The 70,694-nt window shown below is 41.7% G+C and overlaps 5 protein-coding genes across 9 annotated transcripts; 3 read left to right on the forward strand and 2 right to left on the reverse strand.

Annotated features, from left to right (window-relative positions):
• Positions 1–1,536: 1,536 nt before the first annotated feature.
• Positions 1,537–10,724, forward strand: pla2g15 (phospholipase A2, group XV). Its single transcript, XM_082538177.1, has 7 exons — positions 1,537–1,850; positions 4,204–4,360; positions 5,539–5,657; positions 5,782–5,880; positions 7,000–7,224; positions 8,321–8,433; positions 8,590–10,724. The coding sequence occupies exons 1-7, from the start codon at positions 1,712–1,714 to the stop codon at positions 8,989–8,991; spliced, it is 1,254 nt and encodes a 417-aa protein (XP_082394303.1). The 5' UTR covers positions 1,537–1,711; the 3' UTR covers positions 8,992–10,724.
• A 472-nt stretch (positions 10,725–11,196) lies between these two features.
• usb1 (U6 snRNA biogenesis 1) lies at positions 11,197–16,264 on the reverse strand. Its single transcript, XM_082538180.1, has 7 exons — positions 15,957–16,264; positions 15,057–15,196; positions 14,780–14,963; positions 13,626–13,679; positions 12,929–13,034; positions 12,535–12,615; positions 11,197–11,516 (listed from the first exon to the last, which is right to left on the reverse strand). The coding sequence occupies exons 1-7, from the start codon at positions 16,124–16,126 to the stop codon at positions 11,409–11,411; spliced, it is 843 nt and encodes a 280-aa protein (XP_082394306.1). The 5' UTR covers positions 16,127–16,264; the 3' UTR covers positions 11,197–11,408.
• A 538-nt stretch (positions 16,265–16,802) lies between these two features.
• Positions 16,803–23,967, forward strand: znf319b (zinc finger protein 319b). 2 transcript variants are annotated; one of them, XM_082538176.1, is made up of 4 exons: positions 16,836–16,918; positions 17,899–18,030; positions 18,190–18,343; positions 18,433–23,967. In XM_082538176.1, the coding sequence occupies exons 3-4, from the start codon at positions 18,339–18,341 to the stop codon at positions 20,288–20,290; spliced, it is 1,863 nt and encodes a 620-aa protein (XP_082394302.1). In that variant the 5' UTR covers positions 16,836–16,918; positions 17,899–18,030; positions 18,190–18,338; the 3' UTR covers positions 20,291–23,967. The 2 variants fall into 2 exon arrangements, with proteins under 2 accessions (XP_082394301.1, XP_082394302.1); XM_082538175.1 differs by lacking the exon at positions 17,899–18,030 and having other exon boundaries at positions 16,803–16,918.
• A 2,110-nt stretch (positions 23,968–26,077) lies between these two features.
• csnk2a2b (casein kinase 2, alpha prime polypeptide b) lies at positions 26,078–40,270 on the forward strand. Of its 2 annotated transcripts, XM_082538178.1 has the most exons (12): positions 26,079–27,102; positions 27,458–27,569; positions 29,809–29,910; positions 31,995–32,045; positions 32,165–32,224; positions 33,026–33,109; positions 36,010–36,120; positions 36,211–36,312; positions 36,883–36,983; positions 38,108–38,256; positions 38,357–38,440; positions 39,624–40,270. In XM_082538178.1, exons 1-11 carry the CDS (start codon positions 26,999–27,001, stop codon positions 38,431–38,433), a joined length of 1,053 nt encoding a protein of 350 aa, XP_082394304.1. In that variant the 5' UTR covers positions 26,079–26,998; the 3' UTR covers positions 38,434–38,440; positions 39,624–40,270. The 2 variants fall into 2 exon arrangements, with proteins under 2 accessions (XP_082394305.1, XP_082394304.1); XM_082538179.1 differs by lacking the exon at positions 31,995–32,045 and having other exon boundaries at positions 26,078–27,102.
• An 8,024-nt stretch (positions 40,271–48,294) lies between these two features.
• Positions 48,295–54,350, reverse strand: LOC309711284 (uncharacterized protein). Of its 3 annotated transcripts, XM_082541507.1 has the most exons (5): positions 54,275–54,310; positions 52,688–52,744; positions 52,245–52,281; positions 50,944–51,167; positions 48,295–49,072 (listed from the first exon to the last, which is right to left on the reverse strand). In XM_082541507.1, the coding sequence occupies exons 3-5, from the start codon at positions 52,260–52,262 to the stop codon at positions 48,964–48,966; spliced, it is 351 nt and encodes a 116-aa protein (XP_082397633.1). In that variant the 5' UTR covers positions 52,263–52,281; positions 52,688–52,744; positions 54,275–54,310; the 3' UTR covers positions 48,295–48,963. The 3 variants fall into 3 exon arrangements, 2 of the variants coding, with proteins under 2 accessions (XP_082397633.1, XP_082397632.1); XR_014277927.1 differs by lacking the exon at positions 52,688–52,744 and having other exon boundaries at positions 52,187–52,281; positions 54,275–54,350; XM_082541506.1 differs by lacking the exon at positions 52,688–52,744 and having other exon boundaries at positions 54,275–54,350.
• Positions 54,351–70,694: the final 16,344 nt, after the last annotated feature.

Genomic DNA, 70,694 nt, shown 5'->3' on the forward strand with positions numbered 1-70,694 from the left:
CTCAGCTGGCTCCTTTCGATGTGGAGCAGCAGCTGCTCTACTCTGAGCCCCTCCCGGATGGCCGAACTTCTCACCCTATCTCTAAGGGAGAGGCCAGCCACCCTTCGGAGGAAGCTCATTTCTGCCGCTTGTATCCGCGATCTCATTCTTTCGGTCACTACCCACAGCTCGTGGCCATAGGTGAGGGTAGGGACGTAGATCGACTGGTAAATTGAGAGCTTCGCTTTTACACTCAGCTCCCTCTTCACCACGACGGACCGGTGCAGCGTCCGCATTACTGCAGCTGCAGCCCCAATCCGTCTGTCGATCTCCGGCTCCCTTCTCCCATCACTCGCGAACAAGACCCCGAGATACTTGAACTCCTCCACTTGGGGCAGGAACTCATCCCCGACCCGGAGTGGGCACTCCACCCTTTTCCGGCTGAGAACCATGGCCTCAGATTGGAGGTGCTGATCCTCATTCCCGCTGCTTCACACTCGGCTGCGAACCGTTCCAGTGCGAGCTGGAGGCCCTCACCCGATGAAGCCAACAGAACCACATCATCTGCAAAAATCAGAGATGAGATTCTGAGGCCACCAAAGTGAAAGCCCTCCGCCACTTGGCTGCGCCTAGAAATCCTGTCCATAAAAATTATGAACAGAACCGGAGACAAAGGGCAGCCCTGGCGGAGCCCATCACCCACCGGGAACGAGTCCGACTTATTGCCGGCAATGCGAACCAAGCTCTTGCAACGGTTGTATAGGGATCGAATGGCCCGTAGCAATGGGCCAGACACCCCATATTCCCGCAACACCTCCCACAGGACACCCCGTGGGACACGGTCGAATGCCTTCTCCAAGTCCACAAAACACATGTAGACTGGTTGGGCAAACTCCCATGCACCCTCAAGTATCCTGGAGAGGATAAAGAGCTGGTCCAGTGTTCCGCGACCAGGACGAAAACCGCATTACAATACAATCCCCTCCTTGAATCGCTACCTTATCGTGGTGGAGGGGTTTGTGTGTCACAGGGATCCCAGGGGCTATGTTGTCTGGGGGCTTTTGCCCCCTGGTAGGGTCTCCCATGGCAAATTGGCCCTGGGTGAGGGACCAGACAAAGAGCGATTCATAAGACCCTTATGAAAAGGACACCGAGGGAACAGTTTACCCTGCCCGGGATAGGGTTACCGGGGCCCCGCCCTGGAGCCAGGCCCGGGGAGGGTGCCCGAGGGCGAGCGTCTGGTGGCCGGGCCTTAGTCCATGGGGCCCGGCCGGGCACAGCCCGAAGAGGAGACATGGGCCCATCCTCCCGCAGGCCCACCACCCGCAGGAGGCGCCATAGGGGTCGGGTGCATTGTGTGCCGGGTGGCGGCCAGGAGCGGAGGCCCTGGCGGACTGACCCCCGGCTGCCAAGACAAGACAATTAATATATTGATATTAATATTATTATTTCCTCTACTTGTAGGCCTATCAGAAATAAGAAGCTTGCAGAACAGTGGAAGCTTTTACTTTGAAAGAGGTGACTCCTCCTACCCCTCCTGTGGATGGCAGGAGGGGCACTTTCTTAAAGGCGTAACTGTTTTTCGCAAAACACCGTGTGCTCTTAAAATCCGGAACTCGTGATCGTCCACAGTGGTAGTTTACTCGCAGCAGTGGGCTTTAACGGCAAACCGCAGCCGGCTCCACACATCGCGGAGGTATTATGCTCTTCAGGCTATGATATATCAGGAGTCATGGCGGGTTGGCACCGGGTAACTGCCTTCTGTGTCGGGCTTTTATTAATGCTGTTGTCGGCACCCAGCTCCGAGAAACCGGCGGGGAAATGTCTCGGCGAAAAGCCTCGTCCATCCCCAAAACCCCCGGTCGTCCTCAGTAAGTGTTTCCTTCATCAATTTATTCCTTAGTTTGTCTTCTGTTGCCAAATAGTTGCACAACTTGCTGTCGTCCGTCAGTTAGCTAATCGGCAGCTGGCGATTTCGAAAGGAGACCAAACTCCATTTAAAGGGGGTCAAATTTAAGTTCTCCTGATGTTTATCAGCCATCATGTTAACTTAAAAATAATTCTGTATTTATCATATTACTACTTGGCAAGTCTTCAATTCGGCTTCAACATATTACACATAAGTCAATTCATTTTGAACTTTTGTAAATGTTTGGCCTGTTGTTGTGCTTGTCATCAGCTGCCAAAACAGAGAAATCCTCGTGTGTGCATCTCGGTGTTCAAGACTCTCTTATGATCAGATAATATGACGTTTCATTATTTTAGCTGTGCTGTATCAAAATAAAGTCTAAAACACGTTCCCACAATAAATGCAGAGTTAAAATTTGCTTTCAAGCGAGACGTCCTTAAATTGTTGGCTTCTTGAACGAGGGTTGGTTCGATTTACATAAGAAATAAGAAATAGGCTATCTTCATCTATCTGAAAACAAAAAAAGACATATAGCTGTACTGCTGTGGACAAGACTGACTGATTAACGTTATTTGAGGAAAGATTTAAACCTGCCAGCTGTGTCTGTGCCTGTGTTAAAGGGTAATCGTTTACAGCTCAGCCATCAGGTCATATGACAGAACGCGACTCTTCAGCTCAACAGCCAATCAGCTCCTCCAGACGCTGAGGGAGTCTCCCCTCATACCTTTCTGGGCCATGTAACCTTTAGGAGTGACTTTAAAATAAATAAGAATAAAAAATGAAATGGGTTTTACCTCAAAATCTCATTTTTCATTTCATGTTTTATACTTGTTTGGCTGTACTGTAGACTTTTCTTTTTTTTTATACAGCTTACAGAATGAAAAGCACAGGTGTAGTGACTTGTTTTATTCAGCTGAAACCTTCCCTGACTTCTGAATGTAAGCATAGCTTGTTAAGAGTTATAATTACACCTGTACACATTACAAGTACTATGTCCGGCATTAAAAATGCCATAGCTGACAGACAGGTAGGAGTATATTAGAAAGAAAAAAAGAGCGTAGTGGAAAAAGGAGAAAGATGAGGATAAGGGACAAAGCGCCAACTGCTGCATTTTTTTATTTAAAAACACAAACGGCACTTGAAAGAGAGAAGGGGAAAAATAAAAATAGATATGATCGTGTGAGTGTCACGAAACACATTTTATGAGGAAGAGAAAAAAACCACAATGCCAGAGGCAGAGAGGCCCAGGAGACCCGGACCATTTGTCCCACCCTCCTTGCCCTGATGCCAAGGGGCAAGAGCCCCACACTATCGGAGGTAACTGGGAGTTGACTCCTCCAGAGGCCGCCCATGCCGTCATGAGCTGATGACGATCCCAAGGACGAGTGATTTTCAAGACACATCTGTATCTGCAGCCTCTGGCGCCCCAGTAGTTCTTGTTCGGATTTTTGTCAGAAGGGAATTTTTGCTTCCTTCTTGATACATATTACAGTTTCACACAATCACTCAGCTTTGCTGTTTCTGATTCAGATTCTGTGCTAATTTGAAGTAGTCCCAGTTTCTGTGTGGTTTACAAAATCACTTAATGCAAGCACCATATTGGTTTTTTAGGGACTTCTCCTGACAGATCATGTGTCCTACACGACAGCTGCTCACATCTGGCTGAAGCCATGAATTGTTTTTGTTTTTTTGGGGTTTTTTTTTTGCAACTCTGTGTTTAGATTTTATATTTCCTCATTTATTTAACCAGTGGGTCATCCGCCTTGGTCAGTTGTGGCTTGCTTCACACAAACTGCAGTTTTCCCCCTTAACGTCCACCCGTGTGGAACCTGTGTGCAGAAACTGAGCGTCCCTTTGACAGAAGTCTTTAAAGGATTTATTTGTATTCTACTTCATGGACTAAAATAAAAGTACAGTTCACATGGTGTCCACCTATAGTTTTGATTAAAGTGTCACTGGGGAAGTTCTGGGAAGGTTTTTGGAGTATGGGAACAGTAATACAAACTCCTCAACTGCTTCAGACCAAAGGCTGAATTGCAGCTGAATGTCTAAAGCATGTTTTTAAAATGATTGTACAGTCAGATGTGCTGCATGCATGATGAGACTGACTACTCTGCTGGATCCATGGCTTCTTAACCGATACATAATGGCAGATTAAATTTCTGCAGTTCATCCACTCCTCCGCTGGCTTCTTGGGATTTAGAGTAATTTGCACAGCTTCTATATGGTTACATAAGTGCATGTTAATAGTCTAAAGGCTAAGTGCTGATCAATGTCCCTGATAAGTGAATCATTGCTAATGTTGCTCATTGCAGTTCCAGGAGATCTGGGAAACCAGCTGGAGGCGATGCTGGACAAACCCACTGTGGTCCATTACATCTGCTACAAGAAGACTGACACATACTTCACACTGTGGCTCAACCTGGAGCTGCTGGTGCCTGTAGCCATAGACTGCTGGATAGACAACATTAGGTGGGTGTCGGTGCCTGAATTTGTCACGTGAAGAAGAGAAAAGTGCTGTTTGTCAGTCGCTGAATTAATTACCATTAACCAAGTTGCCCCTTTTTACATTACTAGCTTTTATTGTTGTTTGTCTTCATTGATTGTAAAAAATATAAAATCTTAATGTGCTGTTTTTTGGTGGAGAAATGCTGAGGTGCCAATACCTGGATAAGATAGTCCTCCCCTTTATCAACAAGGTCTAGAGGATAACAAAGTGCAATCTGCTCAAAGACATCAGGAATTGAGTAAACCTGTACTTTAGTACAGTCATAAGAATGATAAAGTAAAACATCTGGAGAGAGACGTGTAAGACAAATTCTTACTTTAGTCCTACTTTGGACTCGGATTGACTAATCTGGGTTGACTAAATCGATCATGGAAATTTTAACCTGACTTTCTTTGCGCTGCAATTTATTTTCACAAAGTATGAGCTTTTATTTTGAAATCAAAGCAATGGGAATAGATCGGTTCTCACGTGACTGAATGATTTTTCTGCAAGCAGCACATTTGTACTGCAGCTTGACCAGGTTACCAGGTTTTCAAGGGGTGACTGTATCCCATTATTGTGGCTCTGTGGCTTCAGATCATGCCAATACCACTTTGCATCTCTGCTGTAGAGATCCCTGGAAAAGAAGTGCTTATATTTGCCAATGTTGTTAGTGATCTTCACTTACTGTCATTTCAGTTTTGTTGGAAAAGTCCTTATTTACCCACATTTCTACAAAGGGATGGAAACTGCTGAAGGAGTCAGTCCTACACACATAACAGAATTATTAACTGGAAATACCCCAACGTAAAATGTTAGTTTGGGTTACAGCAGGGTACCTCCACTTGTTGCCTCTATAGTACAATGTAATGGCAGATTTCACTCGAATAAGGAACATGACCAAATGCGTTTAAAGCTTGGCATGTTCTCAGATGCTCATTTCTGCTTTTCATACCAAACATCTTTACTTTCATCTGCGTTGTATATCTACAAACCGCACATGTGGAAGTTGTTGTCACACATAAATAACAAGAAGGTGGAATAACGGAGACCTAAAACGAGAAGTGTTTCTGTTGCCTTGTAAAGGGCGCGCGTGTGTGTCTTTGGTTGACCACAGATGCAGAACTGAGATAAATTGAATATTGCAAACTTGTGTGTGCAGGCTGATCTACAACCAGACCACACACACCACCTCTTCCCCACCAGGTGTGGACATCCGCGTCCCTGGGTTCGGGAAGACCTTCTCAGTGGAGTACCTGGATCCAAGCAAACGCAGTGTGGGTGGGTTAAATGGCCACATTTTTAACTGACGTCCTCTCACTGTGACCAGATTTTGTTGCTGATCAAATTTACCCTGATACCATATTTAATGCTTAATGTTTTCTCATGTGTGTGTGTGTTGCAGGAATGTATTTCTTCAGTATAGTGCAGGCACTGGTAGACTGGGGTTACACCAGAGATGATGATGTGAGAGGAGCACCCTATGATTGGAGGAAAGCGCCCAGTAAGCTACCACACTTGAAAAACCAGGCGGAAACATGGCCAGAAGTGGTGCATATTTAAATAAAATAAAAAATCACAAAACTGTCGAGGGTAACAGGTGTATTTCATATATTTACCAGAACTGCTTTGCTCCAGTTCCCCTTTCAAAAGTTGATTCTTCTAGACCAGAAACCTCTTGAGTTTTGGTTTCCAGCAGTTGTGAAGATAATGATGGGGATTAAAATTATTAGTTGTATATTTTCTGCCCTCAAACGGGGTCAAATTTCCTTTTACATCCATGCCCAAAGTGCTTGAAGTGAGCGTGTCATGCAAACCGACGTCCACTGTTTATTTTTGAGCAGGTGTCTTTAAAAAAGATCCCTCATTTCTAACTTTCCTCCATAGACCACTTTGTGGTTGTTGCCCATTGTGATATAAGAACAGGCCAAGCATTCACCTCGGCTCGACTGGCGCTCTCGAATTTCCAAATTGGAAACTGCAGTCTGCCTTCTTATATTCTCAGTCTAACTGTACCAGAATGGAGTGAAGCCACCACCAGCTCATTTGTATTTCAGTCCACAGTCTGTTAGAAACAACGCAGTTCAGGCGTGATGACCTGTGGTATCTTGGACATGTGATATTTCAACTAGCTTATTACACAAGCATTAAAGATCTATATGCAGCCAGCTGTTTTGCAGCAGCACATGAGTGACTCCTCAATATTTGGTTGGCCGGGACTTTCCTTAGTTTTCTAATGAACTAGTCTTATGAGGTGATTGCATAACTCTTAACATGCATCTCTTTACTGGAACAGAAGGACATATAAAGCACAGTAGCCAGTATTTTGAAGAACATGTTCGTGCTATAAAGCAGCTGACACATTTGTCATGCACTGCATTTCTGCTTTCATGCCCTGAGCATAAAAAGGAAGGTTTAAGTCTTCCATGATGGCTTTGTCTCTTGAAAAAGTAGACTTGTGTAGAAATGGATGTGAGAAAATTGATTAAACCGTGAGGGCTGACTGGGTTTTCTTGAGTGTTCTTCTCATACTAAAGATTTGCCATCTAGTTTTATTTGTTTGACAGTCGTGAATGTCATAACGTTTTGTGTGTGTCATCATCTGCTCTCATGTCTTCGTCAGATGAGAATAAAGATTATTTCTTGGCGCTGCAAAAGATGATTGAAGAGATGGTGGAGAAGGCTGGAGAGCCCGTGGTGCTCATCGCGCACAGCATGGGCAACCTGTACACTCTGTACTTCCTCAACCAGCAGCCACAGGCTTGGAAAGATCGGTACATCAAGGCTTTCGTCTCTCTCGGAGCGCCGTGGGCCGGCGTAGTGAAGACCTTACGTGTGGTCATCTCTGGTAAGAGACGAACCAGCATTACAAAAAAAGTACTGATATACATGTTGTTGACTGCCCGGCATAGTCACAAACTCTGTGCCTCGGCACCAGAATACTGTGAACAGAACATTTTTGGATCAGACATGCTTTTAAAAAAAAAAAAAAGTCTCATAATTGGCTTATTTGTGCATAAAATTAAAACAGTTAATGTAATGTAGAGAGGTTGTTCAACCAGCTCACAGTTTGCCACTAAAGATGAAACATTTACTGATGGGAATATTCAGACATATTAGATATACTTGGCTCTATGTTTAGATATGTTACTGTAACAACTGTCCTGCTAATTGAGCTACAGCTACTAGCCCTGACATTAGCTTCCTCATTCATAGTTAGTTCTATGCAAAATATATCGTATGTATAATTAATGCTGAACTGTAGCATCTTAATCGCAATTATCAGACATTTGCTGCTTTAATTGGCCAAAGATTCAGACTGAGAATCCCAGCTGAGCACCAAATTGAGGGCCCTCAAAACTACATCAGCAAAATGTAGTTTGACTGGTTTCTTTCTAATTGCAGATGCAGTCTTCACATTAAAAATGTGTGGAACGTGAAGATGAAAAACATCTTTGCATGCTAATCTAGAAGTTTTTTGCATTTTTGGAAATGCAATGATCAGCTAGAAAAATATTAGTTAAGTCCATCTTTGTGTAATCTTCATACACTAAAACATTTTTTGTCAAATAAATGTCTGGTTTTACAAAGGATATTAGGCTGCAACTGAATTTTACAGGCCAGTGTATTGGTTTATTAATGTCAGACCAAATCTATAATCCACACCGGAGTTTACAGGAATTTAAAATTCTCTGCGACAGCAGTCTTCCACTTTTTGCTCTCTGCTAGCCTACTCGAGAAATGTTCACCAAACTAAAACTGAAACTGACAACAAATATTTGAAATAAAATATCTTCTGCAAGAGCATCCTGACCAAGAGACTGAGGACTGCGGCATATATCAGGTGTTTGCCAGGACATGCTTCCCTTTTCTAAGTCACCACTCAACGAAAGCTTTAGCTATCTTTCAATTCTCCATCCTTTTATTTCTGTTCCACTTTCTAGGTGATAATAACCGCATCCCAGTGATCAGCCCGCTCAGGATTCGCTCCCAGCAACGTTCTGCTGTCTCCACCAACTGGCTGTTTCCCTTTGTCCGCTCCTGGCCCAAAGATAAGGTGTGTGTTTGTTTAAATGGGAATTAATTTTTCCTTCTATGTCAACATAAACTTATTCCTGACACGTTAGAGCAGCCTTACAGCAATGGTTGGTGATGTAGTTTTAGACAGAATATGATCATCAGAGGTGACCAAATCAAGTGTTTCCACCTCCAGGTCTTTGTCCAGACACCTACCGCCAACTACACTGTGCAGGACTACCATCGCCTCTACTCTGACATCAATTTTGAGGACGGCTGGATGATGCAGCAGGACACAGAATCGCTGGTGGCTGACTTCACACCCCCCGGCGTGCCTGTCCACTGTCTGTATGGTGTAGGCATTTCCACTCCTGAAGCATTTCAGTACTCAGAAAAGTTCCCAGACGTGGAGCCCACAGTGTTGACCGGTGAGGGGGACGGGACGGTGAACCTGTACAGTGCCCTCCAGTGCAAACGCTGGATAGGAAAGCAGAAGCAGCCTGTGACGTTGGTTGAACTTCCACAAAATGAGCACGTTGACATGCTGCTCAATGTGACAACTGTGGACTATATTAAGAAAGTGGTGTTTTCTCCGTGATGCTGGCTGGCAGGCAGACTGCTCTGTTTGCCTTACACTGACACGCGGAGCAAGACGGGAACTGACGTCTCACCTGTCTGAACAATGATTGCCAAATATTCCCCATTTATGCCACAATGCTCAAGGAAAGTATTACGGTTCTTTAGGAGAAATGTAGGTTGATATATATATATTTTTTGGATTTTTATAGCTGTTACTCTAAAGTCTACATGCAAAGAGTTAAACTCTTTGCATGTAGACTTGCATGTGCTTTAATAAAATGGTTGATGTTTTGATCTTCAATGAGATTTCTGAACTCTGACTGTATTGTGGTAAAATTGTAACTAGTTAAAGCAAATACTGAATTTACAGCCTTTTCATTCCAGCTGATTTTTTATTTTTTTTTAATATAAATCCTGCCTTTTTTCAAAATTTCATCTTAGCTGTATATCGCTGGTTGTTAGGATTCATGTTACAAAAAGCGCGTGCTGAAGGATTAGACCCATACACATCTGATTTCTAGGTTTCAAAGATGGTTGAATTTGATATCTTCTTGGACTAAAGACTTCTCCTTTCCCTGATTTAAGCCTTCAAACTGTTCCTGAGGGAAGATGACACACTATTGGTCATAAGATGGAGTTTATATCTACCAAATGGAATTTTATGTTTTTAACTGATTAGTGATTTAATTTGTGAAACCTAGGAGTTTTATCAGTGAAACTTATCGATTGGGTCTCATGAGGACAACTTAATTGGCTTACAAAACTCATAAAGTGGCCAAAGCAACATAAAAGCTACCCTAAGGCTCAGATTTACCAATCAAAAAACTCTTTGTGAGGCTGCATGTAAGGCAGAAAGTCAACTGAAGAATCAGTGCAGTCTAGACACCGGCCCGTAGGACACATGCTGCTCTTGCCATCCTGCTAGTATGGGGTTATCTTATCATTTAAAGGTGGCATTTCTGCTGAATACTAGAAGTATTTCTGGTTTAAACTTTAAATTTATATGTATCAGATCAGTGGGTACCTCAAGGCACTTCACACTGGAAAGTCAGCAGAATAGAAGTCCAATAATCAAACAATCCTTGATGAGCAAGCATTGGATGACAGAGGAAGAAATCCCTGTTTAACAGGAAGAAGGCTCCAGGTTAGGTTTGCAAAAGCCATGATTTGGCTTAGAATAAAACTTTTTTTTTTTTTTTTGGGTCTTACCTTCATTTACTCAAACACTAGAGGTGTCTCACACACATGACACTGACTTCATAACTGATTGTTTACATTTGTGGGTTTAAACTTTACTCTGTGCAGACCTATCAAAGGGTCTGTTTTGGGTTTCTCTCAGAGGGTGAGCCCAACCTGGGCTGGCTAGTCAGGGGAAGAGGGACCCCTTCTGTGTCTGCTACTGAATACACGGAATGCCATCATTTAAAGAGCTGATGCTTTTTTGAAATGCTAAGATGGTTTGTTCAGGACAAAGATTTTAATAAATCCTAAGACTTTTGTATATATCAGGACCGAATGATTCAATAAATTAGTTCTTGACACCAGATTTCATGCTCTGAAGCTTAATTACAGCCACCGGGGGATGACTCAAGACCATGAGATGGGTTTTTCTTTTGTGGATGTGAAAAGTTCAAAATTGGACAGTGTGTTCTGACGTGACTGTATTGTGCCATGCTGCCCCTCACCGGGCCAGACCAAGATGATCTACTTATTCACGTGCTGCCTTCTATTCATTAAATTCTTTCAAATATTTGCAGTGAATCCCTCTTGTATACCTTACTCTAAAGCTCTGTTTTATTTTCTCCATGTATGGATGTTGTTTAGGAAGATTAGGACTATGTGAATTATATGATCAAGTCAGGCACACACAACATTTGCTCTAACCACAGGAAGCCCCAATATTTCTGTTTGCCAGGGGGAGCTAATCAAAAATGTTGAACAAAAACAGGGAACTAAAATAAAAAAAAAAAAAAGGCTCAACTTTAAGAGAACTTCACTTTGACTTCATTCAATATGTGAAATCTAGATTTTGACATTTAAACTTCTTGAATATGAGTGAAACCAGTCGCTGAATTCCTTCCACTGTTCTGGTAAAACGTACAGCTGTGACACTTGAGGTTTCTATGCTGACCAAATCCACAACTTCCTTTCAGCGATTCAGTCATGCATATGCCATAATTCTTCAGCGCTCTCACCACTGTCCCATACGTAATGGAAAAATACAAAAGAAGTAACGTCTTTATTTAAATACATAAAACATTTCAATACTTTTGCAGTTAGCTGTGATTGTGTTCGTTGGGGCGTTTCAGGAGTTTTTAAAAGGACATTTAAAATGTTAGCAATTCAGTGAACACTGGAGTCAGAGCTGAGGTAACGAGTCTCCCTCATATCTGTGCAAAGACAACATCAGCTTTACTCCATTAGTAACTTCATGTTTTAGGATTCCAGAGCAAAGCGGAAAGTCTTGTTTCCCGTCCTGCAGCGAAGCTCCGAGCAGTCCAGCCTCAACACAAATGGTCCGTCTTCGTGGTCGTCTACTAGACTCTACAACATATTCAAAAAATAAAACAAATTCAGTTACATCTACTGCAGCTGGGCTAAAGAACCTGTGCTCTAATTTTGTTAAAACAGAGTTTAATAACTCCAAAATGAAGGAAACTCTGGGTCTTCTGCTCCAGAAAGAGGGTTAACTTTAACTTAAATTCAGTCAGTTAAACTCAGGATTCTGTTAACCAAACCTGCTCGCTGTCGGGTTTCCTTCAACCCGAGTTTCTCTGAGCTCCCCTCTCATCAAGCCTGAAGCAGCTGACTAAAGCGTAACACCTTTTCATTTGTATGTTGATATTAAAGCACATACCAGAACAACTTATTTCACGCATGACCAAGGACACACAGATCTTTGGACACGTTTGGATTAATTTTCCAAAACTCTAAAACTCTGTGGCATTACGGCAGCTCAAACAATTACAATACATAACTGAAATTTTCCCTGTTTAAATGAAGCATATTTAAAATACAGGATTACACTATATCCAATTTTATCTTATCAATAAGTAACTGTGAATCCTCCTTTTATCCGAGCTTCACTGATAACTTGTGAAAAGCCAGACTGCTGACCAATCCTTGTTTAGCAGATCCTTTACAGTGAAAGACAACGAGCTGACAATAAAGTAACAAAAATGAAGAGAAGCTGATTTTATGTAATTACTGCTTGGCCACTACAGGTTTTCATATCCCTGTCTGGGTTTAAAGTGCCATTTCTCACAGACAGGAAATGAAAACGGTATATCAGCACTGATGTGTGACCCACTATTATCATAGTTTTAAGAATAATTCAAAAACATTTCAGTCAGACTGTTGCTTATCTGAGATATACTGAGTTTATTAATCACACCTGGACTCGGCTTGCTATGACAAGCAGACTGGGCCCTTAAAATCAACTAAAGAACTACAAAAAAAATCTAACAAATTAGGAGGAACAAAGAAATCATATAAAGATAATACAAACAGATGTCAGTGCTGGGATTTAGGATTTAGGAAAAATCACAAGTTGTCCGAGTACCTGCAGCTCCTGCATGCACTCCTCCATCTGCACTGTCTGGTCTCCCACACACCAGGCCAGACTCACGTGGAAGGATGGATCCTATGAAACACATTAAGGAACATTATAGGCTCTTTCAGTGCTTTTTTTCTAAAGATGAGATGATAAAATTATTTTTCTTTTTGTAAATTTGCTGTTTGTTCTCTGATGTGTCATATTAAAGTCTCTGCTTGGTATCTGTGTTTAACACCACGCCTGCCCTTCGATCAGAATGAAGAGGCCGGTGCAACATAGAAGAACATCGCGCTCACTAATCAGAACCCTGCATTTAATGTGGCATTACTCTACTGCATACAAAATCATCACACAATAGTGGGTAAAGCTGCAGATTTGTTTGTGTGTGTGTTTAACTGACCTTGTAGAAAGTCTCCAGGCGAAACTCTGTCATCGTCCTGTCAACAGCTCGGATCAGATCCAACATCTGAGCATGCCCAGTTGACACTTCCATCCCCAGGAATGTCCTGCAGGCAAAACACACACACACACAGAAACTGGAGCAGCATACTTTTTGGCAGCAGATCTGAACAGTCTGTGCAACAATGACAATATGTGTAAAGTATGAGGACAGTTATGCATCCAGTTTGATGATATACTAAATGTTATGTTTTCCCCTAGCTGGCTGATCTGGGGTGGGTTTTATTTCCTTGTTGAGGAACGCAGCTGTGAGCTGCAGCAAGAGTGCCGCTAACTAAGTCACATATTTTGACTTTCAGCTGTCCAGGATCGATGTCTGTCCACCTTCAAGTTTAGAAGGAAAGCTTCTTTAAACATTTGCTTTCGCAATCTAATCTTTGTTAGTTGCACAGTCAGCTCTTTACTTCTAATGTTCACAGACATCTAAACGTTGATCCTAAAATCTACACGATCTCACAATCAACACCGAACCACGTGGAAGCGCTTCTGTGCAATTTTGTGGCTTTGTCTCAAACAAAGCTCAGCATGCATGTTTTATCAGTACACATGTCAGTGAGCTGGTGTGGATGTGCTGAAGCTGTGTAACGGTCCAAATACTTACAGTCTGACTTCTGTTCGAATTAAAAACTCAACTGTACCTCGTTTTCTCTGCATTAGAGTACACGCGCAGTCTCTCTGCCGAGCACACGAACCTGGCGATGAGCAATACAACCAGAATAAGTGTGTCACCAGAGTTATAGATGTCTGCATTTTTCTGCACACTGTTTCCTTTATTTTTTCCTCTTTTTACCATCTGGTCTTGTGATTTTAGATTTTTAAATGTTAAAACTCTTTTGCATCTTATAAAATAATGCCACCTTACTTACCAGTACATTAGTGTTGTCACAATACCAGTGTTTCTGACTTTGAAAGCTTAACATTTAAAGCTGGGAAAATGCAATAAAACTTCTGATTTTTATTAAAATTAAGTATATTATAGCTGTGCCATGACAACAAGGTTCATTTTATCATATTAGCACCAACATAACAAACTGCTATTAGACTAAAAATTTGTCAGTCACAAATCATTAACCCATGAGTGGGCTTATTTAATACAGCTGATAATCCTATATTTGACACATAGATTGACCTAGATTTATAAAATCAACAATTTCTTACTCAATCTGAACCAAAATGAGTGACTGAGTCCATAAACTCAGCAGGGAAGTGTTTACAGAATTCTGTTTTTCCATACACTTCTATAGGACCTGAGTCTTTTCCCCCCACAGTTATCGCCATCTAGTGGCCTAAAGATTGAATGCAGGATTTTAGGCACTCTGCACTGGCTTCACTTCTCCTACACAGAAGTGTGGCCATGTTTATTTATTTATTTATTTATTTTAACCACCTGTGATCAAATTCACACAGAAGCTTCTTGGGGATGAAGCCAACACAGAGATGCCAAAAGCTGCAGCTCCCTCCAATGGCCACTTGAGGGTGGCTACAAAAGCAAGCCAACACCCACTGGGTTGTCCCGCGTTAAAATACCCAACTTCAGAGATAAAATCTAGATGTTTACAGCCTGGTACACAAAATGTTTTTGACTCTATAAATTATATTTTCAACTTATTTAATAAGTCATTCATCTGGGTTTTGTTAAGGTTTAAAAGTTAAGAGTTTTCCGAAAACTAAACTGGAGGCTTTAAGAAAAAGCAGAGCTGTACTCTACATTAAAAAAAATATAGCTCTCTTTTTGACATCACTGAAGTAAATAATTAATCCATATCATTATAATAAATTTAAAAAAAACAACCTTTTGCAGCCTGTAAGACTTGACTTGAGGCTCTGTGTGAACGGCTGGATCCAGTGGTGTCTGAGCACCACTGTCTGGGACAGGCTGAGGTGGAACTCATCCTGCACAGTCAAAACCACACCCCGGGCACATGCTGCCGAGAGAATCCCATTCAACAGCTCCCCAAACTCCTCTTCAGGATGATCTGAGGAGACAGAGAGCAAAGCAGGCACAAGGTGAGAAATCAAGACGTGAGCTTCGTTGACCGGTCGCTTGCTGTACACAGTGACTGCCTTACATGGGAAATAAACGTAGCTAGCCCAGTTTCCTCTTTCATGCTTGAAGGAGCGGATGCGTCCACCATGAAGAGAGCTGTCTTCAGTCTGTGAGTCCACCTCATCTGGAAACATGGTCAAGACACAGCCAGGGAGAGGCAGTCTGCAGAAAGCACAGCCAGGATGGAGTAATTCTTTTTACCCAGCACGCTTTAATATAATTTATATTTTCCTCAGCTGTGACGTAAAGAATTCTGGGCGTCCTGGGAAACGCAGGATTTCTCACTCAACGGTCACTTTTGTTATTGCTTGATTGAACAATTATTTGCTCCAATTTATGTTATTCTATCTGAAAATTTTGTATCAGCCTTGTAAAGATGGAGTTATGTTTTCTCACCTTTTGTTTTGTCTGCGTGAAAAATCCAAAGATAGACACCTGAAAATCTTGCTTGACAAAGAAATGCATCAAATCCTCACAAGTAAAAAGTGGGAAAATAGCAGTTACGTAATTACTTTAAAAAGTTCATAGTATTCAATTATGAAATCTTTTTGGGTTTTGTTCACTGTTTATGATTTATATGGGTATTACTGACCTTCACAGTTTATGTAGTTAGGTCAGTTTGGTGCCAATGACGAGAACTTCCGTTTTTATGACTATTCAATTTGAGAAAGTTGCAGGGAAACCAGGTTATGATCTCATGGGGCAAACAAAGAGGCAGATGGATAGGACAGGTTTGAAATAACATTTATTTATTTATTTATTTATTATTTAGTTTACTTCACATTTTATAGATTGCCCGTTGCCCATACTGTTTTATTCTGTTATATATTTATTTATAGTTTGGGCAGGTTTGGTCTTCCGTAGTTTAGCTATATCACCAACGCTAACACCCGAGAGAGGGTTACACAGCCATGAGACACACCTTGATTTGCGGCTCTCTTCCTCAGTTTTGGGTTTTTTCCTCGTTGGCAAACCATCATCTTCCTCTTGGCACTTTCGGCAGGTAGTTTCACTCTGATTTTTCGCTCCTTCAGCTTCACCGCCAGCCTCACCGTCCTCCTCCGAGCTGCTGCTGCTGTAGCCAACCAACATTTTAAACTACCTGATATTCCGCCACATTATTTAAAATAAGAGATCAACTCACGGGAGCTCATATAACTTTTTAAACCATGCACATAAGAAAGGTGCCTGCCTTCCAGCGCCTTCTGCGCTTCACTTCCGATATAAACAACCTGTTGTAACCATAAATTAGGTTCCGGTGTAACATAACGCCTGCTGTAAATCAGTTCCCCTTTCGATGGTTTGTGGATAAAGAAAATGTGTATATACTGTGTCAGCTGTGTATCTTATGTGTATTAATGCAGTGTGAGCTATTCGGAACAAAATATACCAAGTTTAATAGAGCCATTTAGAAAATGTTTTTTTTTCTTTTTTTTTCCTCTATTCTTTAAAGTATAGATACGGAACAGGGATACTTTCTTTTTTTGCCAAATCTTACATTAAAGCCTTCACACACTGGGCTCTATACTTGTGTGTGTCCCGTGCGCGCGGGCAGAGGCTCAGTAGCTAGTCGATACCAGGCTAGCAACTTCTTACAAAATGCACATCTTTCCGTGAGCCGCGAGGATGCCCTAGGAGTCGGACGCACGTTTACGTGAAATGATGCTGTTTGCGGGGCTGATGGTGAAATCGCGGGAGAATTTCCGCGTGTTTTAATGAGCCGCAAATCACATTTTTTTCGCCCCCCCGAAGCCACAGCGCTTGAACAAGAGAGCATCCGAGCACCTTTTTGCGGATGTGAGGAAGGGACCCAGCGCTTTTATGGGGAACAGCTAGCCTACGATCACACAGAGAATACTCAGCAGCCTTGACTGGACACTCCGGGTATGTAAATATGGCATTTTCCCATCGTTGTTTACATGAAGGGCTCGTATAACTAGCGTGTTGCTGTTGCTGCTACCTGGCTCTTATTTTGCTGTGACTAGCCTGCTAATCTCCATCGTAAGCTCCTGTGGATGCGTTAGCAAGTGGCTAGGCTAGGTAGCTAAGCTAACCTGGTTACAGTGATCTTCGCCTGGAGACGAGAAACATTATGATGCGCAGACGCTGCTTTCCACTTTTTACCGTGAGTCGGTGGGCATTTAGTTTCGTACATAGAGAGGGGAGGGGACTTCACCGCCACTATTATACCATTTAAATAAAAGCCGGCTCTAATCTTTGCGATCTAAGTCTGTATGTTAATGAGTTCACTTGCTGCTGCTTTCATAGACGTTGCATATCTTCAAACACCCTCACTGTTTACAGCCTAATTGCGCTGGCCTCACCTTGACCAGTATCATTGATCTCGTTGTCATTGCCATGAATATATGCTTTTTGAAGAATGAATGTAAGTGAAGGTCTAATGATGACTGCAATGAGAGAAAGTGCCCACATGTGTAGTTACCCGCACAGTCTGTCATTCACCTGTTTTAAACCTAATGGACATATCTAATGATTGCTGTAAATTTTTAGCTTCATATGGCAAATAATTTAAAATTTTCACACTTTGAAATCTGAGGCAATGTTTGAACACAAATGGCTAAAAACTATTGAAGATAAAAGCCTGATATTTTTCCAGCTTTTCTTACCATAAAAGAGAATCAGGAACTGTAATTTGGGACAGTGGTATAAAAAATGTCTCGCTTGTTAAATATGAAAACCAATTCAAGCAGACCTGTAAAGTCTCATATTTGAGCCCTTCTCCTCCTCCTCCTCCCTTTGATTTGCCTTGATCTCACCCTCCTCTGTCACAACAACCCTCTGCATGTTTTCCTTCACTAAATCCATGAAGCTCCCTTAAGGTCTTCCTTTTCTCCTGCCTGCAGCTCCATCATCAATGCCCGGTATATCCTCTATCCCTCCTCTGCACATGTCCATACCATCTCAGCCTTGCCCCTCTAACTTCTCTCTCCAAACTGCTCAACCCTATCTGCCCCTCTGATGTACTCATTTCTGGTGTAGGTCTGGCTTTAAATTTTTGGTTAAACATATAAAGACTGAACAGATTGTTCAGTCTGGGTGTAGGGCTGGAATCATTAGCTTAAAAACATTATTATCATTACTGAATGCCAGTTGCAGTGTTTGTTATAACCCACTTTAATTCTGTTTTTATACAGATACCACCTGAAGGCAAAGACTAAAGTGAAAGTAGTTGATTTACCTTTACTACTTCACACACCTGGTCATCTTTTCCCCTTGGCACCTGGCTGTTTTCTCACCTGCATCTCCACCAAGCAGCCTTTGCATTCCGGTGCCAGCTGCAGACATGGAGTGAGTTTATGTTTCATTTCTCCTTCACAAACACAGAAGCTTTTAGCTTGTACTTTGAAATACCTGTTGCTCTCCCTCTCTTCCTGCAGTTGGGCCACACCAGCTGCCAAGCTCAATCCTTACACTCGAGCCCGCATGACAGAAGCCTGGCAGCAGCATGCAGTTGCACCACCTCAGGTTGTCCACACCATCCCTCCGGGTGCTGAGAACGCATTGGGCTGTGCTGTGTATGGTATCGTACTACAGCCAGACACTACGTCGCTACAGCAGCATGGACAGCAGAGCCAGCATGGACAGCAACACAGTGGGAGTCAGCAGCATGTAGGTGGGCAGCACAGTCAGCAGCAGCAGCACCCTGCCCAGGCCCAGCAGACGTCCCTTCAGGTTGGGACAGAGGGAGGACACAAGTGTGGGGCTTGTGGACATGATATCTCCCACCTGGCAAACCCACATGAACATCAGTGCATGGTGACTCAGGACAGGTCATTCCAGTGCACTCAGTGCATGAAGATTTTCCACCAGGCAACAGACTTGCTGGAGCACCAGTGTGTTCAGGTGGAGCAGAAGCCGTTTGTGTGCGGGGTGTGTAAGATGGGCTTCTCCCTGCTCACTTCTCTCGCCCAGCACCACACATCGCACAACAGCACCAACCCAATGAAATGTTCAATATGCGAGAAGACCTACCGGCCTGGCTCTTCTGGCAGCGCTACACCCAACTCCTCGAGCAGCTCCCAGCAGCCCAGCAGTGATGGGGCGTCAGCCAGCAGCAGCTCGTCCATTCTGCCGTTCCCCTCGGCCCGAGACCGGCCCTACAAATGTTCCGTGTGCCAGAAAGGCTTCAAACACCTCTCAGAACTGACACGGCACGAGAGGGTTCACACGGGGGAAAAGCCCTTCAAATGTGACACGTGCGACAAAGCCTTCAGCCAGTCGTCACACCTGCAGCACCACCAGCGAACACACAGCAATGAACGTCCATTCAAGTGTGCTGTCTGTGAAAAGAGCTTCAAGCACCGCTCCCACTTGGTGCGCCACATGTACGTGCACTCGGGTGAGCACTTGTTCAAATGCAACTTATGTGAACTGCACTTCAAAGAGTCTTCAGAGCTCCTTCACCACCCTTGCCACCCGCAGGGTTCTCGGCCGTTTCGCTGTGCTACCTGCGGTAAGGGTTTCAAGCGGCCATCTGACCTTCGCCAGCACGAGCGCACACACTCAGAGGAGCGTCCGTTCCACTGTGACGAGTGTCAGATGAGTTTCAAGCAGCAGTATGCACTGGTGCGCCACAGCCGCACTCATAAAGACCCCACAGACCGCCCATTCAAATGCAATCTGTGCGACAAGGGCTTCATGCAGCCCTCTCACCTCCTCTACCACCAGCACGTCCACGGCATGGACAACTTGTTCAAGTGTGCCTCATGCCAGAAGGAGTTCAGCCAGTCAGGAGAGCTGCTCAGGCACAAGTGCGGGGAGTCGTCCAACAACTCGCCTGACAAGCCATACAAGTGTGACGTTTGCGGCAAAGGCTACAAGAAGAGTTCCACGTTACAGCGTCATCAAAACTCGCACTGCCAGGAGAAGCCCCTCAAGTGCTCGCTCTGCGACCGCCGCTTCCTGTCCTCTTCAGAGTTTGTGCAGCATCGCTGCGACCCATCGCGGGAAAAGCCACTGAAGTGCCCTGACTGTGAGAAACGTTTCAAGTACTCGTCGGACCTGAACCGACACCGGCGCGTGCATACAGGCGAAAAACCGTACAAGTGCGGTCATTGCAATAAGGGCTTCAAACAACGCGAGCACTTGACCAAACACCAGAGCACGCACTCCAGAGAGGGTCAGTTCAAGTGTGTTTGGTGCGGAGAGCGTTTCAGTGACTTGGGCTCCTTGCAGGACCACACAGTGCAGCACACAGCTGATGGAGGGGGCTACCCTGTGCCCCAGTGCATATAAACCCTTGACTTCTTAGTTTGAACTTTTGTCTGTCCCTTCTGGGCTATTTATTCAGCCTAACATTAACCACACTTTCAGGAGAGTCCTGAATTGTTCTATTCATTCCAACAGTGCTACATCAGGGTTTTGTTGCTCTGCTAATCTGCCCAGTTAATGTTACTCCAAGTCTTGTCATTCCATAAAAACTGAACATTTTTTTGTCTCTTCTTAAATCTGGTCCTTATTTTAATAAACCCAACCCTTACCACAACCACGTAACTCCCAGGAACAAGTGCCATATTGCAGGTTGATCTAGCAGATCCACCCTAATTTCCTCCCCTCAGAAATGAGCAGCAGAAGCATCCCTGTTACGTCAGTAAAAAGTAAGACAGGATTTGTTGTTTTTAAAACAGTTTGGTAGGATGTTTAAGAGAGTATTGAGTAAATCATTCAGGCTGAGTCGCAACTTTTAGTATCCACTAAAGTGGAGTCCTCTTGTTTTTCTTCTTCCCCCCCCTCTTGCTACTATAGCCCTTTTCAAACATGGGATGCAAAGCATTCCATTAAGGTGATAGCAGATTGTCATTCAGGCATAGGTCATATTTACGTTATTGGCGCCCATGGTCTCATTCAGACATGCATCAGACCTACTATGGTACTCATGCAAAATCTTTTCATACCTCAAGAAAAAAAGCTTGAGTGTCATCAGCATTGACTCCAGACTTTAGATTATTTTCTCTGTGTGCGCTGCAGCAGAGAGATGTTTCTTCTGAAATTGGAAAAGCAGAAGAGCATCACAGAGGAATTATTTAACTATAATTCTAGAAACTAGAATTTGACTTAAAGAGATCAAATGTTTTGCACACAATGAACTGAGGAATTCAGGAAGTCACGTGTGTAATCTCAGTTAACGTGTCCACTTGTCCTGTATCAAAACTGATACTTAAGAGTTTACGAGGTCTGATCTTGTAGGATTGCCATTGCGACTTTTACATAAAAGTGACCCGAGTGCTCATTTACATGAAGTTTACTCATTTCGATGGTGTCAGTTTAATGGAAAAAAACTGCATGTCTGCAATGGGTTTGTGATGACTGCTCTTGGCCTCCCTTCAGTTTCTCCCCCTCTCATTATTACCTACATCTTTCCTCTGCTTCCTGCTCTTCCTGACTCAGCCTGTCACTGTTTAGTATCAGAAGTTTGCAAAGTGTGACTTTCCATACCGCCCTCCAAGACACGCATGCACTCACTTTAATATCTTTGGGTAAAGAGTGGTCTGAAATGCTTTGGGTATCCTTAACCTCCATTTTTATTTTTACTCTTCTTATTAAAGAAGTGGCCAGTGAAGGCCTCATTTTACACCAATTAGCAATAACATAGCAGCCAAAGGTGTTGACCCAGTGTGTTGGAACAAATTCTATCCACAGAGGCACCACAGGCCCCCAAAGATCTGCTGCCAATGTCAGAGCTTTTTTTGGCTCCACGAGAGGCTCTAATGCAATATTAGGCTGGTGGTTTTAATGTTATGGCTGATCGGTGTATGTGAAGTGAAACGGCATTGGGGATTTGGGAATGCGTTGTCCTACGGTTAAATAATTCTATGTGTGAACAGTATAAAGCTACACCCTGTGGTGTGTAGACTAATCAGCCAGCCCAAATTTAAGTCTGCAAAAGCTTCAGCTGTTCTAATCCTTCAATACAGAAAAATATATTTCACACTAATGTACTATTCCTGCAGAGGTCAGTGCTGTCGTGCATTTAAAAGTGTCAAAGTCTCTCATCCTCATCCTGTATATAACTCTGGATGTGTGGGTGTGCTTAGCCAGATGAGTCGGAAATGTCTTTCTTATGAAAATAGGTATTGAAGAGCTGTTTTTGTATTCTTGCTACTTTTTACCACGTGAAATGTTATGAAAAATGCTTTTTTTTTCTTTCTTTCTTTTTTTTTTTTTTGTATTTCGTTTTCATTTTTGTAGTCCATGTAGTGACTGTGCCAGTGCGTCGCGAGGAGTCTCAAAGAGAAACCCGCACATGAGTCTGAATGCGTGAATGTAAACGGTGTTCTGTCAAACAGGGAAATTCAGACTGAAGTGAATTGTAGTAGAATTATTTCAACCAACCTGCCTTTTTCTATTTCTTTGTTATTACTGTTGTTATTACTAACTGTACTGGTCTTTGTGAGAGCTGTTTCTGCGGGACTGTCCTGCAGCATGTGTTGAATAATTTCCACGGTTTGAAAGACCTGTTAAATCTGTTTGTCCTGCTACGTACGACGTCGTGTCTGTCAGGGTGGGTTTATTACCAGAGAGATTGGCTCCTTCCTCTCCTCTGAAAGCTATGAGATTGTAGTTGTGCTTAAGGGTCCTGGAACACCAGTTAGTTTACATGTTGGGTGTGAACGCCGTGAATGCTCGATTCATGGTTTGAGTGCAGTATTGAAAAGAACCGAGTACACACTGAGGAGACAGAAGTAACTTTATTTTTTTAAATTCTAGCTTGCAGTTCTTTTCTTTTTGTTTTCGCCTTAAAAGTGGGGCCGCGGTGCCTCTCTGCCTCATCTACTCCTTTCTGTTTCTATCCACCATCATCATTATTATTATTATTATTATTATCATTAATTATTTTTTTACTTTTATGAATCTGGTATTGAACGATGTTCAGAACAAGGTGGATTTGAGGTTTAAAAAACAAAAGTACTGTAAGTTGTTTGTTTGTTTGTTTTTTAATTAATGTTATTTGAATTGATATGAATATCTGTATTCCTGGAGGGAGAGACCAGGGCCTTGGGGTAGGTGTGCCACAGCTTTGGAAATGCAGAATTACTATGACACACACACACACACACATCAGGAATCATTGGGGCTGGGTTCATATTTTGCCAAGAAACGCAAGTGTGCAAGGACTAGTTGATCGGTGCTGACACATCATTAGATGTGTATAATAGAAAATAGTCGCTCAAGTTGCAGAATAATGACCTCACTTATGTGTATTAATAATAATAACAACAACATACAAATGTATGTTCCAAGCCAAAGATTAACCTAATGCCAGCCAAGCAGCACTGTTACAGTGATTAGTACTCCTGACCTTGGCTGCCTGGATGCATTATTTTATTTCTTTTTTGTTCATTTTTTTTATGTCGTAGAGTACTGTTTGGGTCGGACCAAAAGTTACAGCGAGGAAATCTTCAAAATCAAGTGGGGTGGGTGGGTTTTTAAAAATTTGTCGTATCTGATGAGCAAACAGAGGAAAACATTTTGTACAAGCACAAATGATTACTCCCTACCCTCCTGCAGTGAAAGGCCAGTAAAGGCACCAGTTAACCCACCCGTTGTTTACTGTTTCCTTTTCAGTTCCAATAAATAACCCCGTCAGACCCTGGTGTCTCTTGCTCTCTGCATGCTTGCCGTGTTAGTTCCTGTGTTTCTGTCTTTGGGAACCAGTGTCACCAAGCCCTTCCTCCACACAGCGCCATTCCCTCAGATATCATTTCTTCTTTTTTTCCCTTTTTTTTTGTCCAACCCCTCCCTCCCAAATTGTACTGTAGTTCATGTGAATGATGTTGAAAACAAACCTTTGAAAAGAAAAAAACTTTGTGGCAACATACAGTACGTGTACATTCATGCTAAGATTATCTGTATGTATGTAGCATTCAATTACAAATGGCACTAACAAATAAAACTTTTTTTCCATTTATAAATCTATAAGAATAATGAAGTTATTTGGTAAATGGCCTGTATTTGTATAGTACTTAGTCCCTAAGGACCCCAAAGCGGTTTACACTACATTCAGTCATTCACCCATTCACACACACATTCCACACACTGGTGATGGCAAGCTACATTGTAGCCACAGCCCAAAGCCCATCGGTATTTTGGAACTAAAGCCTTCCTGGAATTCGCACGTTCACCTCGTTAGATACCGAGAAGCCCTTCGACCGTGTCAAAACCTGTATACGTCCATCTGAAAACAGTTTTTCTTGGTTAAAATAAAAATCTGAAATCCAGTGTGTCAGATTATTAGACCATTTCATTCCAATTACCATTCAGACATTACAAATGTTATACAATTCTCAGTTTAGTTCAGCACATACAGCTTCAATCATGGGGAAAACTGCTGACTCGACAGCTGTCCAGATGACGATCATCGATTTGCTGAAACAGCTGGCTGTTTGCAGAGTGCTGTACGGAAGCATATTAACGGTATTATGCACCTTCTACCCTATTATGGTAGGAGACACTCCTGAACCAGAGACGTCAGAGGCGTCTTACCTGGGCCAGGGAGAACAACATCTGGATGTGGACCTCCTCTTAGATGAAGGAACAGAGCGGTAGTGAAGTCCCATGTGAATGTCCTGCACTGTGTGATCATTTGTGGTGCAGTGTGGTGTTGTTGGTGGTTGATCAACTCCAAAGTCAATAGAGTGTCTACCAGGACTTTTTAGAGAAATTCAGTAAAATCTTCTTAAGAGCTTTATGGAGACAGCAATTTCCTTTCAGCTTCTACTCATAATGCCAAAACTGCTACCAAATAGTTTGGTGACCATGTTATTACTGTGCTTGATTGACCAGCCAGTTTACCATCACCTGAACGCCACAGAAACTCCGTGAAGTATTGTCCAGAAGAAAATGAGAAACACCCAACCCAAAAACACAGATGAGCTGAAGGCTCATATCAAAGTAACCTGTAACACCTCAGCAGAGATTGCCTCCATGCCACACTGCACTGATGCAATAATTCATGGTAAAGGAACCCCAACCAAGTACTAAGTGACCACGCTTTAGAATTGGAACATTTCTCTATCAGGAATCCTTTTTTTGATTAATACTGAATTTCTGATTGTCAATCAATAATAATTAAAATTAAAACAAAAGAAGCCTTGATATGTCTCATGAATATTGAATTCATCCATGAAAATATATGAAATTTACCAGACGTTTTCGGCTTCAGATGTAAAATACTATTTAATATTACGTTTGAAATAGCTGATTTTTTTTTCAATCATGTTCTAATCTGTTTCTTTCTTACATGAAAGAAACACAGAAAGCATAGCAGGGTTGTTGTTATTATTACTCATTAATTAACAAAAAATGGAGAATATTATTGTAGAACTATTACAAAATACTATAGTGAGATATGTATATTCTTTAAGAAACTCCATGCTACCAAGTTCAAATTTAAGGCCAGAGTTGAACTCAAAAGGTAAAATAGAAACAATGAATTGTATTTCATACTTGAGACAACTCCAATTCATATGAGACAAATTTCGTTAAAACAGAGTGAACAGCAAGGGTGGCAATCTGAAAACTGAAGGTTGCTTTTGTAGAACCTCCAGGGGACCTTCAAGAATGTTCCCAGATGTTTCCCTAAAGGTTATTTAAAAAAACAAAACAAAAACAAACAAACTTAAGGGAACCTCCAGGAAAAGCTTCCTAAAGGTTTTCCTCTAGAATGTTTTCACATTTTGGAGAACATTCTAATTGAGCAAGGTTGCGCTTTGCTGGGTGAAAGTGTGAAGATTTTACAATCTTTCCAAGTGCGCTCGAGAGCATATCTAGTTTTAGGAAAGTGACAGGAGCAACTAAAATCTAACGAGTTCTGCCTTAGAGAGGTAGTTTTTGCACCTTGCTTACAAACAGACGAGACGACACCTGTTACATACCGGAGCCAGCTTTGTTTTTGTTTTTGTTTTACTTACTTTTGCACTCCGTTTTTAAATAGTTGAGAAATCCGTCACATCCTTTTCACCAGGGGGCGCTGTGGCCCGGCTATCCACTGGAAGGTCTCGTTCCTCATTTTCACCCCGGCAGCCAGCGGCTTTCACATCCGGGCGGCTCTCTTGCGCCTCTTCAATCGCAATCCGCTTCCCTTCCCTGCGCTCTCGACTAGGGGAGGTCCGCAGGTGCAGAAGAATCCCCTTGAATCGTGGGGTCTCCGTGAGCGTGTGGCACCGGGCCTCCGAGACGCTGCTTACCCCGCACAGCCGATCGCACATGACGCTGTCTCCGCCGATGGTGGTGCACGGCGCCGAGCGCTCCCCGTCGGTGCGACATCCTCGCGCTCAAGTAGCATCGCAGGCTACCGTTAGCTAACATCATCGATCTCTCCGCTACTCCACCCCCTCCTCTCCCCGAGATCGATCCCCGCTGTCGATCCATCACATCGGTTTTCGGTTGATAGCGAACACCGGCCCACGGTGGGCACCCCTCATTCCCGGACCAGCGCAGGAAGGCCGCCTGTTTCTCCTCGGATTTGGGGCCCGCAAAGAGCAACGTTAGCCTCGGAGTTTAGACCCGTAATTTTTAGACCACCGACTTCCTTTCCAGCCCCCTCTGTGGCCTTTCAGGGGTTCGGTTCTTCTCTACCTCAGTGCCCCGATGCTTCCCCGTCCCTGTGTGTAACCTCAGCTGCTAATCACTCCAAGATCCACCACCCCCTCCCCGTCTCTGCTGCTTCTGTTAACCCCACCAAGGAGTGCTGCTCGGCGGGCAGTGACTGCGGCTTTTCCCGGCGGACATCCCTGGTTTTCTCATCATTCCTGCCTCCACTTTTCTGACTCTGGTTGCTTATCTCTGCACGATAGCTGGCTGGCCAGCTCCGCTTTACACCCACACACGTTATCCCCATTCATACAACCCCGCCACCCCACCCCCCCCATTTTAGTCTGCCATCCACATCCCAGCAGATCTCCGTGACAGGCGCCCCACGGCACCCGAGCCACGGGTCTCGCCATGCCGGGTCCGGTGGCCGGTAGCAAAGCCCGTGTGTACGCAGACGTCAACACGCTGAAGACCCGCGAGTACTGGGACTACGAGGCCCACGTACCCAACTGGAAGTGAGGACATTTCTGATTACTGCAGCGTGCATGATAATCGTATGATAAGGGATTTCTGTGGAGGGGAAATATGGCAGATGGGCGTCTATTATTATACATTTAGCTGTGAGGGTGTGATGACACCATGTCTCCCGACCTTCAAGCCTGCTGTTCTTCACTGTTTGACACTTTCCTCCTCCTTACCTCCATCTCTTTCACCTATCCAGCCTGACTTGTATAACATTTTGGCTTGGTATCAGAACCAGAAGTCAGCGGGTAGAACATTTAGAATCAGCTTATAGACTGGCTTAATTGTATGTATCTGGAAAAAAATTCCTCTCTCCTCATATTCCTGTTTTTCTGGCTGTCCCTATAGCAACCAGGAGGACTACCAGCTGGTTCGAAAGCTGGGCAGAGGGAAGTACAGCGAAGTGTTCGAGGCTATCAACATCACCAACAATGAGAAGGTGGTGGTCAAAATCCTGAAGGTGAGCAGATTGATTGGGACAGCACTGTCATCATGGGCATTTTTATTACATTTTAAAGAATAACTATTATTTAATAATATTTTATTGCCAAATATATCTGCAATAGAGCCTTATACTTACCATACCACCAGTTGTGAAAAGCTATTAGATAAATACACAGACTGTATATAAAAGGTGGGAGAATTCTGTGTAATTGTGTATGCATTTGTCTATGCTAAAGATCCTGAGTTCGATCCCAACAGGAAATAAAAATCTCTCGGGCATTGCATTAAGTCAGATATGTGGATCTACCTGCTGTAGTGAGCCCTTGTGAATATGGGAGTAGCTAAAAGTAGCTTTTAGTACTTAAATACTACAATTTCAACAAAACTCAGGGATAAACTTGTTATAGCACATTTAAATCCATATCAGAGCATTCCATTAAAATGCTCCTAAACCAACAGCACAAATGAGGGTGAGAGAGCTGTTGGCTACAGCTCTTTGCATTGAGGTGCATTTCACCCCTATATAGTTGTTATGAAAATGGATTTTAGCTCTTGAGAACAAAACAGTCTCCTGTAGCACAAAGCAAACATCCTTATTTTTGCTGTAAAGTTTGGTAATTTAACATGGAAGCCTTTTGGGATCGATTTACTTCTGGAACAGGCCTCAAGTGGCCATTTAAGGAACTGCAGTTTTTGGCCGTGGAGATTTCTGCTTCAATTACTGTGAATTTTAAGAAAACCTCAAAGCAGAGTTTGACCAGCTGATGATGTATGACTGCATACATAATTGTTAAATTAATGAATAATGAAGACATAGTTTTTTTTAGTCTTGAGTATTTCCTGAATAATTAGTCTTTTGCTAGGCTAGGCAGGTTATTCCAAACATCCCTTTGCCTGAGTACATTTTCCACCTCCTCCTGGAAGATCTTGAGGCGCTCCCAGACCAGATGAGATGTCTAGTTTCTCCAGCGAGTTTTAGGTCAGTTGTGCGTGCCCTGAAAACCACCAAAGGAAGGCACCTACCACGCTTGGGGGGGGGGGAACTCTTCCCCCATCATTTTGCAGTAGAGAAACCTGGCCTCAGTCGTGGTGTTGCTGACTCTCATCCCAGCTGCTTAAATGAACCCAAAGACATAATTCTTAAAATTCTGGCAGCGTGAAAGGATTATTTTTTGTCTTAAACCCTGCTAATGCGCTGAGACCGTGTAAGCTGAAAATAGATGCACCTTAGCTTTCCAGTTTTTCTGCATTTGTCAAGTTTAGATTACATGTTTGTTGAATTAGTGATTAAAAAAACTCCAACATCAGAGTCCAAAGTTTTTTCCTGACAAACATTTTGCCAGATGGAAAAAAACAAACAAACTTGGGCCGCTCTGCCCGATCGCCTAAACAGCTAGCGGGCCAGTGATGGCAGCTCTGGGTCACTCAATCACTGCTGATCTGGAGCTAATTGCAGCCCTGCAGTTAAGCCAGCGAGCAAAGCCCCCTGCTGCTTTTGGAAAATCCCAGATGAAGATTAACGAAGTTGGTTCCAGCAGGATGATGACGTGTGGTTACTGTGCTGCAGAGAACTGCCAAACATTTGCATCACATCAGTAATAAATATAACTAATAATAAAGGCAAATATGGGAAATAACCAAACTCCTTAAATTAGGTGCTGACACAAAGCTCCATTTGTAAGACGTAGGTGGTGCGAACACTACAACCGGCTTGGATTGACTGGCTCTATTACTGCTGCCTCACTACTGGTGGATTAAGCTAATTGAGTACACAACATTCACATATCCAAGTCATTTGAGCCCTTCTTAAAAACAGCCAGTAGAGTCTTCTTTTTCTGCTCGGATCACAGCATAAATATCTAGATTTTTAGCTGTAGACCCTGCGTTTGATTCATTTTTGTCTTGTCACAGTTAGTAGTCACTATTTAACATGGTTACTAAACAACTATATGACTAAGTGCAAGAGGTCTAACCACTAAAAAAAATTGAGTGATGCCTGTGACAGATGAGGATTAGCTGACAGTCACTTAAATGGAAACCTCAGACTGAGTGAAGCTAAGAGATGCTGAAGAATGCAGCAGCAGCGACAGTGCAAGCAGAGTCAGCAGATATGAGGCGGGAGTGAGAAGAAGCAGCAGGGCAGCAAACCTTTCAGATTTGACATCTTTTCCTCTGCTGTTTTTCATTTATTCTGAGACTGCTCTGTTAAATCTTTTTATTAAATCTGGCTGTTTTGTTTTTCATGCTTGTTTTAGCCTGTCAAGAAGAAGAAGATCAAGCGAGAGATCAAAATCCTGGAGAACTTGCGAGGAGGGACCAATATCATCCGTCTGGTGGACACAGTGAAAGACCCAGTGGTAGGCTTGCTAATAGCATGTTTATGTTTTTATGAAGTGTCAAAATGAATCGAGATGTAAAACTAGGGCTAGAGTATGAGCAGCCACAATGTCAGCCAGAGATGCAGCTACTAGATTAAAGCTCCGTCTTTCTGCCTTCTTTGTTTCCCCGTCATTCTCTCAAGAAAACAAACTGTCCCAAGCTCACAGCATTGTGAATAATTACATTTATATTAGGTCTTTGATTTAATGTCAGCCAAATAAGGGATGCGCCATTCTCACTGTTACTTTCCCCCAGATTAAAATGAGTAAACCGGGTTGACTGGAACCATTTCTTTTAAGCTACAAGTTGGTGTCAGTTTAGAGGCTGCAGTGTTTACCTTGAATACTTCCAAGGCAGCCATGTTGTTCTTCCCATTGTATGTTTGGAAAATTGCTGCACTTCTTGGTGAATTGCATTTGCTGACTGTCGGTGAGTGGAGAAGTGTGAACCTAATGGTACAAAAAGATTTTGTAGTATGTTTCAGCTCCATAGGTATTCACACTGTTGTTTTATTATTATTACAGCCAGTTCCCTCTTGTTTTGTTTTCTTTTGGGGTGGCGTTGAGCCAGAAGGAAGCAAATGCTAGCTGCTGTGGTTAGAAATATGCAACTGTAGGTTTTCTGGTTGCATCACACAGAAATGCATGTAAAGGATGATTTGCTTCGCCTCATAAGTGCACTAGCACCACTGACGAGGTGAAGACGTTCAGTTTGGTGACGAAAATGATCTAAAGCGAGGCTGTTGTGGCGTTTCATTTGCCTCTGAAGACGGATGGTTGAGCTGGGAGTGACTTTACTCTCAAACTGTATTCCAGTAGTGAAGTTGGAAAATCAAGGAAAACATGATTTGCTTTGCTCCTTAGTGAGGTCGAGCTCTTTGTGCGTCAGTAGAAATACAACACGGGGCTCTTTTTGTGCTTAAAAAGGTGCTGCAGCACATTCACGGATAGTGCCTGATCAATGCTCTGCGTACGGCTCATTTAGCGAGTCACAAATGCGCTGCTCTGACTCGAAATCCTACTTCAGGGGCATTGCAGTTGAAAACTGGGAAGTTACACTTCAGCTGGAACTCTATCATGCTAAATTCTGTACATCAGTCTAATGAAAACTTATGAGTTATAAAACAAAATAATTAAATAACCTCCATGCAGTCATCATAAAGGGCCATCGTCATAGCAAGCTTGTTTGCCTGCTGCTGTAAAGTTGGATATTTTAACACGGCCAGCTGTGTGAAATCATTGCTTCTCTTTTGTTTTTGCCTCAAGTGGCCATTTGAGGAACTGCAACTTTTCTTTTTAGCACCTGGATCGCTGGTTTATTGTGCCATTGTGTGCTCACCTGAGCATTTGTTTGTTCGCATGACAAATACTGCAGGAAGCCCCTTACGACATCGTTGTCTTTAGCAAATGATAGACTCTGTGTCGGCACGAGAAACAAAGTAATCTTATAATTCCAGTTTTGCTGTAATTACCGTGTGATTGTTTTGGCTCTCAGCTTCCCATCGGACCTAAAATTTGTGGCGTTTTAATTTTTGTTTTGTAGTCAACAGAAGTTACAGGAGTTTTATCATTTGACCACTTATTTGTTTCTATATTCTGTGTTTTCAATCTGAAATCCACCGCGACGACCAGGCTGGATATCTCCGTTTTACAATTTTCTGAGCTGGGACACATCAACCGACCAGGAAGGAAGGATATTTTTAGGCAGTGGAAATGCTCTGACTAAGCCAGGAGGCCTTGTTCCAGTGCAGCGGTGGGAACCCTGCGGGGTCCTTTGTCTGTTTGTTCCTGTGAACTTCATTGGGTTAGAAAATGATCATTGTATGCACAGCTTTTTGAGTGCACGGCTGAGTATCAGGGATGATTCAAATGGTTGTATCGTTCGTCCCGTTTGGGTTGAAATCACATGGTGGGGGCTGCCAAATCACTGGTTTATCAGGTGATTGAATCAGAAATAAGCGTATTCCTGATTTATATATTTCTCTCTCTGTGGTGTTAATTGTTTGTTTTTCCTCCTGATTTCTCTCCACACCCTTCTCATGCTCTCTGTGGTGGCTGTATAGTCCAGAACGCCAGCACTCGTCTTTGAATGCATCAATAACACAGACTTCAAGGTACAATCCTCGCCTCTTTCCTTCATTGCTCGGTGCCAAGTCTCTCATAGCTGCAATCAGTAAGGCTGAAAGAGCAGCAAACCTCAGTGCTTATTTGTGTTATTTTTCTCCCCCTGCAGGAGTTGTACCAGAAGTTGACAGATTACGATATCCGTTTCTATATGTATGAACTACTGAAGGTGAGACATCTCAGCTTTAGCAAACATCGTAGTTTTGTTTTGGATGCTTACATTATTCTACTTTACAGAAACAAAATAATTTCACAAAAACCAAAAACTACCAGTGTCAGTATTGTTAGCCCCCTCGTCTCCTGACCAGTTCTGATGGTATTCTGGCACGGCCCTTGGGCTTCAGTTCACCCCGCAGATTTCAAGTCAGGACTTTGTGCAGGCCAGTCAGTAACGGTCACTTTGGTCTTCTAGAATTCGTTTTTCATCAGGAGCTACATATGTTTTGGGTTGCTGTTGTGTAGGAAGACAAAGCGATGACCCAGACCCAGTTTCACTCCTGACTGCTTGAGGTTTTCTTTGAAAATCTTCACAGATCCTTCTTCCTTTTCTTGATTACTTCCACCTCGACGAGATTCCCGGTTCCAAACTCGCCAACCTCCGCTGTGGGGACGGTGCTTTTCCTCCAAATATAAGCAGTGTCTCTCTGCAGTATATATAAACTTTCTTTAGGTCATTAAAGTTTTAAACTGTTTACAAATTTGATGATTAACCTAATTTTACAAGCTTTGAGTATTACCAATTTAAAGGACGTCATTTCGCAGCAGTGTGTTTTGTTATGGCTTAATGAAAAGGTCTGTTTTTCAGGGGGCTAATAATATTGTCTATAATATTTCTGTTATAGAAATAATTAATGCTGTCTAAAGAAAACTAGTGAGTTTAGAAATGCTATCTTGAAAATCTGTTCTGTTTACCAAAAAAAGAAGCACTTTAATACCTTTTTATGTTGGTGTGTATGTGTGTGTGTGTCAGGCTCTGGACTACTGTCACAGTATGGGAATCATGCATCGTGATGTCAAACCTCACAATGTGATGATCGACCACCAGTTGAGAAAGGTAGGCAGTGCTCTGTGTAGTCTTATTTTGTTCTCCCCTCACACCCCCACACTCACCCTCCCTCACTGGTTATTTTCACCACGGCTTTTCATTCCCATCTTTTGTTATCTCTCTTTTTTTTTTTCTTTTTTTTCCCATTTTGAAAAGCAGTTGTTATTGCATTAGCGTGGGCTTTCAAATACGCAGCGTCCCTGCGCGAGTGCATTAGGCATGAGAACCTTAAAATAAACACAGATGTAATTTCCATCTACGTAAATGTCAGGCTCACTGCACACTGTTGGTGCATTTTCATTAGCTATTAGAATCAGATAATTAAAGCGTTTATGATCATCAGTCTGCAGATGCCTCAGGTCACTTTTTATAGGTTATGATGTTACTTAAAAAAAACAAGACCTTTCCAACTCTCTCGGTTACTTCTGACAGCATGTAGTCCTACGTGTATGTGAAGGACTATGGATCTATTTTCTGTCGAGAGTCGCTTGCTCCCGAGTGCCGAGAAAGGCACTCCGTCTCTCTCGTCTCTCTTCCACTTCCAGCGTGAGGAGTGAGCAACACTAACAGAAAGGAAATCCACTAATCAGCACAGCACAAACACCACAACAAATCAAAAACTGGTCTGCTTTAACTGCTCACAGCTTTAGTGACTTAAGGTTAGGCAGCTCGCTGCCACACTGGTTATAGATTATTTTAAATACATGAAGATAGATACTTTGATCCCACAGGGGAAATAATTGTTTAAAAGCAGCAGGATAAATAATTCTATATGAATTATGAGGATAAGTAACAGAATGCACCTGAGTGGTCATCAGCAAATAGGAGCGCTTCTATTAAAACAGACATTTTTTGCAGTGTGCTGGTCTGGAGCATTCGGGTGTATGAATGCACCTGCAACCCACAGGCTACATCTCAGTCTACAGGCCTCAGTCAGCATATTAAAGGTTAAAGTTCATGACAGCGCAATTAGACAAACATTGAATCAGGTGTGGCTTGTTTGGAAGTGTTACCAGGAGAGAGTACGGTGGCCCTGAGAGGTCAAACAGACTGCAACATAAGAAGACACCAGCAAATAGAAAAATTGTAAAAGCTCACAAACCTCTGGGGACCAAATAACGTTACAGAACAGTGGCGGAAGTGGCATGCTAACAGTAAACAGCTAATGGCAAACATGTATGTACAGTATTATATGAATATGTGATTCAAAGGGTTAGGGTTAGCATCTATTCTCATTCACAGCACGGTTGAACCTTCTGCTTTGAGTCTTTTTGTTTCTGTCACTTCTGCCGCTGGACCGTCAAGTTATTGTGTCCCGAGAAACACTTTCTGTTGTGCTAAATTCAACTTTTGTTGTGTTTCGTGTGCTTTCGCAGTGTTTGTCTATTTTCTGGTGGTTTCTTAAGTCGCGGTATATTTGACGTCTCAGGGCCACTGTAGGAAAGGATGTTCTCTATAAAACAAGAACATCGCAGCATGGTTTAGGTCTGTAAAGTTGAATGTGAACAGATGAGATCGAAGTGAAAATGCTTGGTCACAACATGCAGCAGCACATTTGGTGAAAACCAAAGACAGCAAGCATATCAGGACAAATACCGCATATGCACTTTGGCGACAGTGGGAGAGAAAAATGTGAAGCGATTTGTCAATTTGGCCCAAATTGGAATAGAATAATGATCTCGAGCACAGCAGGATTGCTGAAAAAGAAACGAATCCAGGTGCTGCAGTGGTCCAGTCAAAGTCCAGACCTCAACCTGATTAAAATGCTGTGTCAGCACCTTAAGATAGCCATGCATAAACAAATACCTGCAAATGCATTGAACCAACACTGAACGGAAGAAAAGGCCAAAATTCCTCCAAAGCGAGACTGATGAAGTCATCAAAATATTAAAAGTCCTGTATGCTCAGAGCAAAGCCATATTTAACTCTGACACATTTGGCATTAACAAGCCTTCACCGGGAAGTTAAATACATTTAATGCCCCAGAAAGCCCGCTTTCTAATAATGTATTCACAATAGGAATCATTGACTAGTTTGATATTTTTCATTTTAAAGCCAGTAATATTTATATATCAGATAAGAAATTACATGTTTTATTTGTTTACATCATGGTTTTTTTTGTGCTTTGTGTGAAAGCAGTAGCAGATCCTGTTTCCTGATTGAAAACAATTCGGTTTTTAATGTTGCAACTTATGTAGGTCGAACTGCGATCTTGAGTTTACTCAGAAACAGCAGCGTCGCGGGAATAAAATCTGATGACAGAAGGGGGAAAAAATGGGTTGCTGCAGAAGTGACAGAAATCAAATTCATCAAAAAATGTTGCCAACAGTTAGCATAACAAAAATATCCAAAGGATGTCATCCTCTGTCAGTAAGACGTCTCAAAGGCACACAGGCATTTCCAGCGGTGCCACAAGGAAATGAGCAGCAATGTGAAGCTGAAATGCAGAAATCTGCGTGCAGCAGACGAAAAGCCGACTTCCCCTTGAAACGTGGAGATGTTCGGAACAAGCAGAGTGTGGACTTGCAGCCAAAAAGCCTTTTCTCTGAACTGGCAACAAAGTGCTCAAACTCAGCTACACACACAAAGCTCGAGAGCAGAAAAATGGCAGCAGGGAGTCAAAATTTGAAGTATTTGGTTTGAACAGACCACATTTTGTTCAGTGAGCTGGAGGGCACTTCAAGGACGAGTTTCTGCAGGGAACAGTGAAGCTCAGTGGAGGCTATGCTGGGCAGAATAAGTTCTCTGTGGAAAGAAATTCAGACTGCAGGTTTATCTTTATTACAAGAAAAGAAAAACAGACTGTAAGATGTCCAGTAGGGGGCAGCAGGCTGATATAGATGTGACTTCACCCAATTTACCCTTAAATTGCATTAACAGGATGTGTCTCTGCTGTGTGTGTTTTTTAGCTACGTCTTATAGATTGGGGTTTGGCAGAGTTTTACCACCCATCCCAGGAGTACAACGTCAGAGTGGCCTCACGATACTTCAAAGGCCCTGAACTCCTCGTGGACTACCAGGTAACACGCACACTGTTTTCTCACATGCAGATAATTGAGATGTCTGTTTTGTCCTCATCTGCAGTGCTGTTTGATGATTGTGTGTTCCAGATGTATGATTACAGTCTAGACATGTGGAGCCTGGGCTGCATGCTGGCCAGTATGATCTTTCAGAAAGAGCCCTTCTTCCACGGACAAGACAACTACGATCAGGTGCCTGTCACACGAATTTTTATACGAGATGAGACAAAAGAGTAAACATTAAAAACTGATTCCATGCACACTTGCGTTAAAAAACTCAGAGGGTCTGCCTCGGCTCATGGCACAAACACACAGCTGTTTGTGGTGTCCTTTTCTCAGCTAAAGGTACTTTTTGTAATTACTTTTTGTAAAATGTAATTAAACCTTTCACCACCAGGGGTCCTCATTTTACCAGAAGGTTTCAGTGCAGTTGCTCATTCTAACTTAACTTCTGTGGGGAACCTTTGTAGAGCCTACAATGTAACCTGTTTAATAGACGATGTAGTGAGATAGTGTCCTGATGTTTTCATATGTGGCACTAACTTATAAACCAATAAATGGCAGGGTTTGTTGCTGAAGCATAATTTGGCATAATAAATGCAGTAATTGGTCTGAGTTTCCCACAGTTTGGTAGCATAGACTATATATTAAAAGATGGAGGTAACCACTGTCTTAAAGCTTGTGTGTTACATTTTTTAATGTTTTGGAAGGTGTTAAAAGTCTGCTCTGACATGTATGATCTTCCACTGTTGTTTTTTCCAGCTGGTGCGGATTGCCAAAGTCCTGGGGACAGACGAGCTTTTCGGCTACCTGCGTAAATACCACATTGAGCTAGACCCACGCTTCAAGGACCTCCTAGGACAGTAAGTTCACTCGGCCTCAAGAAAAATTACATGAAAATCTAGAGAAAGACAATCGATCAACTCATAAAAGACAATAAAATTAAATAAAACAACAAGGGAAATAAAATGAAAGCAAAACATTAAACAAATAAAATGTATTTGTCTATAAGGATGCTACACTTGATCCAAATGCCAAGAGGAATAAATGTCTTGTTAATAAAGATTTAAATGTGTGTACCATCTGAGCTGTATGGATATGGAGAGATGGATTATTCCATAGACCTGGTGCTAAGAGCAACTGGGTAGGTGACCTCAGAGTACTTACAGGTATATGAATGTGATGTTCAAAGCTTTAAAAGTAAGCAATAAAATCTTAAAATCAATTCAAAAACGGAAAGGGAACCAATTAAGAGATGTTTGTGCTTTTTAATACCAGTAGAGAGGCAAGCTTCCGCATTCTGGACTAACTGCAACCAAAGATGACTGTTCGATACCAAAGGGAATTACAGTAGTGCAGGTGGGAAGTGATTGAAAATATCAATAACCTTTTCCAGGTCATTTTGCAAGAGATAAGGTTTTACTTTGGCAGTGACTCTGATTTGATAAAAGTAAATTATAGAGGCAGTCCTTATTTGTTGATCCATTTAAAAAAAAAACTTATCAAAAATCATGCCCAGGTTTGTTTGTTTTTTTATTACAGCAGCATGACAGTAACGAGCCGAATGACTCGGCGTGTCAGAAGAGTTGATTGAGGGGTGAAATTTACCAAAGCAAATAACCTCGGGCTTTCTTTCATTAAGATATAAGAAATTTATCATCACACAGAACTTAATGTTGCTAAGAAAGCTGAACTGATGCTCCCATGCATCTGCTTGTCAATTGAATGAGGATATATGCCTGGATGTTATTAGCAAAGCAGTGGAAAGAAAAATGATGTTTTCTAAAGGTCAAACTTAGAGGCAACATATACAATGAAAAAAGAAGTGGGCCCAGGATGCACCCTTGAGGCACTCCATAAGTGAAAGGTGCTGTTGTAGAAGAAGAATCTCCCACATGTACAGAGAAACTTCTATTCTTTATGATTTGAACCAAGTCAGAAGCATGCCTCCAAAAATGGAAACATGTTTGTCGTCATTTGCCTGCAGGCAGAGCAGGAAGCGCTGGGAACAGTTTGTGCAGACGGAGAATCAGCACTTGGTGAGCCCCGAAGCTCTGGACCTGCTGGACAAGCTGCTACGATACGATCACCAACAGAGACTGACCGCCACAGAGGCCATGGAGCACCCCTACTTCTGTAGGTTTTTTGGGTTTAATGACTAAATCAAAAGGAAATCTATTATTCTCAGAGATATTCTGGTTTTTAAACATGGTTCCCTTTCCCCTCGCTCCTGCAGACCCTGTAGTGAAGGAGCAGTCTTTGTCGAATTCTGACAGCAACATGGTTTCCAGTGGCAACACTACAGCGCGATGAAACACAGGTAACGGCTTAAAGAACATCATCAGAGCTCATCCGTGAGGAGTTGAAAGCACACACAGAAGTCCAAACAATAATCAGATGAAGTTTTCACGTGTGCTCAGATTTTAAGTTTAATTTTTCGCTGTAGAAAGAAGTTTTTTCCCACGCAGAGTGTACAGCGGATGTTAATGTTGTCACTTATTACGGAATCAAACTCAAAGTATTGTTAGTATTTCCGAGCTTTAAACGCTGCATGGTTGTACTGTTTACCACACTCCATATTATCCATTGTTGATCTACACACGTGTTCGTTGTTGCCATGGACGTTGCACGCTGTCGTTGTCGTGTCATTGTCATGAGACAAACAAAATCACAGTTTAGTAACGCAACGTGCTTACAGGAAAGTAACAGTAATCTAATTACTTTTTTGCAATAGTAATCCCTTTATAAACTCACTGTGCTTTTACCGCCATATCCAAAATTAGCTGAAAAAGGTGGATGCACACATTAAACGTGGCCAAAATCTTCAGTAATGAGGTAACAAGGAGTTTGCACAAGGATAATCCCCAGGAGCGAAAGGCTCAGGTTGGCTCTGTGTGATGTCAGTGTCTGAAAAAGGTGGACTAAAGCAACTCGTTTGGGGTGGAGGATGGCCTGAGGGCATGTAGTAGGCCTCAGAATCAGATAAATATGTAACTAATTAGGAATCGGTATTGTCTTACAAAGTGTTTCAGTCAAAAATTCAGATTCTCCTAATTGTCAGGTTTCATCCAGGTGTCTGCAAGACTGAATTTAAGTGTGAAAAGTCAAAGTTGATTATCAATAATGAGCATATCGTGATTTAATTTGGCATGCGGTGAGCTAATGGCATCCTCATAAAGCCTGCCAATCGTGAAGCTCCGTGAAGGTGCCTCATTTCCTTGTTGCTCAGAAACAGAAAGTGGAAGGCGACCGGTATTGGCGCTACAGCTGCCCGTCACGAATGAGCTAACTGCAGCGTGCTGTCAGTGTGGTTTTACAAACGATGAAATCCTCGTGTTACGGCTTTATTATCAGCACAACACCAGTGTTTATGTTTGTTATACATCGATAACTCCCTGATGATGTCTGTCTTCTGCTTTAAAGAAGCCTGGAAGCAAAACGTCCGTGAGTTGCTGCTTTAATTGATTCGACTCCTCTCACTCGTTCTTTGTCTCTCTTCACAGAAGCGGAAAAAGAAGTTTGTTACCTCAACTTTGTACCCGGTTGTGACAGTGACTTTGACAAGTGTACAGTGACAATGGATCAAAGTAACTCTGACCAGTTACACACTCACAGATACACACATCAGTGCAAGCACACCTCTACATGTACAAACACAGATGCAGACGTGTATACATAAACCCTCCTCCTCTGTATCAGTCTGTGATTGGCTTGTCCTGGTTCCCTGTCCAGCAGACCTGACCAGTGAGCTTGAAGCTGCTCCACCCCCTCCACCCATTGTCCCCCTCAGCTGGTCTCTGTCCTCACAGCTCAGTTTCATGTTGGCCAGTGAAGACAAACTACAATTCAGTCCCTCCTCCTCCTCTTTCTGTCCAGCCCTCCTTTATAGCGCCCCCCTCTTTGTTTGCATCAGCATGGAGAATGAACAGGAGCGTGAACCTGTACAGGTCCTGCCCCCGACCCTAACTCGTCTGTCTCCTTCCTGTTTTTTCCTCCCCACCCTCTTCCCCCTTCAGACAGACAGGCATCTTAGCACTACTCCAGATCTGAAAGTGGCATGGTGGACTCTCTCTAGATAGAATGATGATGATGATGACGATGATAATAATATTAATATTAATGAAAATTAAATGATTTTTATTTAGATGAACTGCACGCGTTGTGAGTGATTTTTACTGCTCATTTGTTTTGATATGGCGTGACATTTATTATGATTATTTTATATTTTGGTTAATAAAGGAAAATGGGTTGAGTTAAAGGGTTCCAGTTTACCTAAAATACACAAGATGGCCTTTAACCAAAGATATTTGGGTATTAAAACAACATGTGAGCAAAAACTGTGTAGTGCATTTAGTTTTGATGGATAAAAGCCAATATTAAGGTATTTTAAAGTTACTTTAGGGATGATGAACTCATTTTGCACTGTGGGTCATACAAAGCCCTCTTTGATGTCAAATAATTGCCAATTGATTAGATTTAATGAAATTTAGTGTTTTTCATTTGACAAAATTACACGGAAAATATACATGCAATCAAATTACTTCCGTGTCAGCATTTTGGGCCAACTTTCAGGTAACGCCCAGACTCTCTGTCCAGCCGCCGCCTCCAGCTCTTCTCAGGAGATACCGAGCGTGTCCTGGGTGCGTTAAAGGAAATGGAAAACCTGCACTCAGTGTTGTAAGAGGACACAGACTAAAAGTCGGTGAGCTAATCAACAGAAGTGATGAGGACGTTTGTGCAGTTAGTAACACAAACTTTTAGATGATAGAAAAAATTAAATTTGATGCTTGGGGTTTAAAAAAAAAAAAGACCAAAGAAAAGGGTACCTTCATTAAATTTTTAGTTTTACGACATCTCAAAACATTTTCAGTTCAATAAAACGCCTTTTGCATGTTCATCATATATTGGTGTATAAAAGTCTTTAACTCAATTCAATTTTATTTATATAGCGCCAAATCACAACAAAAGTCGCCTCAAGGCGCTTCATAGATACAGAGAAAAACCCCAACGATCATATGACCCCTTATTAGCAAGCACTTTGGCAACAGTGGGAAGGAAAAACTCCCTTTTAACAGGAAGAAACCTCCGGCAGAACCAGGTTCAGGGAGGGGCGGGGCCATCTGCTGCGACCGGTTGGGGTGAGAGAAGGAAAACAGGATAAAGACATGCTGTGGAAGAGAGACAGAGATTAATAACAGATATGATTCAATGCAGAGAGGTCTGTTAACACATAGTGAGTGAGAAAGGTGACTGGAAAGGAAAAACTCAATGCATCATGGGAATCCCCGGCAGCCTACGTCTATTGCAGCATAACTAAGGGAGGATTCAGGTTCACCTGCTCCAGCCCTAACTATATGCTTTAGCAAAAAGGAAAGTTTTAAGCCTAATCTTAAAAGTAGAGATAGTGTCTGTCTCCCGAATCCAAACTGGAAGCTGGTTCCACAGAAGAGGGGCCTTTAACAACCCCTCATTCGTTGCATTTTGCTTCCAAAGAGCCAGACTTTGTATTTTTTAAAGTGGTTTTGAGCAACTTTTCAGGTTGTCACAAAATACACAATTTGTTCCCATTTCATTAGTGAATTTATGAAAAATACCAAAGGTAACCTAGTTAGAAGTGGTGATTCTCAAAGAGCTATTAGCAAAAAACCTGGTATATTGCAGCATGGGGGACAGTGTGTCCTTAAAAATGGGAGGAAACCTTTCCTGATGAAGGGAAACAAGGAGAAAAGGCTTAGTGATCCCAAATTACACAAGAACTGGACTGTAAATCGGTGACAACAAGTCTTATGGAGCGATGTGCTGTATTTCCAATAGGTTTCCAATTTTCCCAGCAAAATATAAAGAAATGAGGGATAGCTCCAAAGTTTTGCACAGTGCTATATGTAGTCCCATTGCTACTGTTTAGCTGATGAGGGGGTATGAGCCTTAATCTTTTGCAGCCTGGTCACTAACTTGTCCTCTGCTGTTTGGTGTTGTCCGTGAAAGTGTGCGCATTTCTCTGTGTAAAAAAAACAAAAAAAGTGGCAGAAAGTAAAACCAGTACAAGCTGAAAAATACATAAGTATTCAAAGCATCGAGGAGGACTGCAGTGGCATGGTAAATATTTGCATATTCAACACGTTTGACATTGCAGTCACTCACTCACCATCACAAATCTGAAACACTGTTATTGTTCTTTTCAATACTGTGCTAATAAATTGGTTTGATTAGCCAGCAGAACCCTGATATTGCTTCAAATTCACATGACTTTGTCATAGTTAAAACACATGCTCCTGGAATATGTTTGCTGCCTGTATCTGGAGGGCTGCAGGGAGTTATGACTTGCAAATTATGCAAATCTCAATTTGGTGCCCAAAACAGGAAAAGTCACAAATTTCCTGCATGTTACAAGATAACAGGGAGACAAAATTTTCTTCTTCTGTTCCTCATCTGTTGGTGTTCACTATATAACATTTTTGAAAACATAACATCAAAAGGTTCTGAGAATCTGGAGAAATCAGGAAGACTTTCAGAAATTACAGTTCATCCACAAACCCAGGTTATAGCTCTATCATGCAAAGAAGAAGCCATATGTCCCAAGACCAGGAAAGGCACTGTATTGTTCATCCTGATTGTCAACACTCAGTTCAAGAGGCTGCATATTTCATAGTATGGGGGTGCAGCTTGCACATCTGGAAAGGCGCCATCGTTGCTGAACAGTATGTACAGGTTTTAGCATCTCCAAAAGCTGCAGCTCTTGTGGGGTGCAAGAAATTAACAGTGCTGATCCAGTGCAGGATCATGTGGGGTCGAAGTTAGTGATGCATGTGGGGAGCAAAGGCTGACCCATGTGGTCCAGAACAGACAAATAGCAGAAAAAGTTCATGATGGTTCTGATAGAAAGGTACACAGTGCATCGCAGTTTGTCGCATATGAGATGAAGGTGCACCGATGCTGACCCCTGTCCACCACCGAAAGTGGCAACAATGGTCACAACGACAGACAACAACAGGAATGGAAGAAAGTGGCCTGATCTGATGAATAATGTTTTCTTTTACATCCCGTGGATGACTTGGTGGGTTTGCATCGCTTACCTGGGCATCACCTGGCACCACGTACGCCGTAGACTAACGGTGCGGTACTCCCTGATGGATGCGACCCCTTTCAGCAGGATAATGTGCCCTGCCACAAAGCAAAGATGGTTCAGGAACTGACACAACAATGAGTTTGAGATGTTGACTCAGCCTCCAAATTCCCCAGATCTCAGTCCAATCAACCATTGGTGGGATGTGCTGGACAAAACAAGTCCAATCCATGGAGGCTCTACATTCACAACTTACAGGACTTAAAGGACTTTATTGGTACGGACTTGGTACCAGATACCCCAGCAAACCTTCAGCGGTCTAGTGGAGTCCATGCTTCCATGGGTCAGGGCTGTTTTGGCAGCAAAAGGTGGACAAATACAATATTAGACAGGTGGTCATAATATGATGTCTGATTGGTGTATGACAACAGCAGGGCTTCATATGAAAAAAAAAGTCTGTGTTCCCTTGATTGGCCAAACCTTTCACCATTTGGTGCATCATGAAATACAAAATACACCAAAGAAGAACCAGGACAGTTAAAGCACTAGAATCCCGAATCAGACAAAGTTCCTCTCACAAAAGTTCGGCAGCTTGTTTCCTCAGCTCTCAGACTTAGACTATTGTTTATTAAAAAATGCTACACAGTGCTAACTTTGACATATTTGTTGCCATCAAATTCAAAATTACCATTTTTTCTTTAAATTGTACATTTTCTACATGTTTTCTATTGTAAATGAATACCGGTTTTATTTAGCATTGGTTTCAGAGACTAAATATGAGATTGTGTTACAGCACAGTCAGGGGACTCCAGTCTATTTGACCTGTTGTTTGTTTATTTAATGTTAAACCTGTACAATGAATGGTTGATCACAATGTATAGCTGTCTTTTACAGGTCACCAGCATTAGTTGCTGTTGTTGTGTCCAGGTCTGAAGTATTGGCTTTCTTCTTATACTGAAAAAAGGAAGGCTTCATGTCCTACAACCTGACTCCTCGCTCACGTTCGCTTACTCTCCAACACCAACACACACATCAAACTTTTAACAGTAGTGTTGTGTGATCAGTGGTGGCCACTGCACGCTCTCTTTGTCCACACACACATGCTCGTGTGCAAATGTACAGGTGACCTGTAGTTTCCACATTATTTAGCCAGCAAATGAATAATTCTGGGCTGTAAACAAACAGCGAGTTGTGAACTTTGTGATCCTTTTACAGTGACTACTTTTCCATCTGACTGCCTTTCTGTTGGTTCACGTGATACCTCTTCATCAACATGTTTACTTTTACATAGAATTTGGGTCTTCTTTTCTTTGAATAATATGAACACTTTAGCTTCTTTAGTTAAAAAATATTGTGGCTTTATATATGACACCTTTTTGGATTGACACTTTCAAAGAATTCTAGAAATAAGATGCAATTAATAAAGTGAGCAATGGCAGAATTCCATTTATCTACCACAGATTCCTAATATTGTGTAGGTTCGCTCTGAGCCTTACTAGACTCTTTAATAGAACAAAGTCACTGTTAATCTCATTAATTACATCCATGCTTTTATTGTTAAAATGGTGCCTCACGGCTTCTTTGTGTGTTTTGTTCATAAATTACATATTGCTTCACATCTTTGCTGCAACCCACATTTGTACGTCATGTTTGAACTACTGCAGATGCTGTATCGGTCAACAGAAAGTTGATCGTAAAAAAGCCAAGCTCTTGATTTACAGGTCGATCTATATCTCTACCCTCAGTTATGGTCACAAGCTCTGGTTAGTGACCACAAGGTCAAGATTGCGGAAGCAAGCGGCAGAAATTAGCTTCCTCTGAAGGGTGGCTGGTCTCTCCCTTAGAGATACAATGAGGAGCTCAGCCATCCGGCAGGGGCTCGGAGTAGAGCTGCTGCTCCTCGAAAGGAGCCAGTTGAGGTTGTTCGGGCATCGGATAGGGTGTCTCCTAGGTGAGGTGTTCTGGGCATGTCCCACCAGGAGGAGGCTCCGGGGCACACCCAAGACATCCTGGAGAGATTACAGTGGGGCAAAAAAGTATTTAGTCAGCCACCGATTGTGCAAGTTCCCCCACTTAAAATGATGACAGAGGTCAGTAATTTGCACCAGAGGTACACTTCAACTGTGAGAGACAGAATATGAAAAAAAAATCCATGAATTCACATGGTAGGATTTGTAAAGAATTTATTCGTAAATCAGGGTGGAAAATAAGTATTTGGTCACCTCAAACAAGGAAAATCTCTGGCTCTCACAGACCTGTAACGTCTTCTGTAAGAAGCTTTTCTGTCCCCCACTCGTTACCTGTATGAATGGCACCTGTTTGAACTCATCATCTGTATAAAAGACACCTGTCCACAGCCTCAAACAGTCAGACTCCAAACTCCGCCATGGCCAAGACCAAAGAGCTTTCGAAGGACACCAGGAAAAGTATTGTAGACCTGCACCAGACTGGGAAGAGTGAATCTACAATAGGCAAGCAGCTTGGTGTGAAAAAAATCAACTGTGGGAGCAATCATCAGAAAATGGAAGACATACAAGACCACTGATAATCTCCCTGGATCTGGGGCTCCACGCAAGATCTCATCCCGTGGGGTCAAAATGATCATGAGAACGGTGAGCAAAGATCCCAGAACCACACGGGGGGACCTGGTGAATGACCTGCAGAGAGCTAGGACCAAAGTAACAAAGGTCACCATCAGTAACACACTACAACGGCAGGGAATCAAATCCCGCAGTGCCAGACGTGTTCCGCTGCTGAAGCCAGTGCATGTCCAGGCCCGTCTGAAGTTTGCCAGAGAGCACATGGATGATACAGCAGAGGATTGGGAGAATGTCATGTGGTCAGATGAAACCAAAGTAGAACTTTTTGGTATAAACTCAACTCGTCGTGTTTGGAGGAAGAAGAATACTGAGTTGCATCCCAAGAACACCATACCTACTGTGAAGCATGGGGGTGGAAACATCATGCTATGGGGCTGTTTTTCTGCCAAGGGGACAGGACGACTGATCCGTGTTAAGGACAGAATGAATGGGGCCATGTATCGTGAGATTTTGAGCCAAAACCTCCTTCCATCAGTGAGAACTTTGAAGATGAAACGAGGCTGGGTCTTCCAACATGACAATGATCCAAAACACACCGCCTGGGCAACAAAGGAGTGGCTCTGTAAGAAGCATTTGAAAGTCCTGGAGTGGCCTAGCCAGTCTCCAGACCTCAACCCCATAGAAAATCTGTGGCGGGAGTTGAAAGTCCGTGTTGCTCGGCGACAGCCCCAAAACATCACTGCTCTCGAGAAGATCTGCATGGAGGAATGGGCCAAAATACCAGCTACTGTGTGTGCAAACCTGGTAAAGACCTATAGTAAACGTTTGACCTCTGTTATTGCCAACAAAGGTTATGTTACAAAGTATTGAGTTGTATTTTTGTCATTGACCAAATACTTATTTTCCACCCTGATTTACGAATAAATTCTTTACAAATCCTACCATGTGGATTCATGGATTTTTTATTCACATTCTGTCTCTCACAGTTGAAGTGTACCTCTGGTGCAAATTACTGACCTCTGTCATCATTTTAGGTGGGGGAACTTGCACAATCGGTGGCTGACTAAATACTTTTTTGCCCCACTGTATATCTCTTGGCTGGCCTGGGAACGACTCAATTTTCCCCGGATAAGTTAGAGAAGGTGGCCGGGGAGAGGGAGCTCTGGGCTTCCCTGCTTAGGCTACTGCCCCTGCGACCCGGCTCCAGATGAGCAAAAGGAAAAGGATGGACATGAGTGTTTTCCCCCAAAGCATCTAATTCTTAAGATCAGTAATTAAGCTGTCTTACTTTACAGGTGCATTAGGGCGCTGTGTGACAGTCTTGTCACTCCTACATCTCTTTTTACTTTGTTTCTTAGAATTCAGACTTCCTGGCTCCTGGCTTTGTGAAGCTCTTTCAAAGTTTTCATTCCAATCTGTGTACCTGATCACTTTCAAAGGAATGTTTTGGGTTTTTTTTCTTTGTTTGTTTTTGAGCTGTTAACACTGATCAAAACCGATCAAAACCCAAAAGAAAGACGTGGCAGCAGATGAACACCTGAAAGTAATTTCTTTAATAAATAGGAAAGAAATGTAGCAAAGACCTGACACAGGACCTTAGAGGTCACGAACACTGGATTAAAAGCAAAAAGTGTTTTCTGGTTAGCGCTACTTTCTCTAAGATGACTCTGTATGAGCCTTTCATTATTATAATGCTTTTCTACTGTAGCCGAGGACTCAGAATGCTTTATGCAAGCCACATTCATCACTCTTTCATACAGCACTTTATTCTACGCCTTTAAGTTCTTTCTAGCTTACACCCACATTCACACTCTGATGGATGGATTTGGAGGAATTTCGGGTTCAGCATCATGACAGAATAATTCAAAAAAGACTGAACAAGAGTGGCTTGTTCAAAGGGCTGTTTAAGAAAAACATTGTAGCAATCTTTAGGTTTTAAAGTTGCCTCCGAACAATGTCCTTTGGACAGATAAGACCACAATGGAAGCATTTGGCCATAATCCAATGCCACATTTGCACAGCATCTCAGCAGAAACACCTCATACCAGTTGTCAAGTACAGTGGTAGAGGGATGATGATTTGCAGTTGCATTGACCATGAAATCCTTTGCATAACAAAGCATTCTAGAGTCAAAGTGAGTGAGGCCATCTGTCTGACAGCCTAAAATGCTGTGCATAAAACTGAATGCCCACAAACCTCAATGACTGAAAACATACTGCAAGTGATTCCTGCTAGAGGAGAAACAGCAAGCTACTGAGTCATTGGGTGCACTCAATACTTCAAATTCTCTGTCTGATCAAAGATAAGAAGATTGCCCACATTTCACAAACAGAACACCATAAGATGCATTTTTACCCTTCGAGGATACGTTACATAGTCTGATGTCATGTATACTGTTCTTATAGTTTGAACATTTGAATGTAATAACTTTTAATAATATATGACTAAACTAACCAGATGGAGGTGGATGTTGAGTGTGTTAATATGCTGTGGAAGTCAAAGGCTACTTTGAAATCTTTAATTTTAATCTTTTTTCTTTTGTTTTTATTCAAAAGCAAAACATTTTATCACTAACTTCTTAAAGCTTTATTGCACAGATAAATAAACACACAAATAAAACACTGCATGTAAAGAACAGCACAGAGGAATCAGCTGCCATTTTACTATTTTAAACTTTAGGATTTCTGAAACGGTTGACTACCATCACATCTGCCAGAGGTGGCTGTGTCAATACTGAAAGAAACATATAGAACACGCTTTTCTTCAATAAGCAAACAAGGTATAATTATCAAACTGGTCTAAAGTGTTTGAAAAGCAACTACAAAACACAGTTACAAAAACATGTCCAGAGGTAAAGTGGAGGTTAAGTAGAGGAAATTTAATAAAAGTTTGGAGACTGAAGGGGACAAATTGAATTAAAAATAAACATCAAACAATCCATCAAATGATTCCCACCAACAATATCTGGCTTTAAAAATTGTAGCTTTAAGTATTTTTGTCTTTAAAAAAAATCTTAAGAGGAACTCCGCTTTCTAAACCAGGAGGGAATAAGACCATTTCATCCTCTCCTAGTGGGCTGCAAGTCAAGTGTCCGCCCCTCCAGCATCATTAGATAATTCATTAAAGCCTTTTCATTGGAGGGGGACTGAAGATGATGATCTCCCACGTCACCGTGAATGTGATAGTAAATAGGTTTCTTCTGGGTAATAAGTTTGTCTGAAGTCATCCGGGTGTCACGGGTCAGCTCACACGTTTTATGCTGCGCTTGCGCCTGAGACAGCTGGGGACACATTTCTTCTCTGACTTGGCGCCTGGAGACGCTGGAGCCGGAGATGCAGAGCCCTGCTTCCTGTGGACACAGAGAGAAACCAGACACAGAGAAATGAGAAGAGGAAGTGTGATTGTTTGTTCTGGTGGTGACACGGGAGCATTTAATAATTAACAGCCGGCTCCTGTGGCCTCTGCTGGTAGAATCACTGATGTGATCACTGTCCAGTCTGGGGCAGCCAAGACCAGCACAGACACTGTGGTTATTACCCTCATGCATCAATAATGTAGTAATCATCCTAATGGGTGGACACACAAATCTGCATGCTTTTCATTATCACTAAAGAAACTTTCTGAACTTTGCTTCAATCGTACAGATACTGATAGTCAAGGTTGGTCTTTAGGCGCTGCAATGTGAAGCTTTAATAATAAATTGCATGCATCAGCCTTATGTGAGCTATTAACTGGCTCAACCTAACCCAAGCAAAATGGATGAATACAGCCCAGAATCCATTTATTAATGAATTACTGAGCACTCGTTAGTTAATATTTGTTGCTACATTATCACCAGACAGAAAGCTTTAACACCTACATTAGTTTTTCACTTATCACGCCATCAAGTCTCAATAAAATGTATTTAACCATAAGTGAAACCAGACAACAAATAAATGCTGTTAAATTGTTTTTGTTTATTTAAAGGTGACTTGAACATGGTTTGTCTTATATTATTTAAACATAGTCAGTAATATTGCCCTTTAGTAAACTTGGCCTCATTTGAGACTTTTGACAGTTTTTAGAGGTAGCAGCGTTAGTAAGTACTCACTTTGTTTTACGAAGTCTTTTTGTGTTTGTATCCTTTGAAACATTTCTGTTCTGTTTCATGTCTTATAATTAATGAACCTTAATCACAAAAGATGATACTCAGAAACTCCAGGTGATATTATTACTATTATTTTTTGAACGCGTGCTACACAGTGTAATGATCACCAGGCCAAAAGCTTCACTTTGTGTTTACTGCTAACCAACTGCTGTTGGCAAACTATTATCCTAAAATAAGATACAGAATGCGATACACACTATGGTAACACTATAGGTTTTGGAGACTGCTGCTTTTTGGTGACAACATACAAATGAGGCTTGGACATTGCACATTGAACTTCAGGACGCTACACACACCCGTATTGACTCACCCAGTTTTACTATTACTTTACTTTACATGGACAATACCTTACAAAATAAATAATATACTTTTTTAAACAAACAAACCGTAAAATAACATTTGAGTTTACTGCAAAATACCCAAAATGTTTACTTTATTAATAATTATCTGAGGATCATTATCTCATAGATTTATCATAAACACCAATCAAAGAATACAGTCCTTCTCTAGTCCTACCATCAGCTGACTTACAAACTAGTATTAGCCTCTTTATTACAAGAGAGCTAAAAATGGCGCCAACGATTAGGCTAGCCACTTTCTAAGTGATCATTTATGATACTGCAATTAAAAATATCTCCTGCAACAAGAAAAGTATTTTTCTGTAGACCTCTATTATGAAGGAGAGGACCTAAAACCGCAAACAATATATTTTGTTTAGGCCAGATTTAGGTCATTTTTTTCTCCCTCTCTTTATCTTACACATAGGATGGAGGTTTTATATATATATATATATATATATATATATATATATATATATATATATATATATATATATATATATATATATATATATATATATATATATATATATATATATATATATATATATATATAAAACCCTCTATATCCTCTGAATAAGAAATCGTTTTGAATTTGAATACTCAGTTTTCTTTAATTCTTCAGTGATTGCACCTGTTAGTATTTAAAGCTACAGTTACATTCATTTGAATTTTTAACTATTTTCTGTCAATCACAGCCCCGGTTATTGATCACAAACTAAAGATGTAAGTCACCTGGTGGGAGATGCAGCGGCAGCAGCTTCTCTGTTCCTGATCTGCTTCATCACCTTCAGCATGCGACAGATCTGCCGCAGGGTCATCTTAGGAGCGTGGCATGCCAGGCGGGGACGCGGGGCGCAGCGGGGACCCCGATTTGTGAGAAGCGACAAATAGTTGCCCCCTCTGGGTCCCCTTCCGAATAGCTGCAGGGGCTGAACGCTGGCATAGCAGGACACAAACTGGGATTCAAGGATGGAGAGTTTGTTATTTTTAGTATATGCACAAAGTATTTTCCTACAAAATCATTCAGTGTATGAATCATGTATTATAGCAGCTGTGTTCAAGTTCTTTTTATACCCAATCGTGTCACTGCCTGTTGTTTTACCCATCCCAACACTTTTGAGATGTGTTGCTCAAGATCAAATTCAAATTAAGGTAACGTTTGTCATGAAATAGTAAAATATGTACGTTTAAACATGATATATTGTGTGAGATTATTACATTCACGAACTATTGTACCTGCTTTTTATTTACATTCTACACAGTCCCAACTTCTTTGGAACTGTATTTGTTATTTTTGTTCTGCTCTATTTTTGCACACCCTGTTATCTAACAAATCATTCAACTGCTGATGCATCATGGGAAATACAGATAAGTATTTAATTGCATCTCGCTATTGTTGGCTTCCCAGCCTGTTAATCTATTGGAGCATAATAGATACTGTAGCTCAGGCAGCGGAACACAATAGGACCACGCAATCTTGCCTCTGACATTCACACTTCAAATGTTACACACCCTCACACACACACACACACACACACACACACACACACACACACACACACACACACACACACACACACACACACACACACTTTTAATTAGCACAGGAGTGGCTGTCTTCTTGTCACTGACTTGATCGACCTCTATGTCAGAAACTCACACACAAAGGAGGATTGATCTCGCAAAGAGAATTCAGCTCTGCAGATTCATTTACAGGACTGATACTTGATCGCTTGCACTGGCCTACCAACAGTTCTTTATTAATGCAGGCATGATCACACACGCACACACACACTGATCATGCACAAAGAAATCAATACCTTTTCTATTGTCCTACAATATTTAAAATGGTATTACATTTGAATAACATTGAGGATGAAACAAAATTCCCATGCACTCATTCAGCCACTTTCACTGATTCTGCAGCACCACAGTTCATTGACACAATGAAGAATACAGAAATAACAGAACTGACCTATTTCTGATGATTAAGACACCTGCATGGACACACACAGACACACGTAGATACTCACAGGAACGACAGCAGCCATGGAGAACGGTTAATGTAGTCTGCAATAAAGAAATAAGCATGAGTGTGTGTGAGTGGTTTCCTTTTTATACATGGTGGCATGGCCAGGCCACACAACGAGCCAATCATACTTCAGAAACCACAGACTAACTCCACCCACACCACATCACTTCACATCACATCACAGTGAGGTCACTCTCAAAGCACACACACACACACCTGTTGTTTCATGTTACATAGACACCAACTATTATTGAGGACTCTTTTGTTTTGCAGGATATATTTAGAAGCAGCTGTTGTTCAGAGAAACATGGGATAAAAACATGTTTTAGAGCGGGGGGGGGTTGGGGAAGAGTGACAGAAAGAAGAAATGATAAAACTGGGAAAAATATAGTGATGGAGACAGAAAACTGCTGAAAGACAAAAGACTTCGTCAGTGCGACCTGCCTTAACAATGCGCTGCACTGGTGCATAACATATCGTCAATCAGTAGGATCCTCATCACTGACAGGAAGTGACAATAAATGATTAGACAGGCACTGCAGCTCTGATGCGGTTTCTAGTTTACAGAGAAAACTGTCTCTTACACTTATTGTCTAAGCTCATTGAAATACTGTAAAAAGCAGGAGGAAGCATCACCGCCACCAGATGGTGTGCTGCAAATGTTTACTACTAATATAAGAATACTTTTTAACCAGCGTATAGCATCAAGCCAGTTAAAACTGGGATATTGATCTGCTCGGTTAATTAGCAGAGGGGGTTGTTAATGTTTGGTGTTAATGAAATTAAGGGGGCAATAACCCTCAAAGTAGAAAGGATTATACAGGTGGAGACCACTAACAGTTTTTCCCTCCTCATCTTTCTTTTTTGTTCCACTAGTTTTGTATCAGTGTCTAATTCCAGGTATTTTCTTTAAATCAACAAATAATACCAAAAATTAATTAATTAATCAATAAAGTACCACCAAAAAAATTACATCTCAATTTCTGCTTTTTTCATTTGCTGTCAGATTGTATGTAAAAATGTACATCCTTTTCATAGTGTGTTCATATGGTGAACATATATAATGAGGTGAGTGAGTGAGGTGAGTTCCTTATCTCCAGGTGTGCAGGATGCAAAGGCACCCGTGCAACAGAAGATGTGGTTATAACACTGAGAAAGTTCAAAAAAGGAGGAAAAAACGCAAATCTTTTACATAGAAAGAAAAAAATCTCACCTTTCCTTTTCTGACTACCGAAATTTAGTTTTTTGAAAATCTTAATTTAAATCTTAAATGTATTCAAACTCTCCAAAATGCCGTGTACGTGTAGCATTGTACATGTGCCATAACTAACTGCTATACTCATACCTGGCTTTATTCCAGTGGGATTCAATACCCCATTTACCTTAAATATGATAATGTTTGGAGTGTTTTTGAAAGAAAAGAAAGCTAATTATGGTGTTAATGTGTTATCAATCTTGTGCAAGCAATTTATACATAAATGTCGCTTTTTTAAGACTAAATCAACACTAGCTTACTGGAAAAACGACTTAAACCTGTTGGTTAAATCTTTTAACCTTAGTTAAAATAAAAAGGCTGCTCTTTTTGTTTCCTTTATGGAAGATTTTGATTTAGTGAGTTAATAATCTGTTAAATTATGTGACCCCATCTTTATATTTTCTTTTTCACTATGTATGAAAGTTGCTAATATGTAAGAAATGTCTATTCTCCGAATCTGTAATATATGGTGCATTTTGTTTGTATGTTCATATTACTAATAAAAAAACAAAACAAAACAAAACTAACTGCTATACTAGCGCTGCCGTATTGTGTCACACTAAACGCATGTCAACAATTTATTTTTTTTTGCTAGCTAAGAAAAAAATAATGATAATTTTAAAAAATAGCATGTGTAACTTACACATACTGGGAAATTATTTACTACTACTATTTATTACTACTGCTTGATATCTCTATCTGATAAGAAAACTATTCAATCAGATAGTTATTTGTGGTGAATGAAATACAATTATAGTTTCAAGCAGTTTTCAAACCTGTAGGTTTGCTTATAATAATCAGTCCGCTGTAACTGTATGCCAGGTGTTTATTAGCAGCCAACATGAACGTCCGTACACTCGTAACCGGAAGTACACATAACCCCTACAGAGAACCACAGCGACACCTGCTGGAACTCTCCGTAACAGCAGCAACAGGAGGCAAACATAACATTGCTGTTATCTACATCCCCCTTTTCAGTTTTTTTTTTCCTTCTTAGTTTTGCACTTTTCAGGCAAACCCAAATCAAACAACACCACCGTAATGGAAGAACTTATCAGGTTATGGATTACACAACAAAATGAAGGTTCAACTATCAAATGAAATTCACAGTAATCATTGTCATAACTGCGACAAGTATGCAATAACATAACACGAGATAAAACACATTTCAAAACAGAAAATACAGCACCAGTGTGCTTTTAATCCACGTATTTACTATTCGGTTTAAACACTCTACCAGATCTGGTTCGGTACAAGCTGTCATCAGAGCGTACTTGGCATTTTGTAGGTGTTATCATCTGTTCTGACTGCTTTGTGCCATGTTGTGGTGGGTCGAGTTGAACTTGAATTGTTTCATGTTTGTTGGTTTGTGTTTTTTTAGGTTCAGTTTCATCCGCTCGTCGAGACGTGTCCAGTTCATCTTGTGTTGTAGCGAGCTTTTCGGGTTGAGGCTCACTCACAGGCAGAAGATGTTGTCTGTTGCGCCTGTATTCTTTTCCACCCAACTCAACGACATAAGAGCGAGGTTCAGCACATACCTTACTTACAACTCCAATCTTGTCATGTCCTCTCTGTGTTTGTAATCACCACCTCGCTTGGTGTTAATGGACTGAGCAGCTTGCTGGACTTGTCGTAGTGCTGTTTTTGAGTTTTACGCTTTTTTGTGAGTTGAGTTTTGATAGTGGTTGTCACTTTTGCTGTTGGTGTTAGCAGTTTTTTGCACACAGGAAGGGTTGACCGCGTTCGTCTTGATAGCAGCCTCTGTGCTGGTGTGCCAAGAATGTTGTCTCGTGGCGTGAAAGAGAAATAGAAATAGAAATCAGTTCCATCTCTTTTTGATGTTTCAAGGAGTCTTTTAGCACTCCGGACAGCTCTTTCACTGAGTCCATTTGACTGAGGGAACTCAGTGGCTGTGATGGACCAGGGAAGATCAGGAATTTGGTGTAGTTTCAGGGGTTGTTTTTGTTGGTGAGGCTTTAGACTGTTGCAAATGCTGCATGATTTGACTTTGTTCTCAATGTCAGAGTTTATTGTCAGCCAGAATACGTTGTCCCTTGCTCTCCTTTTTGTAGACTCCATGCCTGGATGTCCCTTGTGTAGTTCCTGTAGATAGGTTTCATGTAGTGATGCTGGAACGATGGCTCTGTTGCCTTTCATAATGACATTGTTGTCGATGATTAGTTCATCGTGGTAGCTGAAGAATGGTTTTATTTCTATAGGCACACTACTTGCTTGTTTTGGCCACCCCTGCTGGATGTAGCGAGCAAGTGTCTGTAGGGTAGCGTCCTTTGAGGTGTGTTCGGTGAGCTCTTGTAGGCGTTTTGGTGAGATGAGCTGAAGTGACATTACCTCGAAGTCACGCCTCTCTTCCTTTAGAGGTTGCTCATCCAGCGTTGGTGTGTGAGAGAGTGTGTCTGCGATGTAAAGGTGTTTGCCTTTCTTGTACACCAGAGTCAAGTTGAACTTTTGTAATCATGCGCTGTAGCCGTGCCGGGACTGTGTGGAAAGGTTTGTTTTGGATTGTGACCAAAGGCTTGTGGTCAGTTTCAATGACCACTGGCTTTCCGTAGATGTAGTCGTAAAACCTGTAACATGCGAACACTACAGCTAGTAACTCCTTCTCTATCTGAGCGTACCTTCTCTCCGTTGGAGTTAAAGTTTTTGATGCATATGCCACAGGTTTGTCGTCCTGAAGGCATGCAGCCCCTAGACCATGCTGGGAAGCGTCACATGTGAGAGTCACTGGCTTGTGCATGTCATAGTATTGAAGTACTGGTGGGCTAGTGAGGCATGCTTTAAGTTTGTTGGAAGCATCCTGCTGATGTTGAGTGAAGCTCCACACCACATCCTTGTGAAGCAACTGGCGAAGTGGTGCTGACAGTTCACTTAAGTTTGGGATGAACTTGCCCAGGTAGTTGATCATTCCCAGGAAACGTTGGAGAGACGTCTTGTCCTCTGGTGGTGGCATTTCATTGATAGCGAAGATTTTAGTTGGATCTGCTTTTAGTCCTTCGTCAGTGAATATGTGTCCCACATAGCTCACTTCTTTAAGTCTGAACTTGCACTGTTTTGGATTCAGTTTGAGTTTTACTTCTCTGGCCCGCTCCAGAACTTTTTTTAAATTTTTGTCATGCTCCTCTATTCCTTTGCCTCCCACTAGGATGTCATCCACAATCACTGCTCATGGATATCCCATGAATATTTGTTCCATGGCTCTCTGGAAGACTTCAGAAGCGGTGTTGATGCCAAAGGGCATCCTTAGGAACGTTTGGAGTGAGTTTCATTGAGTAAGTTACAGGTAAGTCACCGACTTCGTCTTTAAACAGGTCTGTGTATTCATGAAACACTTTCTGCGCCAGTGTCTCATCCTGATCTGTGTCAACCTGGTAGACTTCCTTGCTGAAACTAACCAGTTTCATTCGCACGCTGTCCTTTAATCCGATGGGTTGCACATCGTGTTTTACAACTTGGAATTGCAGGTCATATAACTGTCCAGCTAGCTTGCACTTGAGAGTAACTGTGCCTGTGGTCTTGATCTTCGTGCCTCCGAAAGCAACGAGATTTACCTGTTTTTGTGAGCTCGCTTATTTGGCATATACGCACCGCCTTGGCAAGAGTGAGTTCCGTCTCTTTAAGCAGGGAACATCTGACGCTGTCACTGGTTATACCACATACTAATCTGTCTCTGATTAACTCGTCTTGTAGTGCACCAAAGCTGCAGGTTCTGGCCATGTTCTTTAACGTGCTCACATATGCTTCAATGGTTTCACCGGGTTTCTGTTGTCTTTTGTTAAAGTTATGCCTCTCCATTATGACATTGGTCTCTGGGTTGCAGATCTCCCTGAACTTTCTCTTTAGACATGCGGGGTCTTCCCTCAATTCCGCGGCGACTTCTACTATGCCTTCAGCTGATATGACTGCGGGGGCATACGTGAATGATCGCTCTCTTTCAATGGCCTCTGGTCCCGCCAGATTGAGGAGTAAATAGGCCTTAGTCTTAGCATTTTTGTCACTGTGGGCAGCGGCGATAAAGATGTCATATTCGCGCTCGAACTTACACCAGTTTTCAATTTAATTGTAGAGCATTTGTCATATTGTCAGAATGCACATTGTCTGGAATATATGTGCAACAAGTTGTATTGAACAAAACACACAGTCCACCCTTTTCTGCCAAGATCATGTCCAGGGCAACTCTGTGTTGCATAACAGTTATTCTTATGGCATCAATTTCCTGATTTTGCTCTTTGTTGATGGTGGTCGATACATTTTAAAACAGCCCAAAACGATAATCCAATAGTCAGGGGGTCGCTGTGGTTTAGGACAATTCCTGAATATTGATAACCTAGACTGGCAAAGCTTGTTGTGCATGTCACTTGAGTCATGTTCATAGGTCTGCCATATAATATAGCATGCTGTGTTGTAGCAGGCATGTGTGAGCATATATAACAATCTTTGCCTTCTGTGCAATTATATCAAATCAAATCAAATCAAATCACTTTTATTGTCACATCACATGTGCAGGTACATTGGTACAGCACATGTGAGTGAAATTCTTGTGTGCGAGCTTCACAAGCAACAGAGTTGTGCAAATACAATAATGTAAACAAGCAAAATACAAGAATGGCTACATCTGAAACTAATAAATATATGTACAATATATAATAGTATATGCATTTCTGGATGTGTATACTAAATATTTTTCTACGTGTGTGTGTGTGTGTGTGTGTGTACATATTTTACAAATTAAATAGAGTAAACAATAAATAAAATATATAAAATAAATATACAGAGTGAGACATGTGCAAAACAGTGGCATTACTGTACAGTATGGAGTGCATAATGTTAAAGTTCCAGTAGTGAAGCTGAGGTGTCTATGACGTGTTCAGCAGTCTGATGGCCTGATGGAAAAAGCTGTCTCTCAGTCTGCTGGTACGGGACCGGATGGTGCAGAACCTCCTTCCTGATGGAAGTAGTCTGAACAGTTTATGGCTGGGGTGACTGGAGTCCTTGATGATCCTCCCCACTTTCCTCAGGCACCGCTTCCTGTAGATGTCTTGGAGGGAGGGAAGCTCACCTCCAATTATCCGTTCAGAGCACCGCACTACTCTCTGGAGAGCTTTGCAGTTGTAGGCGGTGCTGTTGCCATACCAGGTGGTGATGCATCCAGTGAGGATGCTCTCAATGGCACAGTGATAGAAGGTCCTGAGGATGCGGGGGCTCATGCCGAATCTTTTCAGTCTCCTGAGAAAGAAGAGGCGCTGCTGCGCCTTCTTCACTGTTTTGTTTGTGTGTACTGACCACGTAAGATCCTCAGCCAGGTGTACGCCAAGGAACCGGAAGCTGCTCACTCTCTCCACAGCAGCGCCGCTGATGGTGATGGGGGTGTGTACTTCTCTGCACCTCCGGAAGTCCACTATCAACTCCTTTGTCTTTGCGACGTTGAGGGTGAGATGGTTGTCTTGACACCAGTGGGTCAGGGCGCTGACCTCCTCCCTGTAAGCTGTCTCATCACTGTTGGTGATAAGACCCACCACTGTAGTGTCGTCCGCAAACTTCACAATGATGTTGGAGTTGTTAGTGGCTGTGCAGTCGTAGGTGTAGAGTGAGTACAGGAGAGGGCTATATTATCTATACCAGGCATTGTTCATCCAGGGATGGATGTGGTCCTGTGTCACTTCAACCAGGTGTGAGTTGTCATATGTCCATGCCCTCCTATGCAAGTTGGCTTCTTGATCCTTTAAGTGCATCAGGGTCCATGCTGAAGGCAGCAGGGCCAAGGTGGTAAACAGAATAATCTTCATGATTACCAGACACACCGATTTACTCTGGTGAGTAGACTACAGGCGAGAAGTAGAAGGCGGGATATACCCAATCAGCCCTCCCTTCACCTGTAGATCACCAAAGAGTCGGGGTGGTGGTGTCTTTAGGTTGTGCTGTCACTCACTTCCACCTTTTTTGCAATAGCTCTGGTGGATCCAAAAGGGCCTCTCAGCGATTTTGCAAGCTGTTGGTGTCATTAGGAGTACTTGGTATGGACCTTATCGCCTGGGTTTAATCTGCAAGAGACTTGAGAAGCGTCGCACAGCAGTTCAAAACAATTACAATCTACAAACCCTCTGTAATTCAACTAACTTTTGATCTAGAATGTAGCGTCATTCACACAATAATTTCATAATCCTCTCACACACACTGCCTTTTAAATAAACTAAACTCTTTGCATTTTTATCTATTTCAGGCATTTTCTGAGTCTCTGTTTTATGGTACCGTTAGTTCTCTCTACTAACCCTGCACTCCATGGGTGATAAGCACAATGATTTCTTATGCTGAATCCTAGTGCTTCAGAGACCTTACTGATCACATCATTGACAAAATGTGTCCCATTGTCTGATCTTACCAGAGAAGGGATACCATATGTTGGAATAAAATGATTACATAAACATTTTGCAATGGAGATTGCCTCGGCTTTTTACTGGATATATCTCTGGTCAGTTTGAAAACACATCTATGATCACTAAGGCATATTTTGATCCTTGACATTCATTCAATTCAATAAAATCCATGTGGATGGTGTGGAGAACTGGCCTCTCTTAGGTCTTAAGTTTCCTTGTGAGTTGTGTTTTTGACAGAATAGGCATGTTCTTACAAATTTTTCTGTCCTGTGTAACGACTCTGGTAATATTGGTTTTCCATCACAGACCATTAAGTCATCTTTCAGTGGTGCTCCACATTTCAGCCACTTGTTTTGTTCAGTGATTGTTGCAGCTTTTTGTTCGTCTCTTAGTACGTCAAGTGGTATTTGTGTACAACGTTCGGATGTTAGAAGCGTTATCATTTGTTGTGCAGCCTGCTTTGCTGTTTGGTCTGCAAAGTTATTTCCTTTTGTGACAACGGAGTTGTCTTTTTGATGTGCTGCACATTTGCAAAGTGCCAATTGTTTTGGCAAGGTGATCACTTCCAATAAGAATTTTAATAAGCTGCCGTGTTGCACTGGGTTACCCGTAGAGGTGACCATACCTCTGTTATGCCAAATTTTTGCAAAGTGGTGCACTGCTGAAAAAATAAACTGGCTGTCAGTGGATATATTTATATTTTGGCCTGTGTGCAATTCATATGCACGTATGACTGCATACGTGCAGCTGACTCTTTTACTGCCTCTGCTGCGGCTACGTAGGCTTGCACATGCAGGCAGGCCTGACGCAACAGTCTAATTTACACGAGTCTAAGTTTCACTAGGGATGCTAACGAGCGTTGTTTTTCTCCAAATGCCTGTGCTATTACAGCTTTCAGATAATGAGCATGTGTAACATGCTCATCAACTTAGCGGTGTCCACATATTTAATTCAGCTTCTCAATCCTGTAACTTTAGCTGTTGTCTACAGGGTTTGGCTTATTAGTTGTTATTATAGATGTGCTCTATATCTCAGTAATATTTTATCTAGGATAAATGACAGGTTTTTAAGCAGGTTAAGTGCCTCTATGCACTTAATTAGTTTAGATGGTTTCTTTATTTTCTTCATCTCATATGTCATTATACTGAGTTTGAGCAAACCTTAAGCTTGATGCAGACTACTGCATATCAATCGTCCACCTCACATCATAACTGACTAGGTTGCTTCTTATTATTAATATTATATCATTATTAATATTATCATCTTTTTCTTTCTATATGATAACAATAGTATATTACAATATTTTATTAGTGTATATCACTATACTACTACTGAGCCAATTTAATAGTTAGGATCATCTTACTCAGCAAACAGATAATTTAGAATTCATCCAATCTGTGCAAATTTGCTTTTTCTCTGAACAGGTTTGTGCCTACCTTTTGGACTGGTCTTCTGTTTGCCTCATCTCAGATCCAACCTTCGGTCACATTCATTCTCTCTGTTGCATGTCGAACCAAGCAGTTTATTATTATATATTTTATATTTTATTTTGTATCCATCAAGGGCTTCGGGTGATCTGCAGTTTCACCCTTTCCCAAGCTTGAGACATTTACCTTTTCACACACTTTCCTTGGCTGAACAATGACACAGCCTTAATGTACCTTATGCATCTCTCTATTTATTTAAAAGGTTCTCATGTGAATTATTTCCTTTTATTCATTTTATACATTCTGGGCATGGCCGTCATGCCAACTATGTTTCATTGTTAATATCAGTTTACAGGTTGTTATCCTTCCTATTATTAGTTTCAATACGTTAAAAATAAATTCTAATGTAATTTTGTCTTTATTTATTTTATTTTTGTACTTCTTATATTTATATCTATTCGGTGGGGTCTGTTTCCAACCTTTTTAAACTACTTTAAACTACTTTGATCTCTAGTTTTCATTTAATAAGGGTTTTATCAGTCACTGCACTGTAGCGTGACCTGATGCTGATTTTACTATTAAAGTATCTTCTGAGAATTGTACTTCCTGTGGTTTTCTGTTCAAAACAGTTTTACATACTCCTGTATCACATAACATCTGCACTGGTTTGTCATTTACATATATTGTCAGTGTAGGTTTGCCTTCTACTTCAGACACTAATTGATAGACATTAAATACTTCTGCGTCACTTTTGTCATTTTTATTTGGCTTTTTCTCCTTTAGTCATTCATTTAAATACTGCCGTCTGTCTGTTTTATGTTTGCAATCTCTGGCGAAATGCCCTTCCTTGCCACAATTCCAGCACGTATTATCTCTTTCTTCACTTCTTTCGCGTAAGTCTGTCTGTCCTACGTATCTCTGGCCCTTTCCTCTAAATCCTCCTCTTCCTCTGCCTCTATTTCCTCTCCTCTGTCCCTGTCTGTTACCTTCTAAATCCTCCTGAAAATGCGATAAACTCTGTTTCTGGATCTAATGTGAAAGTACCTGTGCTTGCAGTTTTTTTTTCTTTATTACACGGAGCGCGTGCTCGGCATGTTGCAATGCGTCGGCTAGTGGTCCCGTATTCATTGTAACCCAGTGTTTTTCAACGTGGGATTTCACTGAGGGTAGCAGGCCATTCAGGAATGCATTTTTTAGCTGTTGTTGGTAAGGACCGTCAGGACCTTCATTATAATCCATTCCTGAATGTTTCCTAAAAACCGGACGCAGGCGATCTAAAAAATCGGACGCTGTTTCATTTTCTTTTTGCTTCACTTCGCCAATTTTGCCATAGTCAGCCTTTGGTGTCACGATCTGGTTACAGGGACTCAAACGCAGAGCGTTTAGGTGTCTCCAAGGTGTAGTTTATTTACAGTGCCAGTGCAATATATGTACAGTGAAGGGATCCAAAACTCCAGGGAATCACAGGGTAGCTCTCTCACACTCGCTCACGTCTTCTTTGCTCACACTCACACACGTTCACACGGCAGGGAGGTCGCAGGTCCGACTAATCACTAATCACAAATCATGAATTATGAAGCACAAGTCCACAGGAGCTGTGAGAACACTAACGTCAGTAGTACAATCATCCAGCGACGAGAGGATCTGTGTTCCAGCCTCAAATAGTGCTCCCAGTGATGACAGGTGATTGTTGTCAGGTGTGTGTGTGGGCCAAGGGCGGGAGCCCACAGTGAGCTCCACCCAGGCAGAGAGGGAGAGAACAGAAACAGCAAATGTAGCCTTGTGGGGCCGACCGGGCAGGCACGGAGACCATGACACTTGGAGCTAATCGTACTCTGATGCGATCATATAAATTTACGACGGCGGTTTCTAGGTCTTGACTTACAGGTGCTAAGGGCGTTCCATCAGTGGCACTACCTGTGAAATTTCCCCTAACCGTTCCCATTTTTAAACCTAGTACGTCTTGTATTACTTGGAACATTTCATGACCATTTAAATACCACTGTCTTCTGATCTTTTCTACCGCATCTCTCCAGGGTATGAAACCTTCATTAAGAGGGGGAACGTCTTTTAACACATTTTGCCTATCTTTTTGTGACCACGGCCGAAACACGAATGTATTTGGGTTATTATCACGTTGTGCCCCTCCATCTACTTCACCTTCCCCTGTGGGTTGGCCGTATCTGGGGTTTGGTACTACTTACATGGGAAAAATGCCAGGAGGACCAGGTGGTTCGACATCACCTCCCATATCTCGTCCGTAGCGATCTTTTCCTATTTTTTCTGTGGATTTTCACCTAGTGCCATTTTATCTAACATGTTTTGTGCCTCTGCATAAAGACCAGATTGAGGTCTAAACAGATCACAGGATAGTTTAAGGGGGGTCGCAGCAGCGGGAGTGGGGGTTGGCTTCACAGCAGCAGGAGTGGGGGTTGGCTTCAGTATTAATGCTGCTCCAAAGAGCGGTGCATATGGTGGGGGGTTTGATACTCCTGCCTTTTCTTTTTTCTTTTCTTGTTTCTTTTGTTTATTGTCACATCGTCTATCTGCCTCTCGCTTCCATACTTGGAAATATTCTAATTCTTGCGTGCGTTTTCCTTTTTTCTTTAAATCTTTTGTCTCTCCTAGTTCTTTCAGTAATGCTCCTTTAAGTTCTGATAGTGCAGATGGGCTACATTTTCCTTCCCAGGTGGAACATTTGGTCTTTTTAGGTTTTCTCCATCTTTGCACACTAATTTGTCCGGCGCCTGGACATTTTTTTTCTTTCTAACCACTGTTCGTCAACAGTAAACTTAGTGGGCTGATTACCCATTAAAACAGAACTGCAGAGCTTTCTCTGGTATTAGACTTAAAGAGTGGTTACTGACTACGCCCTTCTCCTCCACTCTATTTAGTGGAGCGGTGTTAGTTTTATGAGGCGGAACTCAACCCTTCTCTTTTGTCACCAGTACTTCAGCTACTGACAGGAAATAAAATAACAATAACAATGAGAGTGATTCAGCAACGTATTGTGCTGTTTAAATCAATTCACTCTCAACACACAGAAAACACAAACATTTACACAGAGATTTACACAGTCACGCAGACCTTTTCGGCAGGTCAGTCTTAAAAGTTCCCAATTTAAAATCCTTTCGGCAGATTAGTCCTCTTTTTACAGATCCGTGCAGTGGATCAGACTCATTAAATCCTTTCGGTGGATTACTCCTAAAACCTTTATTTTGAAAATCCTTTCGGCGGATTACTCCTAAGTTCGTTTTATGCGAGTGTAAGTGAGTGGTTTCTTTACCTTCCCAAGATTCTCTGGCTATGTTGAAAGTCAGCCACTGGATCCCAACATCGTGGACCACTTAATGACACTGGCCAGAACCCGAATTTCACGTCTCTGGACTTTCACTCCTACCTAGAAGAGGCTGTCGACAGACTTTCAGTGCAGTTTCCACGACGCCAGGACACAGCGACCGATGCTTCCTATCCGGCTCGAAGGACCAAGAAAATGTGAGGAGAAAACTGTTTAGAAGATAAAGAAACTCACAACTCAGATATCTATTTTTTACATGCGCATGGGCGGTCACTGTTCGATCTGCTCTACACCAGATGTGCACAGCAGATGTGACTCAGAAAAACCGCCCAGGGCTTTCAGAGCATTCTTTATTTATACTTCAAGCAAGTTTCCACAGCAGTAGGAGTGGCATGTATGGAACTGATCATATCTCCTTAAGAGGACAGACCTTTAGCTTGTCCGTTGAAACAGGAGATAACTTGGTATGTATAGAAAACAAAACATTCCCTTATAAGGAGAGAAAGAGAGAGAGAGAGACCGTTAACTTGTCTGTTAACACAGGAAGTAGTATCGTATGTCACAGTATTCCTCTGCACATATGTTTTCACTCCCTTTCTCTGTGGTGGTTCCAATTCACAAGCTCTTCTTCCTTTAAATGAAGCTACAAATAAACATAATCACAAAACTCAAAAATCTTTCATCAGATGACATTGGAGAAGTTGTATTACCTCAGCTGAATGAGAAATCACCTCAAAACTTTGAGCCCTCAAAGATATCCTCTGCAGCTTGCAAGCCTAAAATTACAGGTGATTCAGAGGTCAAAGAGTTGAAAAATCCCACAAAAGATTCTTCTGCAGATGACAGAGTGTCTCAGCAGATGTTAAAAGCTGAGGATGAAAGACTCAAAACAGCTGTAGAAGTTCTGGCCGGGAACCTTATTACAGTTTTTTCTGAATGCTTAAACCCTAACTGTGATTCCTGTAGCACAATCTCTAAAACTATTCAGACTTATAGCAAAACCACTCACTGAGTTTGCAAAACTAAAAGCACAAAAACTGCTTTGCACTCAGTTTGCAATTTTGTAACACACACTTTGCAAAACTGTAGGCACAATTCACTGCACAACACTCAATTACCAAATTTCCAACACACTCCTAGCAAAAGTATACACATGTATGGCTATCATTAACACTAATTTGCCAACTGTCTGGCACACTTTCACATGTGAGAACTTTTTTAGATAATTAGTTCACTTTGCAATCAGCCTAAGCACTATAATACAGGTAAGCTCTGTGTGCGGAGTACAATGGAGGGAGCAGAAAGAGTGAGAAGTAGAGGAGGCCGAGGAAGAGGATGTGGAGGTGAAGAAGTAGGATGAAGAGGACGACAAGGACAAGGAGGAGCAAGAGGAAGACGAGGAGGGGGGAGAGGAACATAAGGAAGGGGGAGAGGAAGGGTAGGAAGAGTAAGAAATAGAATTGCTGATGACATCAGAGCTACAATAGTGGACCATGTAATCAACCGTGGAATGACCCTGAGGGTAGCTGGCCAACGGGTCCAGCCTAACTCGAGCCGCTACACTGTAGCAAGTACCATAAGGACATCTTGAAATGAGAATCGGTTAGTACAGTCACTTCGCACAAAGATTTGTAGCACTGCCATATGCCAATGAGAAACACACCAATACCATTGATGTAAAAATACTGAAATTGTTACTTTACAGAATTGCTAGATGACCAGATGCTGGGGGCAGAGGAAGCATGTTCACTGCAGACCAAGTAACCCATATAGTCATTATGGCGATTGCAAATAATCCTATACTTGGAAATAAACACTTGTGTTTGTTTTGATGTGTTTCAAGTACACTAGTACTTGAAGTTTGGATCCCTCTATGCTTATGGATCTATGACAGAAGTATGAGCTCAAACTGACATAGCCTACCTTGTGCACAGAGAAAGCAAAAGCCAGATGTGTTTTGTATTCATACCATCAGTGTGCAGTTGGCGCATTGTGTGCTTAGTAGATGATGGCTTGTGTGTACTGTTTGATACGGAAACACCATTTTTACGAAGGTGTGAAGAGTTAATCTAGCTGTGTTTGCTTTTGCAAGAGAACTACAATGTTTTGATGATTGGGTGACAGGTTTTCTTATTTGTGTGAAGAGTTTTGCAAAATTAGCCACTAGTTACAAAAAATGTGCTTAAGCAATCAGAAAAAACTGTAAGTGGTTCTTCTGCAAAATGGAGATGAAATGCGACAAAGAATTCTGCCAGTCACTAAAGAGGTTGTTGTTCGTGAAATTCTGGGCTGAAGTTGAGGGGAAAAACTTAAATATAACCCCAGAAAAGATTATAAACCTGGAAAAGAAAATTTACAAAGCTCTCCATAAAGATGTGCGCTTGACTCCAGCTTTACTATTAACTCTAACAACGGAGGGTCAAGCACTCTTTGAGGGGGTGCTTAGTTTTTATTTCAAAAAGTATCTTTTCCCAAAAAAGAAACCATCTATAATCAAACGTTTTTTCTCCACAATACGCAAAGCCATCTTTTCATGTTTCTTACCCAACAGTCACCCTCAAGTAACTGCAGCCATGACTTTCACTTTTTTTTAAAGATGAAATTTAGGGCTTCACTTGTTTAAATTCAATTGGACACAAACAACTGATCACCTCAAATTGGCCAGTAAATTTTAAATATAACCCAAAAAATAACTGGCTAAAATAAAATTGTAAAAAGAACTTCTCCCCCAGCCAGTCGCAGCAGATGGCTGTCCCTTTTTGTGCCTGATTCTGCTGAAGGTTTCTTCCTATTAGAAGGGAGTTTTGCCTTCCCACTGTTGCCTTGTGCTTGCTCAAAAGGGATTTTTGCTGGGTTTTTTCTCTAACACTGCAGGGTCTTTACCTTTGCAGTATAAGAGACCTTGAGGTGAAAGTTGTATTTGGTATTTTTTTGTTCAGATAATAATACCAAACAAATTATTCATTAATCAATAAAATACCACCAAAAAAATGACATCTGAATTTCTGCTTATTTCATTTGCTGTCAGATTGTATGTATTGTACTTATTCTATTGTATATAATATTTTATTCTATTTTGCATAGTATGTTATTCTATCTTATCTTATGCTACTGTATTGTTTTTTTTCTTTTTCTTAATATTTACTGCTCTTAACTTGTACTTTCTGCAGTGACCAAAAAGCTTCTTTTGGTCACTGCAGGCCTAATAAAGGCTTATCTTATCTTATTGGTAGTGTAGTGGTGATTCCATTGTTTGTCCAACCAAACATCCAATAATTTAAAATCAACAAGTCACTGCTGCTGTAATTCTTTGTACGCAGGCAAAACAAGTACAATGTCCAAAACTTGAAAGTTGCATTTTATGATTTATTTATCCAGTTTGGCAAGCAATAAACAAAAGACCAATTTTTATTGTTTCCTGCTGCTTCTGCTGTTCTGGTAAAAAAACAAACAACATAGACCCACCCCAGTGCATACTGGTCCTACACCAGTCCCTTTACTTATAAAAAATGGCCCTACACTTCTTCCTGGCTGACTTAACCAGATAAACAGCCAAAAAAAAAAGAAGGGAAAAAAAGAACCCCGCCGGATCAGGGAGGTGTGGAAAGCCAGATCGGGCGCCCCCCTTCCGGCTCTTCTCTCTGCTCTCTCCTATCTTGTCCCCTTTGTCTTACTTATTTCTATCAACCTTTTCTATCCTTTTGAAGGAGTTAGGCTCCATAAATGCTAAAGAGGTAAGTATTATTTCTCAGTTGCAGTGAATAGAAAATTAAACTGTAGGAAACTTAACAGAAGAATGAAGAAGAGAAATAACAAGTCTAGTCCTTTTTACTGAATCAAAAAAAATTGTAAATAACCCCAAAATATAAGTAAGCCAACATCAAAATTTCAAAATAATAAAAATAAAAAGCTCCAACAGGTAGAAAATAAAGAAAAAGAAAATCATGGAAATCGGAGAGGATTGGACCTGGAATGATCAGGTGTTAAATGAGGGATTTCCTCCCTATGGTGAGTGAGTGAGGTGAGTTACTTATCTCCAGGTGTGCAGGGCGCAAAGGGACCCCTTCAACAGAAGATGTGGTTAAAACACATCACACACTTCAAAAAAAAGGAGGGGAAAAAGCACACCTTTGGCAAAGAAAGACAAAAAAAATCCCACCTTTCCTTTTCTGAAAACAGAAATTTGAATTTAAATCATAAATGTATTCAAAATCTCGGTTTTTAGTGATCCAAAATTGCCGTGTACGTGTAGCGTTGTACATGTGCCATAACTAACTGCTAGCGCTGCAGTATTGCATCATACTATGGTTTATGGTTTTAGTTATTACACTTTTCAGAGCAGCTGGAAAATAGACTAGTATTACAGTTTTTTCTGATTGCTTAAGCACATTTTTTGTAACCATTGGCTAATTTTGCAAAACTCTTCACACAAATAAGAAAACCTGTCACCCAATCATCAAAACATTGTAGTTCTCTTGCAAAAGCAAACACAGCTAGATTAACTCTTCACACCTTCGTAAAAATGGTGTTTCCGTATCAAACAGTACACACAAGCCATCATCTCCTAAGCACACAATGCGCCAACTGCACACTGATGGTATGAATACAAAACACATCTGGCTTTTGCTTTCTCTGTGCACAAGGTAGGCTATGTCAGTGTGAGCTCATACTTCTGTCATAGATCCATAAGCATAGAGGGATCCAAACTTCAAGTACTGGTGTACTTGAAACACATCAAAACAAACACAAGTGTTTATTTCCAAGTATAGGATTATTTGCAATCGCCATAATGACTATATGGGTTACTTGGTCTGCAGTGAACATGCTTCCTCTGCCCCCAGCATCTGGTCATCTAGCAATTCTGTAAAGTAACAATTTCAGTATTTTTACATCAGTGGTATTGGTGTGTTTCTCATTGGCATATGGCAGTGCTACAAATCTTTGTGCGAAGTGACTGTACTAACCGATTCTCATTTCAAGATGTCCTTATGGTACTTGCTACTAGAGTTAGGCTGGACCCGTTGGCCAGCTACCCTCAGGGTCATTCCACGGTTGATTACATGGTCCACTATTGTAGCTCTGATGTCATCAGCAATTCTATTTCTTACTCTTCCTACCCTTCCTCTCCCCCCTCCTCGTCTTCCTCTTGCTCCTCCTTGTCCTTGTCGTCCTCTTCATCCTACTTCTTCACCTCCACGTCCTCTTCCTCGGCCTCCTCTACTTCTCACTCTTTCTGCTCCCTCCATTGTACTCCGCACACACAGCTTACCTGTATTATAGTGCTTAGGCTGATTGCAAAGTGAACTAATTATCTAAAAAAGTTTTCACATGTGAAAGTGTGCCAGACAGTTGGCAAATTAGTGTTAATGATAGCCATACATGTGTATACTTTTGCTAGGAGTGTGTTGGAAATTTGGTAATTGAGTGTTGTGCAGTGAATTGTGCCTACAGTTTTGCAAAGTGTGTGTTACAAAATTGCAAACTGAGTGCAAAGCAGTTTTTGTGCTTTTAGTTTTGCAAACTCAGTGAGTGGTTTTGCTATAAGTCTGAATAGTTTTAGAGATTGTGCTACAGGAATCACAGTTAGGGTTTAAGCAATCAGAAAAAACTGTAAATATCACGGCATATCTATGTATGTTTTTATGTTTCTTAACTTTGCATTGGCCTAGGGGCACTGTGAGGACCAATACCTATATGGGATACAGATGTTTTATAGAAATTACACATTCGACAGTTGAGTCGAGCATCGAATTGCGTCACACTGCAATGATCGCAGCGTATGTTTTTGTATGCCTCCTTTACACTGGCGCACGACCTTTGCAGATGAAAATGAAAAAAAAATGTCCATTTTAATCACGTGTGAAATGACTGATTGGAAATTTTCATCTGTGAGGTTCGTTGTGCAATTTGATGTTTTCCTGCCCCCTGCTGGTATCGCACCCCTCTAACAGGTCAACACATATCGAGGGTTGTAGTCCCTTGTATAATAACGCTGTTATAAATGCTCGGATTTGCTTTTTTATGTTCTTAGCTGGCCATATTATATAGCAGACTCCAGTGTATAATGTCTATTGTATAGAAC

This window comes from Aulonocara stuartgranti (assembly GCF_965226115.1).
Source record: "Aulonocara stuartgranti genome assembly, chromosome: 7".
NCBI classification, from domain to species: Eukaryota; Metazoa; Chordata; class Actinopteri; order Cichliformes; family Cichlidae; genus Aulonocara; species Aulonocara stuartgranti.

Bases quoted from the DNA above. Each gene is read 5' to 3' on its own strand.
- pla2g15 (XM_082538177.1), top strand. From the start codon at position 1,712: ATGGCGGGTTGGCACCGGGTAACTGCCTTCTGTGTCGGGCTTTTATTA. The intron at 1,851-4,203 runs GTAAGTGTTTCC...TGCTCATTGCAG, and splicing joins AAAACCCCCGGTCGTCCTCA to TTCCAGGAGATCTGGGAAAC. The intron at 5,658-5,781 runs GTGGGTTAAATG...TGTGTGTTGCAG, and splicing joins TCCAAGCAAACGCAGTGTGG to GAATGTATTTCTTCAGTATA.
- usb1 (XM_082538180.1), bottom strand. From the start codon at position 16,126: ATGTTGGTTGGCTACAGCAGCAGCAGCTCGGAGGAGGACGGTGAGGCT. The intron at 13,035-13,625 runs GTACAGTTGAGT...TTTTGCCTGCAG, and splicing joins TCTAATGCAGAGAAAACGAG to GACATTCCTGGGGATGGAAG. The intron at 11,517-12,534 runs GTACTCGGACAA...AATATGTTGTAG, and splicing joins AGTGCATGCAGGAGCTGCAG to AGTCTAGTAGACGACCACGA.
- csnk2a2b (XM_082538178.1), top strand. From the start codon at position 26,999: ATGCCGGGTCCGGTGGCCGGTAGCAAAGCCCGTGTGTACGCAGACGTC. The intron at 27,103-27,457 runs GTGAGGACATTT...CTGTCCCTATAG, and splicing joins GCCCACGTACCCAACTGGAA to CAACCAGGAGGACTACCAGC. The intron at 32,225-33,025 runs GTGAGACATCTC...TGTGTGTGTCAG, and splicing joins ATATGTATGAACTACTGAAG to GCTCTGGACTACTGTCACAG.
- LOC309711284 (XM_082541506.1), bottom strand. The intron at 49,073-50,943 runs GTGACTTACATC...CTGTGTCCACAG, and splicing joins GCCGCTGCATCTCCCACCAG to GAAGCAGGGCTCTGCATCTC.